The sequence below is a fragment of the Zingiber officinale genome, chromosome 6A (genome assembly GCF_018446385.1).
Source record: "Zingiber officinale cultivar Zhangliang chromosome 6A, Zo_v1.1, whole genome shotgun sequence".
Taxonomy (NCBI): domain Eukaryota; kingdom Viridiplantae; phylum Streptophyta; class Magnoliopsida; order Zingiberales; family Zingiberaceae; genus Zingiber; species Zingiber officinale.
Window position 1 is genome coordinate 3117556 of NC_055997.1, and position 71744 is coordinate 3189299.

The window sequence follows — 71744 nt, forward strand, 5'->3', positions numbered from 1 at the left end:
ATCTTCAGGGGTAGAAATGACTCGTCTTTTGGGAGAGGGCGCTAGAGTCAATTTGCACCCTGAGCGTTTTCCCTTAGATGCAATCTCTTGCACTCTCTCTTGCATCTCCAGGGAGCAACTTCTGGCAATAAAGGTGAATTTGCAGGTATTTCTTCTGGAATGACTTGTGAGCTAGATGCAGCCACTTGATGGACGGAGGTCTCATTTGAGGGAATAGCAGGAGGCTGATTTCGCTCGGCTTGGAGTTCTTGCTCTTTGGCTAGAAGTGCCTCCTCTGTCAGACTAATTCTTTTGTCGACCAAAGCTTCAAATATAGCATCCACCACACCAAATAAAGAGTATTTTAGTTAGTAAAAAATAGTGATGAAGGTGTCATAACTTACCAAAGGAGTAGCACAATTTCTTTTGAACAGACTTAAGCTAAAAAGGTACAAAAGGTCATTGCATATCCATTTGTGAATGTAAAAACGATGACCAAATAGTCTATTGGAATAAGCAGAGAAAGTTGTTTGTTAGTGAAGTTCCTTTATGTCAGGTAGAGAGGGGAAAGAAGATTGCCATGAAATAGGCCAGGTGACAGGTCTAGGAAATTTTATGAAAAAGAAGCGTGACTTTCAACCCTTGATGGACGAAGGCATCCCCTCGAAGAAAATCATTTTTGGGCGGGATTGGAAAAAAAAAACTCCCGGTTCCGATTTTTTGGAGTAAGAGAACATGAAAAAACTCTGAGGCGTAGGAGGGATGTTAAAGAGACGAAACATGTATAACCCACATAGATATCGGAAAACATTTGAGACGAATTGCTGCAAAGGAATGCCAAAGTACTGGCTTATCTCTGCTAAGAAGGGAGGAATGGGAAAACGTAAACCCGCCACTAATTGATCCTTGAATAAAGTAACATAGTTATCAGGAGGAAGATGACGATAGACATCAGAGTGGGGAACCTTAATACGATATTATGTAGGGATTTCATATTGAAGACGAATGGAAGTTCTATTGGCGGTACTAAAAGATGAATGAGTCTGTGCGTACTAAGGGACTAATGATTCCTCAGCCATGGCGGAACACGGAAACAACTAAGGGATAAGTGACTTACTGAGTCCTTACGAAAAGGAGGTAGCAGAAAAAGGTCGAGAAAAATGAAGGGGCGCCGGGTGTTGGAAGGGTCGAGAAAAGGAATCACTGAGAAATAAATTGAAGAAGATGAGGGGTAAAGAAAAAAAAAGGCTTAGGGTTTTAGTGTAGCATAGCTAATAAGGATCGCCGTTGAATTGAAACAGCTCGTGTAGGGAAAATCATTGATTTGTTAAGGAAAATATGTGATAGGACACAAGTAAAGAGGCATGTGAATGGTTGCTTCAAGAAATAGAAGAAAATGTTACGTGGCGCTCACCCATAAATAGACATTTATGATGGACATGACATATCAAATCATGTTTGGGCCGAGGCGCTATATCTTCACGTGCCTCCAACATTATTTTTCCGTTAAAGGATCAATTATCAATGAAAGAATTTCAAAAAGTTGCTTAACTCTCTAGGCGCGAAAAGAAAATATAAAATAATAAAGTAGACGAGTAAGTAGATAGAACTAAAACTGGTATCTAGTCAGTCGACTACACCTCCTTCGACTAAACTTGAAGGGAAGGCTAGTGATATGAGTTATGATAAGTCGGCCCCTCGAAGTGGAAGTCAAGGATGAGAGGAAGAAGAGGATGCTCATAGCTGGTTGAGTGTATGATCAGTAGGGCACAAGTCACCGAGTAAAAGGCTGGGCTAGCACAAACGTGCTTGTATGCGCTCGGACGGGCAAAGCTCGACCAAGCTTAGAGGCGCTCTACCTTATAAAACTTCTAGTATATGAATGACTGAGCGAAGGTCGAACAAGCACAAATGTGCTTGTATACGCTCGGACGAGCGAAGCCCGACCGAGTTTAGAGGCGCTCGGTCTTATAAAACTTCTAGCATATGAATGACTGAGCGAAGGTCGAATAAGCATAAATGTGCTTGTATGTGCTCGGACGGGCAAAGCCCGACCGAGCTTAGAGGCGCTTGGCTTTATAGAACTTCTAGTATATGAATGACTGAGCGAAAGTCGAACAAGCACAAGCGTGCTTGTATGCGCTTGGACGGGCAAAGCCCGACTGAGTTTAGAGGCGCTCGACCTTATAGAATTTCTAGTATATGAAATATCGAGTGAAGGCCAAACAAGCATGAACGCGACTGTATGCGCTCGGACGGGCAAAGCCCGACCGAGCTTAGAGGCGCTCAGTCTTATAAAGTTTCTAGTATATGAATGACCGAGTGAAGGCTGAACAAGCACAAACGTGCTTGTATGCGCTTGGACGGGCAAAGCCCGACTGAGTTTAGAGGCGCTCGACCTTATAAAGCTTCTAGTATATGAATGACTGAGCGAAGGTCGAACAAGCACAAACGTGCTTGTATGCGGTCGGACAGGCAAAGCCCGATCGAGTTTAGAGGCGCTCGACCTTATAAAACTTCTAGTATATGAATGACTGAGCGAAGGTCGAACAAGCACAAACGTGCTTGTATGCGCTCGGATAGGCAAAGTCCGACCGAACTTAAAGGCGCTCGGCCCTATAAAGCTTTTAGAATGTAAAGGACCATCGAGATATGCTTCACAAAAGGTATTCTTAATATGTCACCAGCTTAAATGACCAGTCGAAATACATGTAGATTATTTTATGATAGCATGGCAAGTTTGGCGGGAAATATTCTATCGAAGCTTTTTCAGTTGCAGGGGTACATTCTTCTGTATATTTCATCAAAATGAGGTGTCATAAACGAGAAAAGAGGTATATCTGGGGTATGAAAAAGATTCCTTGAAGATTTATTGAGAGGTCTAGGTTGTACTTTCTCCATCTTCTAACAAACTCTAACAAATCGGGGATCACCTCATTATTGCGGAGGTTATATGAGGTAGTATAAAAGGGGAAGTCCTGTCCGCTGGCAAGGTATGTTGACGCTCACAAACTCTAACATCTAACTCTACTTCTTCGTACTTTCATTACTGGACTTCCGCGTCTTCCACTTTGAAGAGGGGGAATTGACTTAAGCGTCGGAGGGCCTAGCCAGGGATTCCCACCCTGGTCTTAGGCCGATAACGCTTTGTTGGCTCGTCTTGCTGTGTGCAGGATCGTTGAGAAGCTTCTCCAGATCTCTAGAAGTTCATCTTCCTCGGAGTCACCGTTCATCGGAGCTAGCACATGTTCTCGTAGATTTCAGACAGGATCAGGGGGCATATGTGTTTGGATATGCAAAATATTTTTCTGATTTTAGTTTTTCTATTTGTTCAATTAACTTTGCATTTACAACTTTAAGTTTTTCATAATTTTCTTGTAGACATGCATAGTCTCTTTTTAACTTTACATATTTAGATCTTGTTTTGCATAAAGACCTACTTAGCATTTTTATAGCATTTATAATTGAATGAAGAATAAAAATCTTACCTCACTTACCGTGTCGAACTCATCGTTTGATGCTCCCCCTTTATCGGTGCTCAGTGCTAAGGTATTTTCGTCATCTGATTGATAGCTAAGCATTAGACTTACAACGTACTCCTCGAGTTCGGACTCTTCCGATGATAACTTGTCCCACGTAGCTTTGAGATTCTTGTGTTTGGACCTTCTTGTTCCTTTCACTTTGTCTTTTTCCTTGGTCTTCAATTTCAAGCAGTTGTTTTTGATGTGTCATTCATGACAGTTGTAGCACTGAACCTTTCGTTTGCTCTGAAGAAGCTTCTTAGCTTGCGACTTATCAAAATTGCTAGATTTTTTTTTTTTGAATTTCTTTAGTATGTATACTTCTTCATTTTCGTCGAGTGACGATTTAGAGTCTGACTCGATTTTCTTAGCTTTGAATGCTAGATTCTGATATGATTCCTTTTTCTTTCTTAGACATGCACATCGAGTTTTATGTAATTATAAGGTTAAAAGCAAATTTTCTAAGGTACTTACCTCAAGATCTTTAGAGATATAGTAGGAATTTATTATCGATGTCTAGTCCGGAGTCCTCGGGAAGACATTATGAGCGTATTAGAGAAAATCTCGATTTGTTACTGTTTCTTTGAGGTTGGTGATTCCGGTGATCAGTTCCTTGAGTTTGGCGTGTAGCTGAGCAACTGTTTCCTCTTTTTTAAGCCAAAGGTTGCTAAGTTGGTTTCGAAGCAGATCTCGTTTTACGAGTTTAGCCTTCGAGGTACTTTCGTACAGCTCTAGGAACTTCTCCCAAAATTCTTTCGCCGAGTTGTAGGTGTCGATCCGATTGACTTCTTGCAGCGGTAAAACGCTCAACGAATGAGACTTTGCTTTGTCGTTTGCCACAAAATCAGCCTACTCACTTTTGCTCTATAAGTGCTCTTCTTTTTCTCTCCATGCTGATCTCTGAGTGCTACAAAGTCATATTTTATTATTAGTAAAATTTCGAAATTTGTTTTAAAGAATATTTTCATCTTCTTTTTCCATATCGCGAAATCTCCCTCGAACTTCGATGGATAAATACTCGTTCCGGTCATCTCCGTGTTACTTCAGTTGACAGTTAGTCCTTCTAAAGCGCACCTCGCTCTGATACCACTTGATGGTTCTGGTAGGTCGGCTAGGGTGAATAGTCTCAATAAAAGTTAGTATCTTCTTTTGCTATTTGAACTTAGCAAGGACAAAACACAGCTAAATAAAAAATAAATAACATAAAAGGAAATTAAGAAACTCAAAAGATTTATTTAGTTACAATTGAGAAGGTTGTTAATCTAAAACAATTGAAAAGCTCCACTAGAAGATCTTCTTGACGAAGGTGGATTAGCCTCTTACAAAATGTTGAAAGCGTAGATTAAAAATAGAAATACAGTTTGAGTATAGTGTGTTGTTTATGAACTTCGAGGACCAAAGCTCAATTTATAGCCCACTCGAAGTTAGTCGTTGGCTGACGTGGCAGCCCCCGGGAGCTTGGACGTGGTCGCCTTAATCCACTCCGCAACGACTCTTTGTCAACGACTTATCGGTTCCTGGGGCCTGGACCCGGTTTGGGTGCCTGAAGTTGACTGACGTGGACTCCAGTGTTGATCCTCGCTGCAACGGTTTGAACTCGCTGACTTGGTCGGGACTGCTTCTAGCGCTTGAACAAAGTCAACTCAGCATTGACTTTTGTCCAATCGCTTGGGTGATGTTGCGGTCGTCCAGAGTTGAGCTCACCCGAACCCAACTTCAACTTTCTCCTCGAGCAACGTTCCTCTCTTGCTTATTGTCCTTCAGAAGCGCCGCACGCGTCCTTCTCATCTGCAGGTGTACTCTATCGCAGCTCCTTGTTCCTCGGATGTACCGAGCCCATTAACTTGCTTCCCGTGTCATCCTTCTCACTCGCTGCATCTTCCGATTGACTTCTTGTATTTCTAAGTCCTTGCACACGCAAAACCTAACATAACTTGGTTGATCACATCACTAACCCGGATACTTACACCCTCTTGTGCCTAGGCTCTCGAAATGTGATACGAATTCTCCGCAACCTCAAGTATGCTAGTGGTTTGCTCCCTAAACATTTTGGCGATGGTTATTCATGCACATCGCTTGTTATTCCTCTTAACCAGTCAGATTGCTTTTGATATGCACACTTGGCCTTTTGTTGAGAAAATGATTGTTCTGCCTTTGCTAGCTTGTTTGCCGTTGACCTTAAGTGCTTTGGCGTGGGCTCCCCTACAAGTATTTTTTGTCGGGCAGTCTCTAGTTCAGCTGCAGCTCGCTTCGCCTTCTACGAAATGTGCTGGAAATGCAATCTGTTAAGGTTTCACAGCTGTGATTTGAGTCTTACCAGCTTCTTTTTAGGCGGAATTGAGTTATTCCTATGATCGGCTCCTCCCATGATTCCTCAAGGCGAGTCTATGGCAACTCTCTTGTAGTACCCACATGTTGTGGAACTTAAAAGGTAGCAGCTTGGGCTGCGCACTAGTCAGACAATGCAGCAAGAATGATCCGGAAGGCAGCTAAGCGGAAGAAATTTTGCATAGCTTTCATAGTCTTCAAGGAGTCACTGCATGTTGATCAATGCCCGATCAAATTTGCTTGAAACTGATGTTAGGACCAGTTGAGCTAGAGGGGGGTGAATAACTTGCTTCGATTTCTTGATCTTCTTTATTGCGCTTTGGAATGTTAACTCCTTGTGTTTATTTGGTATCCACCTCCTTGAAGTGACTAATTCAAGGATCCACACCACGGTCACAACATCCACTATGAAACTTCTTCTCGGAACAGCGCCAAAGGTGGAGAAACCTTACACAATTTACACCTCTCACAATGAAGTAGATCACAAGGAAGAAGAAGAGAAGAGATTACAATTTTGGTAGCTTCTCCTTCTTTGAGTAGCTTAAGGATGTAGCAAAGATGAGAGCTTAAGCACTTTTACTTCAGCACTTGTGAACAATGGAACATTATCTCACTTTGTGCCCAAATCTCCCCTTTTAAACGCTTCGAAATCTATCCATGTCTCAACTTTTCGTCGCCGCTAATCGATTAGAAAGAATTCTTAATTAATTGGGGTTTTCTAACTTATCCGTTGAATGATCACTGACTTCAGATCAACGGTTGAGATTTTGAATCTTAATCGATTGGTGGGAGTTTTCAATCGATTGGTAAATCGATTGCACAATCGATTTGGCAGCCTTCTTTGGTAATCAATTTGGTAACTCTTCTGTGCGCTCACAGAAAATCTCTGATCGATTGCACCAATCAATTAGTATAGTCCTAAGGGCAATCGTTTTAGAAACTCTGTGCATCACAGAGAGCGTGCAAATTGATTGACTAATCGATTTAGGAAACCACTGAGTGCTTGTGATCGATTACCAATCAATTGATAAACACATCAACCAATTTCAATTACCTTATGCCAGATAACCTCCCATTCCTTGGACTTTGTGCCCGGAGTTTCCTCATCTCCAGGTTTTCGTCTACCCTAGCATCCAATCTGCTCGGGTTCTCACCGTTTGCCAAGAGTTTGGTCCTCGACCTTCTTAGACTTCTCTTACTTTGCATCCGATCTTCCAACCCGTAAGGACTTCGTCTTGTTAAGAATCCAGCCCTTGACCTTTTTGGACTTCTTTTGCCTTGCATTCGGTCTTCCAACCTACAAGGACTTCATCTTGCCAACAATCCAGCCCTTGACCTTCTTGGATTTCTCTTATCCTGCAAACTTGCAACTCAAGTTAGATCTAACGTATTAATTTAAACGTAAAAAATTGTCAAACATTGAAACTTCTCATCTAAGGGATGATTGCACTAACAATCTCTCTCTTTTTGATGTTTGACAATCTATTTAAATTTAGGCTAATTTCCAGCATATCATAATATTATCAAGATGTATGATAGATAAGAATTGCAATCAACATGAATTAATCAACAAGCATGAAAAGATCATGTTATAAGAACTATAAACTTAAATATATTAAATCTCCCCCTTTGTCAAATATCAAAATGAAGTTAATACAAAAGAAGACAATAATGATAAAGAACTTCCCTCAATATATACACCCAAAGGAAATTGGCACACCCCTAAAACATATAGAAATATAGACATAATCAAGACAAGGGCACTCCCCCAAACCAGTGAACAATAGGGTACATCCTTGCGTATCATGCTAGTAAACAATCCGTAATGGAATAACAAGACGAAGTACACCTCTGCCACAACAAAAATCCATAAACCTGACATATATGATTGATATATAACACACGTAAAGAGTAGCTGCAGTACAAGAAAATAAACATCTAAACACTAAACAAACATCCATATAAAGAACGTGGACTGTATATGTTAAAGAGGGACATAGAACTCAACAATATCATCATCAACAGGGTCAGTATCCACTGGGGGTCAGCAACACTCAGAGGAACAACGACAACAAAAGGGATAACACTCACTGGAGGAGGCTGAGGAAGAGGATGGTCCGATATCCACGAGCGTGCTAGATCAGTCAAAGAATAAATGCTCGTCTGCAGATCAATCTGTCAACGCCCAATAGTCGCAAGCTCGGTGTGCACCTCAATTATATCAAGAACGCGATCCATGCGCATCTCCTCGAAGCATGTGCCCATAGTCTCCTCGAGCTCCAGAACATGAGATCGAAGATTGTCATCATCGCCATATACGTCGTCATCATTGTCTAGCTCTGCAGCCATTGGAGCCCTAGCTGGTGCCTGCCCTATAGTTCCTAGTCGCGGCCCCTCACCCATGCAACAACCGTCAATCCATCTCACGGTATCCCCCTCGGCCTCAATGCCAGCCAATGAGAAAAATCGAGCCGTGACACTCGAATACTTCTTTGTCATCTGCTGCAGCTTGCCACGTGAGACATCTATGCCCAAAGGCGCTAATCACTCTGTGATGATATGTCCAAATAGCATATGAATAATAATATGGACAGGCGTGGCAAAATGAGTGATGCAGTGGAAAATGTTCAATGCTATGCTTATATTAAGAGAATGACGGAAAGCATATAGCATGAAAGGGTGAGAATGTCGAATAACAGCTAGTGCGCGAGTCGCAATAGGTAAAAGGCAATTGACAACAACTTTGAACAAAGCATTGTTCGGCTCTGATATCTCAAGTGCCAAAAAACTGGTGATTTAGGCACTAGGGCCGTGTGGACGAGGTCGTCGGTAGAAGTATTCATACATAGAAGATAAAGAGATGGTCAAAAGGTGGAGGCAGTAGATCTGGTAGTGTGGGATAGAAAACAAGAGTGTTACTATCTCTATTTTGTGCAGATGTCGAGCCGCTGCCTCCACACTATATGTCATTGCCTCCGCTCTCTACACTATCTCGTGTGGACAGTGAACCCAACGAGCCATGGCCTCCACTTTGTGTGTCACTATCTCCGCTTTAGGTGCCATTGCTCTGCCCCTGCGTCACTGTTGGCTTCGCTGTGCATACTTGGACGATAAACTCCTGTCACCATTCTATGCCCAGCTCCACTTGGGCCTAACTCTACCCACTGCACCAAGCACTGAATCCCTTGGCCCATGATGTTGCCAGTCTACTCCCGCACGACCGCTACACTTTGTCGTCCGTGTGATCTCGATCGTCAACCGCCCTGTGTGGGCTGTCCTATGTCCTTTGTATATTCTTTTGCATAATCCAACCGTTCTCCTTAGAGTGACCAATGCACTTACAAAATTCTGCCATTGTCTCAAACTTAACCTCCAAGTTTACTCGCGTTCCCATTGGAAGCGTGATCGACATCATCTCCATTTGCATACACTCCATATCCACCTCAATCAGTAGTCTTGCGTAAGTAACACGTTCTCTAGTCCGGGTCAACTTATCCATATACAATGTGCTCTGTACCCATGCGGGAACAAAACAGCCATCCTCATCAAACAAGAAACAACTCGGCATCATCTTCAAGAATAACAGACCGCCGTGTGCAAAATACAACCCCTTTGTCAACACGCGATCTCGACCTGCTGCCGTATCGAAGCAGAAAATTGTCCAACCGCTCTTGTGCATATAGAATTTGTAATGTTTTCTCTATCGCCTAGAGACCACGGTGATCCCATCGTGGCTGGGGTTGCACCCCATGAAGCATCTGACAAGGCAAAACCCTAAGGAATCCTTCTACCGTATCGATATCTTCGTAGTCCAAACACAGCCTTTTTCCTTGCCGTTCTAGCTGCTGAAGTTTGATCGCTGAACAGCCCAGCCCGCGTCTTCATATTGTCTCTGTTCCGGCTGTTGTTGCCCACTGCTGGTCCCTCTGGATGAGAATGAATTGGTGGTTGGGGCTGAGGTGGAGCCATTTCACCCTGATGGACCTTCTGTTCAGCGTTTACGGGGACAAGCTGTCCAAAAGCACCTGGTGTGGGTTGTGCCATTTCCTCAGTCCTTTCAGCCTCCGGGACTCCATCAGCAGCCTTGTCATTCACCGAACAGCATGGTTTTGCTCTGTCAGCAGCCATGTCAACCTCCAGCACACTTGGTTGCACTGCCACTTGTGGAGATGTTTGTGTTCCGTGTATTCTCTGTCCGCCAGGTCAGTCTTCAGCTAGGTCTGTCCAGTGCCAGCATCAGCTTGCTGTTGTGGGATCTGTGGCCTGTGGTTGATCACTGCTCTGTCCTCTGGCAGGTTGCCATCTGGCCATGGCTTGCCCAGAAGCAGAAAGGTGCAGTGTGGGCAGCTGGGGGCAGACTGTGCATCATCCATCAAAAGCGGAAAAGCTGACCAAAGGAAGCTTCTGCCCTGTACCTTCCACAGCAGCTTCCTCCCAACTATTTTTTCTTTTGTGAGGGTCCTCTCTTTTCTCTTTTCTCCTTGCTCCTTGCTCCGGTGATCGACGGAAAAGGGGGGCAACTCCAGCAGAAGGTGGTTTGGACGCTGAAACTCTGCGCTGCTGCTGCACACTTCTTGCACCACGGCACAGCTTGCCCTGTGCGCTCCAAGCTCTCTACTCCGTCCTTTCCACACTGCTCCCCAGCTATCTTTGGCACCTCGACTGCTTTAGCTTCTGTGATCAGAACCTTTCCTTGCTGCACTGCACTCCCGCAGCACTGCAGAGAAGGCAGCACAGCACCGCACTACTTTGGTGCAGCAGTGCAGCGCTGCCGCTCCTGTCAAGGTCGTTGCAGCCCCATCAGTGCAGCTCCTCGCTCTTCCGCGCTAGTGCAGAGTCTGGCCTGTTGGCCGGCAGCCACTGAGGCTTGGATGCAGCCCCTCCTCTCTAGTTTCTAGAGAGAAGGCAGAGCTTCTCTCCCTGCAATTGGAGCTTATGTTCCTTGCTTCCCTACTTTTTGTTCCAATGAGTCATGTTTCAAGTATTTTCTTTCAGTTAAAAAATAATAGTTTGACTATATTCAAAGTATTGGACCAGAATCAGGTTTAGTCCCAGCTTGGAACAATTCGGTGTCAGTGTCTACCAGCACCATCACACAATACCAATCAGCATTGACCAAGCGTGCTGACTTGTGGCTGAGACATGCTGTGTTGGAAATATATATGAGCAAATTACTAGGGTTGTTCAGACTTGTGCTTAGAAATTCAAGAGAATTTACATCTTATTAAAATGATCATGCAAGCCATGCTGGTATGTGACTGTAAGCTCATGTGTGGGGATAGTACAAGATGCAATCCCATATTGCCATCGTGGCATGTGTCAAATATTGCACGAAAGAAGAGGCCAGCATGGTACATTTGTCAGTCTTCAGATTTGCCAAGTGATGTCGATGCTGTTCCATATTCTGGCATAATATCTATTCTGTAAATGTTTTATGCATAAGCTTTGATTTTCCAGGATTGTGTGTGTCACGCCCCGGGGAGTCCCTGCCGAAGGAAATTTCGGCAGCATCTCCTTGTACGGGTGACAATATGAAACTTTCTACAACATAACCATACACGGCCAACACGGCCGGAAACATACAATAAAATAAAAGTGACAACCACGCAGTTTAATAATAAAAACTAAACCTAAGCAACGATAAAGAAATCATCTCAAATATCCTACTCAACTACACCCATAAAACTCAAATCTTATATCTTACTCAACTACACCCATAAAACTCAAATCATCATCATACATCAAAATGAAAACCCATCGATAACATAATAAGAAAACCAAAGAAAAGATCCAAAATCGAAATCCTTCCAATCTGGAGGGGGGACTAGCCACTGGAAATCCTCCTGAGAGGCTCAACTTGAAAATGGTAATATCAACGGGGTGAGTCAACTCCTTAGCGGGTAACTACTGACATGCATAGTAAGAAATAACAACTAATAATAAATATGCGTACAGTCTTTTGGATATATATCATATGAAAAATGCAAAACTGTAAGGAGCAGGAGTATCTGTACTAACCAGGACCTGGGTATGAGGATAACAAGGTCATCAGACCGAGAATATCATAAATCCTGTATGCATGTCAAACATATGCATCCACCAAATATGCATCATATAAAGTGCAGTAAATACAAGTAATAAATGTAGTCAGTGCATATGATGCAACATGTCTTGGTCACCCCTGACGCCAGTCAGCCGTCTTACACACGATGGTGAGACCGAGTGGGTAGGGCTGTGACAACCGTGCACTCTGCCATCACTGCTACTGAGTGACCGAGTGGACGGGATGCTGTCGGAATACACCTATCTTCCTTACCCCAAATCATAAGTGGGGGAGCTCAATGCTCTCATCTCCCTGCGCCAATCCAGAAGAGGGATCCCTGTCCTGCTAACATGTTGTGTCACACTACCCATGAGTGGACCAGCGGAGCCCTTGACAGAGCAACCTACTGCAACACACCCTGCCTGATAAAAACCACTAACCCATGAGTGGTTGTGTGTGCAAATCCATGTAACTGGCGATGTGATCAACAATAATGGAGCCAACTATCGCACAACATACAATCATGCGAGATGATGCATGACACTAAGCATGGAAATATCCTGATCCTATCCACCTTTACATAATGTGTACCAAAAAGGTATATGGATCAAATAGAATATTCTAGGTACACAGGTCAGGTAAAATAAATCAATGTCCTGAATATAATCAGGCATGGTATGTCATTACCTTAAGGACATAAATAATCAAAGGAACATGAATGCAAAGTAGGTAATAAATACAGCATGCTCAAGTAATAGATAATGACATACCAATGCAGAAATGAACATAAATATTACTACTCATTAAATATTACTATGCATATCAAATGACAACATCTTAAAAGATAAGTCAAAGTACTCGCCTCCAATATAAAGGTCTAATCCGGTCCAAATCCGACGTCGAGATGCTCGTCTCGTGTCAAAGTCCTGTGTCACCAATATATATACATTTTTATTTAGCTACAACTCAAATGAATAACTAAATAAAATCCTTAAGAATAATTTAGGGAAAAACCCTAAACCGTAAATCTCAATCTACCTAAATTAAATTCAACGGTTAATTAGGGTTAGTTACTTAATCCCCAATCAACCCATTAGATTAATAATCCAAACCTAAATCAAGTATACTAATCATGAAGTCTACCTCATACCTAATTCAAACACATAAACAATATTCATTTCATTACCCTACTCCTTACCTCAATTCACAGCCGTTGATTGCTGCTGGTGAAGGGTTGTTTGCTGCTGGAATTCAAGGTAAGCAGCTGCTGGAACAAGAACAAGCAACTTCACAGCCGTGCTTGTTGATCTAGAGCATTTAGCCCCTGCTGGTACAAAGTGAGCCGATCTGTTGTGATTCCGGATCAAGGTGAGATCAAGCAATCAACACCCAAACAGAGAATCAAGCCCAAATCCACAGCTAGGTATGGCACTTACCTCCAACCAGTAGCCCTTAATTTCCTCCGCAAGGAAGGAGTCCAAGCTTTGATTAGGGGAAAATAGCAAGAACTGATCCAATATCTTCCTCCTAGTGTAGAACAGGAAGGCACAAGACGAAAAACCACATCAAACAAGATCCTCGAATCCATAAACTTCTCGTCACTCCCTTACCTTGATTAGTCGCCTCCAGAGATTGTTGCCAGATCCGGATCCTCACCTCTGTGCTCTGAGCCCCAATCAACGTCGGCGATCTAGGGCACGCTGAGGAGCTTGAGGTCGCGAGGGCACCCCAGCTGAAGGGAAGGGATCGGCTGAGGGAAGAGTCGCCGGTCGCCCAGGGAAGAAGACGCGAAGAAAACTAGGGCACGGTGAGGTTCGTCGGTGGCGCGGCAGCAACTCACGAAGAGGGAGAGGCTCGGTTTCAGGTGATCTCCTAGTGTCCACGACTAGAGGGGGGGAAGAAGAAGATCGCGATCGGGGAAGAGGAGTTGCTCAGCGAGACGGAAGAAAGGGGGCTGCTGGAAAACAGATCATGCGGCGTTGGCGCACAAGGGCGAGCAGCGCGTCCTGATCTCAGCGGCGGAGGCAAGGAAGAAGAAGGGAAAGAAGCAGAAGAAGACGCAAAACCCTCAGCCACGACTTTAATCGCGAGGAAGAAGAAATAGTCGCGTGCGGCGCCGGTTAGGAAAAGGAGCAGTTAGGGCAAAAGATTGGGAGAGAAGGCGCGGGGAACGACGTCGGGGACGACTAGGGCACGACGTGTGAGGAGAAGGAAAAAGAAAAGGAAAAACAAAAGAAAAAGCAAACTTTTCTTCGCTTAAATGGGATAGCCTAAACAGGCTTTCCCGTGACCCCGTTATTTATCCCCGTAACCTAAGTCATACGGGCTCCGAAAATTCTCAGAAAATTTCTAAAAATTTCAGAAAATTCCGTTATGGTTATTCGCCCTTTTTCGGTATTTTACAATGTGTATGATGTGTGTGGGGTGGGTAGGTGTTGATATAGATATAATTATGTTTGTCATCTCCTGCTTTGTCTCCTTGGCTAATTTCTTACATCTTACTCTATTTTGTTTACCTCCTGCAGACTCTGAGGGAAAGAATCCAACAAGAATACCGAGAAGTTGTAGAAAGAAGAGTTATTACAGGTTAACTTTAGTTGTCTATAAGTGTTGTGAAATGCCTAAGATTTCATGTCTTTTCTCTTCATAACATGTGAGTTTATTTTCCTGTCTCAATCTTGGATTTCAACAGTCACTGGTAGTCGACCTGATGAAGAGGTACAAGATAACTTTCTATTGATTGTCCATCCGTATGTGACCTCCTCAACTTTATTTAAAATATTCCACCTTTGTTTCAGACTATTGACCATTTGATAGAAACAGGCAATAGCGAGCAAATTTTTCAGAAAGCCATTCAAGAACAAGGACGAGGCCAGGTTTGTTCTTAGAGATTCTTTGGTCGTCTGCAATTGGAAATTCCTGCAAGTGTTCATATGCAAAATTAAATGTTGCCAATCATACTTGCAAATTAATTGTTTGTATGCATGCTACTACCAATGTTTGAATGACCAAATGGGACGGTTATGTTAACTATCTTAAGATTAGATTACCATGTATTTCCGATAGATAGTAATAATAATTAGTGATGACCATAATTGTTTATTAATACAAAATGCAATAGTATACTAAGCGGAATCTATTATAATTGTGATGCACATCATTTGTAAAATAGTATTTTAATCTACATATACTGTTTATTTATTATTATTTGCTATTCCATTCAAAAAAAATGTTTAGAAAATATCAATATTATTGATTGAAAAGTATTTAAGATTGTAATTATGCGATACATCAAAGTATCATTATATATAAGTTGCAATAGAGCCTGGATTTCTTTGCAACTTGGGCATATGAGCTGCTATCTCATTTAATTGAAAGTGTTTTTTTTGTTGTCGAAATTGCAAGTGCTTCCTTTGTGCTGGGGTTAATATTATAAGTGTTTTCCAGGATGTGCACTTTAAATTTTAGGTGTATATGCTGCAAAAAGTTTATTAATACCTGGCACCAAGCATTGTCAGAGGGCCTTTTCTTACCATAAGATTGTGGGAGGCCCATGTACACGAAACCAAAGAGGCCCTTCATTTCTGGATTGTATCTAGACCATTTCATTTGTTTCCGTTTTGATTAATGACTTCATCGTTGCATTGATTTTAGTCCTGTGATATCTATCAAATTCTGAACTGTGTGAGTTCAATTACTGCCTAATGCAGGTAATGGATACCCTTGCAGAAATCCAAGAGCGTCATAACACTGTAAGGGATCTAGAGAGGAAGTTGCTTGAGTTGCAACAGGTGAATTATACAATTTTATATTTTTTTAAATAATTTAACTGAAGGAAGTATTCTTGTACGTATTTTTTTGTTACATGAATTGGTGCTTCTTTCCTATTCTGAAACTCTGCAAGTAAAATAATTTATAAGTTATTGGAGCTTCCTAATGGCATTCTAAGTCAGTTTTGCTAGCTTATTGTCCTTAGATGCCTTTTTAAAAGTTGTTTAGATGGTTTTTAGTATTTGGTTAACTCACCAACACATAGTTTACAAGATTGCTGGGTAGCTCAAGTTGTGGAAGTTTTCATATCATTATTGTGACTCTTATTGGAGTACGAGTTTTGGAAAGTGGTCATGTACAGATAAAGTATGCTGTGATGAATAATATATCTTCAGTTTGGCTGCTTTTACCTTTATTTGTAACCAGACGACCCAGCAATCTAAACTGGTTACATTTGCTGACTTTGAGTGCATTTGAATCTGTGTATCTTTACTTTTTCTACTAAAAATTTGTATAGTTAGATCCAGGTGCATATGCAGTAGGCTTAATCCAATACTTCTCATGTAAACTCAAAGTTTGATTCAACTTTTGTCTTGTTGGGATATTGTAGTTTCTTGTAGGATAGCTAGGCCAAACCTTTATTTACTGAATTGAAATAAATACAATTTGATTAGCACTGTCTGACTTTAGTGATATGTGAGGAATTTGTTATTTTTACAAATATTTAGTGGCAGTAACTGTGAGAGGATAATCTGAGAATGATCTTAGTAATATATTTTTTTCCCTGGAGAATATCTTAAGTTTTCAGAGTCATTGCTAAATTTTGCATTTCTTTCTGCTGTGTAGATTTTTATTGATATGGCAGTGCTGGTCGATGCGCAAGGGGAAATGTTGGATAATATTGAAACCCAGGTATGAATAGTGCAGCCGAAATTTGCATTTCTTAGCTACATCTTTCTGGCGTCCCTTTGACATCATTCCTGTTCTCCGGCAATACCCCATGTTGCTAACAGTTTCAGTTGATTTAATATTTATAATCTGAGGGAGTTAACTAAAATTTTCAATTATTGTGGGGCGTTGCAAATTGAGACTTTGATCAGAGTTGAACATCTCAAGCTTTGTTGAGGGACCAAGTTGAATGGTGTACTCTAATCATCCTCGTTTTCATAGATTTGCATGCAACAGTTGTGATAGTTTGAAACTGTTAATGTGTCTCAAGCTAATATCGTGTCCCCTTACATTCTAAAAGTATTCTTCTGAAAGTGACGCCTGATTAAGATTTTCTTTATTTATAAACTCTAATTCCAATAATTTATGTGAAATATCCCCTTAAAATTTGAAAAGATTCATGGACTTTTTTGTTACCATGTTTGTTAAACACAAATTTACAGAGTGCATTTTTGTCTCTCCATCAAATTTATTTGACACCATATCTATTGGCAGATGTTGAAATTTTTGGATTATTTTTGTACACCAATTTTAAAGTTCCATGGAGGCACAACAATTGTTCCATTTAGATTTACATTAACTAAGGAACCTAGTCAACAAGTTGTTCTCTCTGTATGTTTTGCCGCCAAATAAATTCAAAAGCAGGTGTGATCAACAATTGTTCCATTTAGATTTACATTAACTAAGGAACCTAGTCAACAAGTTGTTCTCTCTGTATGTTTGCCGCCAAATAAATTCAAAAGCGGGTGTGATGATCCAATTTTATATGCACCTGAGATGGTATACTTTTGTAAGATTGTATATGACATTGGGTCAAAATTTTGTGTTTATTTCAAATTTGGGGATTTGGGGTATAGTTTCATGTGTGTGATTTGTGTATATAACCTATATTTTATTGCAGACCTATTCAATTAGTATTAACTTATTTCATGACAAACAAAGTTGTTCAGTGACTTGAAATTCATTCAATGTCCAGTTAATTATTGCTGTAGGATGTAAAAATGTTTTCTTGTTTGTAGGTTTCAAGTGCCGTGGATCATGTTCAGTCTGGGACAGTTGCTCTTCAAAAGGCAAAGAAACTGCAGAAGAACTCTCGCAAGTGGATGTGCATCGCCATAATTATTCTCCTGCTAATAGTCGTCATCATTGTTGTTGCAGTGATCAAGCCGTGGGGCAAATGAGTCGTAAGCCAAATCACGTGCCAGTCTCAACGACGTGCAAATTCCATATCCCACGTTCAATATCCCACGTTCAATATATTCTTTCCGAAAGCTACAGATTTGTTCCTGCTGTTTGTCTTACCAATCTGCATTCTCGTCTGGTTGTTTATTTTGTGGCATGCATGGTGTTGTTGAGGTAATAAAATCAGGCATGCAGGTTCAATAGTGAAGCTTGACGCAATTGAGCCGGAACTTTACTCTCGTTATTCTCACTCTTTGATTGAATTTGATTGGATTTAGAATGTTAGATTAGACGTCGCTTGAGCTCACAGTTTTGGTTTAGGAGTAAAAGGTTATAGTAATTTGACCTGATATTATAATTAAAATGTAAAGTACTAAAGTACTAGTTTGATTCTCGTGTCTGCCAATGTTTCATTTCAAGACTATATATGAATTCGAATCTCAATATTAATGTTCTACTTTATCATTTGGTACTTTTGATTTTAAATGATTTGACAAGTAGTATTGGTTAAAAACTGAAATTGACTCGTAAGTTCTTCATAATAAAAAGCTATATTGGAAAATTTTAGCGTTGGCCAAAAGTATTTGGTAACTAAGCATTTTAAAATTTTAAAATCTAATAGAACGAATTTGAAATATATAATATATTCTCATCAACTCGTAAAATCTATCAACTTGTGTGCCCTTGGTACTAGAAATGTACCACCATGCTCGAACTCATAGGGAGGCCGAGAAACCCGTGGGGCCAATTGACCGCGAATGGCATGGCATTCAGTCTAAGCATGAGTTCATTCATGTACATATGATTGATGATGGTGTTTCTCCATGCCACATTGTCGACTACCATCTGTTCTTGAGCTAGTAGCAATTTGGGTCGGTGAGTGGGGATCTAATTGCTCTCAGACCCAGTCTTGAGATATATGAGGGAGTGGAAATGAAATTTTGATATAAATTCCAGAGATATCATATCGTGGAGAGGAAACGGTAATAAGAATGGAAGTCTCAGGTAATGGGGATCAACCAATATTCATATTTACATATAAAAAAACACAAGATTTATGCAATATACCGGTAGAAGATGAACACGGAACATGGCAGAAAACTGAACACAAGAAACATATAAGCTCTCATATCGATCGTGTAATTTGGCACGCAACTAATGCTTTTAAGAGCAGCAAGTAGTAGTATTCATTATTCTCTGGTCAGGTTTATCAGCAATGGACATGCCTTGATTGTTCGCCTCCGGCTGCACTCTGATTAGCCTTTTGGCTGAAACATAAACCACGAAAAGCACATGTCCATAAAAAACAGTAGGATATGTAGCATTCACGGCTAATTGTTAATTGTTATTATTGACACTCGAACGAAATTCTAATATAAGAAAAACTGTTGACAATATGATGCAAACACACATCCAAGAAAAAATAGAATCATGCTTGCTAGATTAAAGAAAAACTGGAAAGTGATTTACCAATTTCATAGAATATATCGTTGACATTGACGGCTGTTTTAGCAGAAGTTTCCATGAAAAAAAGACCATTCTCCTGAGCATAGCTCTGGGCTTCCTGCAGTATCACAAATGCATTACTAGTTATGCACCTTATAAAACAAAATGGTAATGCATATATCCATATTTCCATCTTGACACCTACTTAATGATATACGTAAACTGTTGAAACTCAATATCATCAGCCAACAACTGACATGGATAATATACTAATCCTGATGCGACGTTCCATGATGAGACTAGGATTTCCAAAGAGGTGACCCGATGAACAGCCACAAAAATCCAACTACCATACTTTTAACACCACAAAGACATGGGAACAATGATATCCACTGTGTTAGCTAAGACCAAAAATGTGTTAGTCTGAAGAACGAGTAGGAAAAGACAGAGTGGAATTGCTCCATTATGGCCAGGGAAAACTAGGATTTAATGAACACCATAGCAACCTCCTGCCGGTTGTGAATTTTCACCACTCAAGATAAATTCAGACGAAACTAAAAATATATTAAACAGTCAATTTGGCAAACATGGGATGCCCTTTTTCTTGGCTAAAAAGCAAAGTTACAACTTTGACTAGTCTACCATGTATTTATAACAACCACTTCCTCAATTAGAGCAAGTGGAAATGAACTTGGTTTAGTCACAAATAAGTAGCAAAAATGTAGGCCAATCACGGAACAGACGAGCATAAAATAGGGAAGTCTCTTTGCATAAGCCACTTGAGAATTCAATAGATCAACCTATAAACCCAGAGATGAGCAAGAGGCGAGCGTTTTTTTTTTTTCAAACAGTTGGAAACAATAAATGACCAAATAAAGAGATGATAAAGGACCAATAACGATCTATGTTGATCAGAAGGCAATTGAATGAAAATGAGACAAATTCATGGTCTGAATTACCACCTAGGTGATTTGACGATCTTGAGGTTTTTCAAGTTAAACAACAGAATTAGTGAATCTAAGCAGAATGATCATTTGATATAATCCTGCTGGCCACTCTTGACTCTCAAGCTTGATTTATTTAGTATATACAGCAGCAGAAAAACCAATTAATCTGGAGATAAGCTTCAAGTTATAAAATACAAACTATCAAATATATGATTTTAGGTTCGCTTCTTTCCTCCTAATCACAAGCATATTTCCTTACTGCCACAGGTTCAGCTTCAGATAAGATGGCAGTAGCCCGCCTCAAAGAGCAATGCCTCAAAACATATTATTAGCAAAATGTGTTACAATATGATGTGAAATAGCAGTGATGATGGAATAAACTTGCCTCAGCAGAAACCTGTCTAGATTCCAACAGGTCAGCTTTGTTACCAGCAAGTGCCATTATAGTGTTTGCGCTACCTAACACAGTATGTGGCACCGTCAACATTCCATAGATTAAATAAATGAGAATCGTGTAACACATAAAATTTAGAAATTAACAAATTCTGATGAGAAAATAACTTGGCCAATTGTAAATGCTAGTTGCTTCTGTAAAAAAGATTGCAGATATTGTGTCTGCGCATTATGAAAGCTCAAAACCTTCACATAAGTTACAGTATCTAATCAGGAAGGATGAATATCAATGATCTAATTGCTTTAAGAGAGTGAAGAGAAAACACAGAATAAATTCCAAGGGAGGAGGTGTTAGTCACTATCTTGCATGATGCACTTTGGATAAAGTGGGTCCATCACACTTACCAAGCATGCAAATTTATGGACTTGAGAGATAGCCTATACAGATTCCCCTCTAGTCAAGCGATTGTTATAGATACGGGATCTCATATTATCAACTGCTGGGACACCAGAGGCTGCTGGACAGAAGCTAACAAAATGATTTTCTCGGGATGGTGGGGTAGGCAACCTAGTCCTAAGATGTCTTAGGCCCAGACAATATGGAAAACATGTACAGCTGAGTAATGCAGTTACCCTCTAGATGTTGGCACTAAAATAGTACCCCACGAGAGACAAACGAGGATCGACAGTGCACCTTCTGTCAACAGGTGGAGTGACAGGAGTAGATATTCTTCAGGTGCCCCCCAATAGTGGAGTTATGGAGGCTGCAAGATTAGCTGCAAATGGGACATGAAATGTCCATATACCGGCAAATGATGAGGGTCTTTGGGAGATATTATCGTGGGAATAAAATGTTGACAAAGGATCGTCATCTTGCCTTGCCTTCTATGGTACGCCATGTATGGAGGGTTAGAAATAAAAGTTTTTTAGAGGGTCAGTTAGATTGTGAGAAGATTTTCAGGAGTGTGCAAATTCATGTATACCGATCCTTGAGAGTGTACTCTAATCTGACTCGACATAAGTCACTCCTAATGGCCAACTTTTATACTCTTGATTCAAGCTATAAAATTTTTACTCATCCATAAAAAAATATGATCTAACAAATAAATGTATATGATAAAGAAGATGCAGAAATTTGTGCATTTGTCTAATCTACAAGTAAAATTGTTTCAGGGTAATAATATGCACAACATGCAACAGGAAAAAAAATAGATAATAAAACACTTGATTGAGGGAGTTTAACTCAAGCAATAAATAAGGGAAGCTTTAGAAAAATGAAATAGTTTCGCCAGTAACATAATTCTACCTTGGGCTTGAAGTTCTTGAACCCATTTCTTTGCTCGAGCAAATGTAGCCTACAAAATAGTGATAACTGAAATTAGAAGAAAAGCTTTTCCATGTAGTAAATGCCTTAAAGCTCCATAAAAATAAACTTCATTTTTTTAATCATCATCAAGTGGTGTTTATCCCAACTCAATTACTTGGGTCAGCTACATAGATCTTATGCATCCATTGAGCTCTTTGCAAATACCATTGGGAATATTCAAATCAATTGAATTATTTTGGTTATATTAAGTAGAATTTACAAACTATTGCCTATGCACTATTCTCTTCTTGTCTTCCCTCTCTTTTGATTCCCATTTAATACTCTTCTCTATACTATAGTGTTATTGAAAAAAGGCAGAACAAAACATCTAATTTTCAGGTTGAATTTTCACTGATTTTACCTTTTTCATAGGATTCCTACAACATGGCTAAGGAATCAGCCAATATCAGATTGATTTCTCTTAACATTTGCAAATCCTTTTAACTTACTTCTTGATGAAGACATAAACATCTCAAAGAAATAACACCCCCAATATTGGAAAAAAATTCACGTAGTTCTAGATATCCATATAGAATGCTTCCATCTAACTCTAACTTAATTTCTACTGGAATCGAATAAATGCAGCAGGTTCTACATGAGTGTTATTAAGACAATAGAAAAAATTGAGAGAAAAAGCAGCTGCAGTAATTTCACAAAATTACTGAACGTCACTAACCACATTTGTCATGTCATATACTATCACAGCAGCGGCTGCCCCTCTGTAGTACATAGGAGCAAGACTGTGATATCTCTCCTGCCCTGCAGTGTCCCAAATCTCAAATTTCACTGTCTCATCATTGACTGCCAGTGTCTGTGAGAAGAATGCAGCACCTATTGTTGATTCCTACAGTCATAGAAAGCCAAATAAGATGCCATACAAGACACGTAAGCATGCTTTATTTTTAAAGCAAGAACATTTTGTAGCGAACCTGGAATTCAACAAACTGTCCTTTCACAAAACGTAAAACTAGGCTAGATTTTCCAGTCCCTACGTCTCCAAGAAGAACCTATTACGAACAACAAATAGCAAGACAGATGAAACAAAAAGTATTGAGGAAAACAAGTAAACAACACACAAATTATGATGTTTTGCATAAGATACCCAAGCAAGAACAACTATGAACAGAGATAAGAGAAATTTAGCAATTTGTTCAGACTTCAGAATCTTGGAAAAAAATTAAAATTATAATTTCTAGGAGTTCAGTTCCAATATTTATGTTCAGATTTTTTTTTTTTAAAAAATGAATATTGGAATTTCATCATGTAAATATATTCAGTCAAACGCTGTGGAGTTTTTTTATCACATCTGATTCTGATTGAATTTTTCATATCCCAATTTTCTAGGAAAATAAAATTCTACATCTCATTTTCCTTTCTCTCGTTTTCATAAACACAAGAAGTCGTACATACTCGAAATATAATTTCATATTCATAAATTCTATCTATCCAAAGAAGCTGTAAATGTCCTTGAAGAACATCACAACCAAATTGACATTGCATGCCCAAAAAGGAGAACCAACAATGATCTATCATAGATGAGTAAAATCCGTGACCTACAGGTTCATCGACCGTCAAACAGAATGATTATGTTCAAGTTGTAACGAGGGCATTCGTCTCTCATCATGAAACCTAAATCTAAAGTCATACAAGATTACCAAAAGCGAAGCGGATCGAGATGCTGACAACAAAAAGATAATCAGGACGCCAAACACACAAGAGATAACAAAAATTAGATGGAAGAAACGCACCAATTTAGCATTTCGGATCTTATTTCCTCCAGGAGTCGCCATTCGATTCAATCGGGGGGCAAAGCGTAGCTGTTTGGGAATCGAGTCGATCGAGAATAAGCGAAGAAACCTAAATATGAACACATCGCGCAACCCCGTCCCCGTGGAGACGCTGCCATTTTGCAGCCTCTAGAAGAATCCTGTCCGTAGATTTAAAGGCAGGTCTAATATGGACGGCTGGAGGAGGAGGAACCGCTCTGACTTGTTAACTCATTTCAAATCAATAGTAATTTTGCAGATTTTTAGGAATTTTCAAAGTGCTGCAAGTTTTTACAGATATTACACAATGCACTGGAATTTTTCATTTAAGTAAATGGTAATTGAAAAATGATAAAATAGATATTTTAGAGTTAAATAATAATAAAATTAAAATAGATGGCAAGTTTATTTATAATTTAAAGTCAAATTTTTCATCAAATTAACTCGTTTAAACTTAAAAAACTATCAATATTTCATTTAGAAAACTTAAAGGTGCAAATAATCAAAATGGTTTGCACTTTAAAATATTTGATTTTGTAAAATAGTTTATAATTGAGATTTTCGTGGTCTCTTTTGAAAATTAGCGTGTGGATCAAAAATTAAAAATATCATATTATGTTATGATTAGATTTTTCATTAAAATAAACTTTATTTAATGGACTAAATAAAAAATTTATATAGATAATAGTGAGATAGAGCCCAAGATAGCCCTAAGCAAGAACACAATCAAACTTAGTTTATATCATCTCCCTAACACTTCTGTCAATATTACAAATGCATATAATCCCCCAAAAAATCATATCTAAATATGATAAGTAAATTCTATAGAAACTATGCAACCCAATCACCGTGTGAGTGTGAATCGATAGCAATGTTTCATGCCCTTTTTCGCAAGTTCTTGTAGCGAAGCTCCTTTGCGCTTGTTCTCCGGGGTATAAACTTGGTGATCATCACCAAGTTTAGTTACATTTAAGAACATAGTCAAGTTGATTAGTTAACTTGTGGAAATTAAGGTCTGAGATTGTTGTTGATAATAATGATGCGCTTCTCGAATTCCTTTGTCAAGCCTTGAATTCTCCTCACAAGTTGCGCAACTTCCTCTACTGCGAGTTGCTCAGGAGAGCCACGGCCGTGATGCTCTGCCTTGGCACCATGTGCCGTGTCGCCACCAAGTTCAAGCCGCCAAATGCAAACAGGAAGAAACAGGGAAACGGAATACTCGACATGATTAATAACTTGAGGAATCTAAAGACATTGATTCAATAATGTTATTTATTATATATATATATGGAATATAAAAGAAAGCCGAGATGGTTGATAACTTGAGAAAGGCATGCAAATATGTGAACATTGATATGTATGATTCGAACAGCAATCCTGGTAGATGCCATGGGTTACAACTGAAAAGTAGAGGTCGAGGAGGTTTATTTCTCTGGTGCTATATGAGTTGGAAACACAGTTGGATTCGACTCTACACTTTCGGCAGCACGGTGGTGTCGAAGGGGATACCAGGTTCCGCCTGCAGATAATAAAACACCAGATAAATCAAATATATAACTTCCTGAAGCAATGAACTTTGGAGATGAAGCATGGATGATATACTTTGAAGCAATTCAAGTTGATACCAGACTGGTAAATGCTTTGCCTATGCAATTTGAAACTTTAAGTTGATATTAATTGTGCACTATACAAAGAAGTCTTCCCACTATGCTTTTACTCATTGATCATAAACATTCGAAAGGGAAAAAAAATGGCTCATGAAAGAATTCTATACTAAAAGGTTATATTCATCACTTGACATATGAAAGCACTCAATATAATTAATGAATACTTCATTTTAAAAGGGTATAAATAGGAACCAAAGACATCCATAATTCCATATAACATAAAACATACTATAATAATGCTTATATTTGACTACCAATTAAAGCAATTCATACACTGCATCTTGATAGTTTATTTGGCTCAAATTAATTTGATTAAAATAGTGTCTTGGAATTAAATCCGCTGAAAATCAATTTAAGTCGCATAATCATTATGCTACTATGCATATAAGCAGTAGTCATCATGTGTATGTGCAGGCCAATCGCCTATTAAGGTAAACAGCATATTGGTTGGAATAACAAATGCAGCATGTAGTGTAATCCCTCATTTCATATGATCGCCCTTTTAAAACAATGCTTCTATACCCGTTTCTTTAATTTGTTTTCAATATGAAAGTGTTCGTCAGCCGCCAACTAAGGCTATTGGCTGAATACACAAATACTGAAGTAGGAAGAGATGGATCAACTGGCAATTGCTATGGCACCTACATTGATGCTGAAGCACAGCTTGTGATGTACATTCATTTTAAAGCACCAGCTTATGCAACAGATTAGAAATTCCAAATCATAAAAATGAATTACTTGCAGAAACATTAGTAATCATGAATCATAATCCAGAAAAATTACCTCAAGATACTTTGTCAACAATGTGGTTGTGCTGACATTGAACCCCTGAACAGGCTCTCCTTTTGTGCGAGAAACATGCAGTTGCTTCCTAACTTGACTTGCCAGTACCTTGAGTTTTGACAGAGGAAAACCCAACCCATTTATGAAAAGAAGAATTGGAGAAAGAAAGATCAGCCAACAAATTAAGATCGTAACAAAAGTTAACTGTATTTATAACCTAGAGCACATGTACTAATAAACAAATTCAAGAGCAAAGCAGTGATACCTTGCCTAACTCCACACCCCACTGGTCAAAGGAGTTGATCCCCCAAATGAATCCTTCAACCGCAATTCTGTGCTCATAGATTGCTAATAGCTGAGGAATCAAAAATATTAGCATCAGTCATATCTGAACATATTCTAGAAACTACCAAAGCAAAAAATGATGCCTATTTATAATCCTTCTAATCAATACACCATGCAATGGTAGTGAAGAGATCCTAAACTTAAACTACATGAAAAACCATAAACTTGCAACAACCTGTCCAATATTGTATGCATTTAAAGAGGGTAATAGTAGGCTTAAAGAAGGACGATTGCCAGAGAAGGTCTGCAATCAGAAATATCCATGTTAAGCACAAAAAGATCCAAAATCAAACATTTGATACACATAATCAAAGATAGTTTATTATAAATAACACCTTGTGAGGAATAAGATGGGCAGCTACATTTTCAAGAAGTAACTGCTCTGGAGTCTGAAACACTAGCATTTGTTAGCAATAAACTTGAAAATTGTAAAAGCCTTAAAAATCAAACAAAATTAAGTACCTTCCCATAAGCAAGAGCATCTGGCTGTGCAAAAAAGTTCGACATGAGCTCATCGTGGTTACTCACTACTTCACCTGAAAGGTAAAAAACAAATACAATTTAGACAAAGCATATTAATGGAATCTATAAATGCAAACAAAAGATAACACATAGTTGAGAGAGTTATTTAAATACCTTTCAGGTAAACAGGCTGCTGACTTCTGATTGCACCAATAAAGTCGCAGGGAATTACACGACCCTAAATATACCGAAGAATTTTAAAAATCAATGGTGATACACAATAAAATACTTAAGAAAAACACTCATTTTTAAATAAAGACAAGCACAAATTTCATAATCTTTCAAGGTTCTTAAAAGCATATCAGATATGCAAGCAAACAAAGGCTCAGACGCCGGAGTATGCAAGTATTTATATGCATATGTTATCTGTAATAAGGCGATATTTAACATCAATTATATCGACAAATGCACAATACTTATAGCAGTATATATCTAGACAATATTGAATTGACCAATCATATTTAACCTAGGCAATTTATAATTGGAAACTTACATAAGAACATAACCAACAGTATAATAGAAACAGAACACATAAAATTACATGTTAACCGACCCATACAATCCATGTCGAGAATATTTAACAAAATCTAAGTGATCATATATTATTCTTGTTTACTTATTTGATGGAAATTGATTTAAATAAAATCTTGGAGTCGATGTTCTTTTTTTTTCATTAACACCCTCAATTATTATACTTGCAATTGAGCCCTATTCTATTTATAATTTGGTACGCTACACTCCCCTCCAAGGTATTTTTTAAAAAAATATATATATTTAATGAATCTAGGATCTCTCAAAAATTTAGTGAGCAAATCTGCCACTTACCTGATGTCCTGATCATCGAAACTAACAAGAACGATGAGGATCTCCTCCTAGATTGCACCATGAATGAAGTCACAATCAATGTCAATATGTTTTATCCACTCATGAAAGGCACAATATGAAGCAATGTGTATAACAGCTCAATTATCACAATATATTCCTTAGCTTAGTCATTTATTTGAGCCAAATAAACTCACATGTAGCAGAAATCATTGATGTACTCTCCTTCTACACTCAACCTCATCACAACAGTTACTTTTTGCTCTTTCAAGATACAAGGTTACATGTAAGGGTATCATTATAGCTTATCAGCCTCTCAGATTAGACAATCTCTAAAATAGTTTTAGAAATGGTATGTGAAGCCAAAGAAAAGAAGGCGGCAAAATAGAAAGGTGATAGAGAAACATTGAAGATAAGCTCAGAAACAGGATATTATGTTGTGCACTTATGGGGACCTTTCCAAAAAGCAATTGGGAGGTGCAAATCAAAAAGTGGGATACAACTAGTAATGACATTACAAGAGAGTAGAGTTTCAAGTAGTAGTTGTAACATGCTCAACCTCAAGCTTATATCTATAATTCATCTGTGTTACCAACGTTAGTGCTTCTGCTGGGATCTCTATAGTGGAAGATGGTAGAGTTAGAGTGAGAACACAATTGGAATATAAACAGGAAAAACCTCTGTAGCAAACGCGGGAGTAAATAGTTTGGTATTGAAGAAATCTGCTTGAAGAATAACAGGAAAAGGAGTAGCATTGATATCCCTTTTGCATGTGAGAATAGCTAAGAATGATAAGAGATAATTTATCTCTACTAAGAGATAATTTATCTCTACTAAGAGATAAAAGATGAACCAAATAAGTACTCCCAAAGACAAGGTGAAAGTAAAAAAGCATCTCTAGGAAAGAAACTTGTAAAAGAAATTTGTCTATGAAGAACTTAAGAAGGCATACGATTTATAAGGTAGCATGCAGTGAAACTTAAGAGGAAGTCTCATATAAGTAACCATATACAAGCTGTCTCAACCACTTGTTTTATTGGACTTAAAATGACATATATATTGATAAAAGATGCCATCAATAGAAAGGAAAGATTGAAAGGCACAGAAAAGTATTTTCTTAATATTATCACTGCTCAATACACAAATTGAAGTTCTAAATTGTGTTTTGATCTTGACACAGGAAAAAAAAAGATGAAGGAAAACATCAGTACATTTTTTCAGTAAGAAAAGCCAAGTGGTGTGTGAGTAATCATCAAGGGAACAAAACATCTCAAGCCAAGTTTTAAATGGACGTGATTGGGACCCTAAACATCTGAATGCATTAAGGAAAAAGGTAGCAAAGCACATTTATGGACAATGGGAGGAAATGATGGTTGAATATGTTATCGTAATTGGCAAGACTCACACTCTAGACTTTGGCTATTGGAGAGACCAAGAACCACCATTTACATATTTTGTAGGCTAGATAATCTAGACGATTTTGAATTAGGAGTAGAGAAGAATCAACTACTAGAGAAGATGAGGGTGTAGCCATTGCCAATTGATATAATCCTTGAGGCTCATATTTGTATCAATCACCTTTCCTATGCTTGAATCCTGAGCAATGTAGTGGTCAAGTGAATTTGCTTGTAAATAGTAAACTAAAAGAAAACTTGTGCATATAAAATACAAAAAAAAAAAATTGGTAAAGATAGGAAAGAGTGACATGGCCAACACCCTTCACAGATAAGACAGTCACAGACCTATCTGCAAGAATGGAATGGATAGGATGAGATGGAGGTGTAAGATCAAAGACAGAAAGTTGCAAGGAAACATATACTGAGAGGATCTTGAACTTAGAATCTGGGTAGCCAATCTAGCAGTTTGTGTTGCGAAATAGTAGAATTATAGCCATGAACCAGTAAAGACACTGGCTTAAAGCACTCTTGGAAGTCTTCCACGTAAGTGTTGGAGCAATCTGGGTACCCTAGGTTTTGATGTTTGGGCAAAGGTTTAAGTTAGGTTTATTGTTGTATTTGATATGTATTGTGAGTGTGCAGGATACAGGTACAACAAGGAAAGTCCAAGGGTGAGTCTTGGTGGTGTAAGTCCAAGCATGTAGTCTTGGCAACGTAAGTCCAAGTGTGATCTTGGCAAAAGAGGAAAGTCCAAGGATGAATCTTGGCGGTGTAAGTCCAAGCATGTAGTCTTGGCAACGTAAGTCCAAGTGTGACTTAGTAATGGATGAAGTCCCGGAAGCGCGACCTCTTGGCAAAGGAAGACCCGACAACAATGACAAGGCCGATGGAAGCTCTAAAAGGCAAGACGTGAAGGATGGGGAGGCATCCGAGGGACGCAAGGCTGATGGAGGAGGCTAGAAGGCTAGGTCTAGGTTGGTCGGGCGAGAACGAGTGCTGAGTGAATGTACTCGGGGTAAAATCCCAAAATTAGGGTTTACTGTAGCAGTACTGTAACAGTCGACTAGTGGTTTCATCAGTCGACTGGTGCAGTCGACTGGTAGTGAACAGAGGGTTGGTATCGAGCCGTTGGGCTGGAACGGTCGAATTTCCACGAAGGGCAGTCGACTGCATGTTTTGGCAGTCGACTGGTAGGCGGGGTTTTCTAACCCGTGGCCTATATAACCAAGCATTGGAAGCTTGGTTGAAGTTGACAAAATTAGTGATGGTTAACCCTAATTAGAGTCTCCAAGTGCCCAAGTGATCTAGCGCGCTTGTACAAGGTTGTGGCGAGGTTTCTCCACCCACAAGGAGCTACGCGAGTTAGCCGGAAGTTCTCCGGGGAATCATCCACCGACGGATCGGGATCGTCCACCTTACGGACAGCCGTGGAGTAGGAGCTTTATCTCCGAACCACGTTAAATCAACGTGTTAGGTTTGCTTTCTATTGTTAGTGTTTATCTTGTATTTCCGCTGTGCACACTAACCATTGTAGGAAGCGACGATTTGGGTGAGACGCTATTCACCCCCCCTCTAGCGGACATCAAGGTCCCAACGGTAAGGAGTTGCAGATACTTCTCAATAGATAGATTAATGGTAGAAATACCTTTCTTAGGATTTAGAAATTTGCATAGATTGATTTATTTTCTACAAATGTAGCAACAACAAGGATTTCAGAAACTTTATAGGAGAACCACCAAAGCACAGGCAAAGGGATCGTAGAACCCATGTAGGAAGCAATTTGGAAATAAACTGCAAATTCTTCAATCTGATCAGAAATCAATCTGGAAATCTGGATGTGCTGGAAACTCGAAATTTGGAAATCTAAAGAAGATTTGAAGCAGAGCCAGTGAAGTCCAGATTTAGATAGGTTCTTAGAATCTAGTACAGAACAAACAGTAAGTGAAGGTAGAAGCAAATCTCCCAAACAAAATCTCAGTAAACAATCTGGAAACAAAATCTATAGAACAAAGAAAAGTAATTTCAAATCAGTAAAAGCAATCCTAACAAAGGAATTCCATAACAGGTTTTGGGGAATCTGCAAGCAGATGACACAACTAATGGAATAATGGTTAGGATTGTCGCAACAAATATCTAACAGAACAAATAGGTGTCGTTGCTATGTTAAACAGGAAAATTATTAAGGTTCTTTTTTCTGGGTAGTCCCATATAAATTACTGCTATTGTTCTTTTTTATATTTACACCACTCTGATTGATATATTTAAATCGAACCCCATTCAATTTAAAATTGTATCCTCAATAGTTTATGCAGCCTCATAAATGTGGCCTTGTTTTAGTAACTCAGCTGCTGAAAGAGCTGAACCCAATATTTAGAATGACATATGTAATGCAAGCCCTTGCCAAATATTCTTGATGTGTTTCTCATTTTCCTCCCAACGTCTTTTGTATACCAGATAACTTGAAAGGCATACAAATGGCTCTGAAGATGACAAAACCAACCAAGTTGACTTTGAATTGTTACTCTAAAGGAATGTATTACCAAACAACACAAAAACAATAAAAATTAGAGAATGAAAAACTTGATCTCAAGTTTTTAACTAATTATATGTAACAGGTAACATATAGTAGCAAGTTTGAATTACATTTACATAATAGGAATTTTAGCATATTCATAAAGGAGAAAAACAGAAGTTATGTTTCTGGCTGACTTTACCATAACACAAAATTCTCCTTGGCATAAAAGAAGTATTCACGAGAGGAAATTTTTTGTACAATTTTTGTTTCTAATTCTATCTCACTTATCCTAAACTAAAGTAGTTCCACACTAGGTCAGTTTTGTTCATTAAGAACATTACCTGATGAATTAGCTGATAGAAACTGTGCTGACCATTAGTTCCAGGTTCTCCAAAATCTATTTCTCCCGTCTCAAAGGGAAGAGGAATACCATCAATTGATACACCTTTTCCATTACTCTCCATGCTAACCTGTAGGATATCATAACTACAAAAATTTGCAAAACAAGAATGCTCCAAAGTGAAAACCACATCAAATACCTGCTGAATATGTGGAGCAAACTTCTCGAGTGACTGCGAATAAGGCAATATGGCCTGGATAGAGTGATGAAGTTTTTGTTATACTACTATAATATATCACAAAAAATGCAGGGCAAATCAGCTTGTGACAAAACTAGGATTCCTTACTCTCGCAGGATATCCAAGAAATGTAGCATTCCATACACTCAACAAGCCTAGAAGTACCTAGTTCAAGCAACAAAAGTATTAGATTATGAGAATATCCTTTTGTATTGAGATGAAACTTATAAAAATTACAACTCTTACAGGTAAGTTTTTTTCAAAGGGAGTCGAGTGGAAATGTGCGTCAATGTTGGAAGCCCCATTCAAAAATCTTCAGTGGATACAAAAAAATAGGTAAGAAAACTTCTAAGATTATCATAGACAACTATTCTAAATGCCTAACACAAACAACCTAAAATGACAACATAAACAGTATTTGTTTTAGCATTGAGACTGAAGAAATGAAGTGTAAAATAGTAGAAGGATTAAATCCATAAATATATTTTATGTTCGGTGAAGAAAAACTACACTATCATTTCATAGATCAAGATGTCTTGAGAAAATAAATAAAATAAAATAAAACTTCCGCAATAACTAAGCCTGTAAGTTATATTCATATTCTTAAATGGATTGAATCCATAGCATGCCAACCCTAACCCTATATTATGAGGCTCTTTAGCAAAGTTATTGTAAAGAAAATTGTGAAGCTAGGATATCAGATGGATGCCTCATATATCCATCCTTTGAATGGTCCCAGACTCCCAGTACCACCTCATTGATCATGCAGCCTTAGTAAACATAAGGAGCCTTTACAGTATAGGAACTAATGGAAAATGCAAAAGTGATTTTACTGCAACTTGTTTGTTAAACTTACTTGATGTGAAGTTTTCTCTCTCAATTCCAATCTTTTAAAACATTTTCTCCATTTTGTAAATTTAGAAGTCATACAGATCATCAATTTCATGAGTAAAGAAAGAAAATTGTAAGGCTTTAACATAGAACTGCAAAAGCTTTCAACTGTTATCATTTCTTCTGCAAACTAGGAACGTTATAATTCTTATGGGTTTATAACGTTCCTAGTTTATTTTAATCATTTCTTCACTTGTACCCATAGTAAGTTTAAGGAATGCCCTTTGATTTCACTTGTTTCAGTTTGTGGTTTACTTCAGGGTTTATATGATACTTATGTTGCAACATAAGGGAGTGCAAATATACAATTTATCTGCATATTAATCACTTTTATAGAGAATTAACTCATTTATTCTCTTAACTAAAGTCTAAAGTCATATAGTAGATGCATATAATGAAAGTAGGAGCACTTGTATTTCTTGACTTATGAATAAGAGTCATTATGACCATGTAACATTTGTAAGCGGTACATACTAGAGTTCATGTTGTTAAAGGCTCATGACAGTCTCGTGAATAAGATCCCCTGTGATCATTGTAACATTTGTAAGCGCCTAAGCGGTATATAGAGTTCATGTTGTCAAAGGCTCATGACAGATAAGGTTCCCTCGTTTGAGACATTTTTTTCTCCATAGGGAGGTAAGAGAAGCAAACTCAATTGTATAAAAAATAAATGCTTCCATGCTTTTAAATTTCAGGTCTTAAAATACTGTCTTTTCAAGGTATTAACTATAATCAATAATTCATATTATTTTGATGGAACAAAATGTATAGCATTACATGGGACAAAAGCAACACCAAAAATGCAAAAGGAAAGCAAGAGAATTCTTGTAACAAATGATATTTAATTTCTGGTAACAAGGCTGGTTCAATTTAAGCAATTGAGTTATGTTTAATTATTCATGTATGGTTTCCTTTTCCCTGAAGTATGTGAAAATATAATGCGAATGCACTCTAGATGATCTCATTGTGTTAAGATAAATAAGCATGAGTGATCATACTTTTCAACAGTTGGAAAACCATACTGAAGAGAAAGTGGAAGCACACCAACAGCACTGCAAACTGAATCAAAATAGCCACTGTCAAAAAAATCTCCAAAGGATATAATTTTCAAAATCATGAAATATCATGATAATTACCACTGTAGCGACCACCAACCCAGTCCCAAAATGCAAAGGCATTTGCAGGATCAATGCCAAACTTCTCCACAAGCTGTGATAACAAAATAAATTACTATGAATTTGATAATAGTGATAGTAATATTTAGCAGCTTGTCTAGAACGAATAGCACGATAAAAAAAGATACCATATGATGGCATGGAAAAATGGCAATTCCAGAAAGTACTATATCCTCCAGGTTCTCTATTGTACTAATTCCCAACCTAGGTCTTTTTGCCTCAATATTTTTTTTATCAATTCAATTTTCCCGAAATACCAACTACATATGTGTGTAGAAGATCAAATACTCTCAGAACAGGGAATTATTCTTGCATTCCAGAGATACTGATTTGTTATCATACAATCAAGTTTCTTATATTTTGATCCACATGGTATGTCCACCTTCCATGAAAAAGAAATATAATAAGATATTCCCAAGAATTTCGTCACATCTGAATTAAACCAAGAAAACATTGCTCATTGTTGACTGTTGTTAGTCAGATATCATACAGTTTACTTACCATTAGTTGCATGTTGGCCTTGTCTGGGTCAAAAAGATAAAGATATACATTAACACTTATGTGATGTACTTTCCAAAATATAACTTCATTTGCAAGTCGTAACAATATAAATATATAAATTAATCCCTTTCCTAAGGGTTCAAGCTTTTAGGATAAGTGGTGCCAATTGACTCTGATATATATAATATAGAATAGGAGATCAGGTTCAAATCCTAGGAAGGGTGAGTGTTAACAATATAAATGCTTGTGCTTGCTTAGGCAATCAACTTTAACAGAAAGCAAGTAAATTACATTTCAAAAGATATCACCTAATTATTAAATCAGATAAAGAAGGAAATAAGCGTCATGGAATATAGAAGAGTATAGAACTACTAAATACTTCAACATGAATGTTACCACAAGATTTGTACTGACTGCCACCATATGCTTTGCAACTGCTTGTGGACTGCAATAAATGAACAAGATATGTAAATATATACGTAGAAGAATCAAAACCAAACAACGAACTTTATTAAATAAACCATTCTTAGGATGATCTAACCCAAGAGCAGAGGAAATCCATTCTCTCATTGTTCTAGCATTCAACATAGTTTCAGCAGTGGTAAAAGTCTTTGAAACCACCACAACTGCACTCAGAAAAAGAAAAATGGTTAAAAATATGCAATAGGATAGCACTGAAGGAGTTTTTCAAGTAGATAATATTTTTGCAATTACCTAAAGTAGTTTCAGGATTCAATCCTTTGATATTTCGAGCCACATCAACTGGATCAACATTAGCAAGACTACAGGAAATTGTATCAAATATCAGTTACAATAGGCCATATTATTTTCTTTTTCTTGCATAGCTACAGCATTGCATTCTAAATTCTGAATAGTAGTAAAAAATTTCAAGAAAAAAATTATATTATATAGGTTTTATCTAAATTGTATGTGTATGAAAACTTTTTGAATAACATGTTAATTGGCATAAAATTTATATTGAAGTTCACCATGTTACTGATGCAATAGGTAAGGCTACCTTAATCGTAAGACTATCTCAATCTATAACTATTATTCCAGGACCTTAAAATTTCGTAGCCATATGCAGGCAGCATTCACATTGAAGAATCAAACAAATATTTCATAAAGGTGATTGAGAGTGGTTTGCTACAAACAATAATGTCATTTCTAGCACCTGGAGATAAGATAATCCCAAAAGTCCACTTATGCCTACAACATACTACGTATACTGAATGGTATATTTTCAGTTACTTATATCAAGCTACTTTACCGCCTAATATATCCATGGCATATTAAGATTTTGCATAACACACACTGTTGATAAACATTTTTATTTGGATTAACTTTCATGTATGACCAACCTTAAAGTGATTTAGATCTTACAAACTAAAATTGCCAGAAAAATGAATCATTGATATAATTACATACTGAGTCAATGAATTATAATCATAGGCTGCTACAAAGATTCAAACTAACAAAATTGAGGAAAATGAAGCACAATTTGCAGAGTTAGACAATCTTATAATTATGTAAAAAAATTAAAAAACATATTTTGTTGTCCTAGAAGATGCACCCTTAAATCTAGAAAAGTGACTTAAATATATCAGGTGGACGTGGATGATTGTCAGAGTTGCAAGTCAAGATAATCACTATATTACTACTTGTTGATTACCATGACATGCCAATACTCATAGCATGTGCATTAGTTGAGTAAAAATTAAATAGAACAAATGACAGAATAAGTAGTTCCATCCATCAATGTTGTTATGTTTCTTTTCTTGAAATGATCACTTATTTCATGTACTTACAATTGTAGTTGTCGTCCTTTAGCACATTCTGCAGCCTCTGGGTCTGAAAGAATTAAATGATAGGATGACTTAGATTTTTCATTTACATTCAGTCTGGCCATATAAAACATAGTATTGATTTCAAATGCAGGAGAATTTGAATGGGTCAAAAAAACATAGAGACTGATTATTCACCCGTCTGCAGAGCGGTATGCACAAATAAAGGGCCTAAGAAACTGCCACCAATACCAATAGCTACGACATCTTTTAAAGCCTTCCCTGTTGCGCCAACCTAAGTCATGTACTAAATTAAAATGAGCAACTTGACAATGAAACCGAGCAACTTAGACATCTTCTCTTCTTACCCAAGAGCCATTCCGCACTCTTTCAGAGAAATCTTTAATCTTGTCCAAAACATTCCAAACATCTGGTACAACACTTTTGCCATCACTGTAAAAATTTTTATCTCTCGGAGCTCGTAGAGCAATATGCAGAACAGACCTATTCTCAGTACTGTTTATCTGAGAATTTAAAAAGTAATTCATCCATAAGTATCCACAATCCTATCAAGCCTGACTGATAAAAACAATCTAACCCCTATGCAAATGGAAAAGTGAACATTAAACCCATAACAACTGCAACAGTAAATATATCTCTGGATAATGAAGAGTAATCAAGAACCTCTTATTAAGTGGAATACCTAGAGGAAAACTAAAATAACAGACAAAAACACAAACTATCATATATTACATTCTGAATCACTGGGTAAACTCACACGATAACCATATCTACCATCTTTGTCTTCTGCAGTAATCAAGATGGCACAATAACACCAGCAAAAGTTCCCTCTTAGGAACAAAAACGCAATGAAGAATAGCATAAAATACAAGTGGAGTCACTATTATATTGTATCCATGAAATTTACTTACATGCTCTCCATTGTACATCCTATCAATTTTTTGCCTCAGTTGTGCTGCCTGTAATATTCAAATAAGCAATAAGGAAAATGTTCTAACAATAAGAATAAGGTTCGAAAACAACCCACCTCTGCTAGTTTAAAAAGTTTATCAATGGTGTCAAGGCGTGCACGTTGCCGTGAATAGTCCAAAATTATCCCATCATTCTCTCTGTTAGGGAGATTGAGAAGCATACCAAGAAAATTCAAAGTGAATTAAAAGGAATGATTTAACGTGCATTAGTCTTTTCCCAAAATGGAAAATAACAAAACTAATAAGTATCATACACCATCATTGATTGGCTTCGTTCGACATCATTCAGAAGATCACGCAAGTGTGTCTTATTAATTTCATTGACATGTTCCTGCAGGATGACGAATCACCAAATGTAACGCATATGAAGAACAAACGCTTTATGAAAATAATCATGATGGTAAAGGAATATAAAACCTTCAAGTCCTTCCATGGCTCAGTGTCGGAAATAAGAGATGCTGATGCCATCAGTCTGAAATAATGAATTAGTTATCCCATTGGCCATTGGCAACACATGTGGTAACCAAACTAAAAATTCTTTGAGGAATTGCATACACCACTATCAATTATTGTATCATTTTTCTGAATTCTAAAGAAGGATATCTAATTTGTTAAATACAAGAACTCGAAATTCAAAAAAAGATGTTAAACATTATAACGAAAAATAATCACGTCCTATGTTGGTTCGATGAGCATTGTATTCAACAATTTCTTAAATAATTCTCACACTTCTTTCCAACTGTTTCATTATTATACAATGAAGATGCCAAAAAAAAAATCTAGTTAATAGATCTTTAGGGGAAAAGGTACAGCTACAATTTGGAACAAAAAAAAAGTAGATCATCGTCGAAGAGAAAACGGAATAGAGGCCAAATGGTGTCGATAAGAAAGCCAAATCAACGGAAAACGAATAAAAGAGTTAAACTTTTTCAGATCTGAACAATAGCATGCTTGAATAGTTGAAATTGAGCTTGACCGACAGCGGATCAAAATAAAACACAACGAGAAACCTGATTTACCAACGAGTGGAGGAGGAAGGCGAAGAGAGGTCGGCTCTTCGGCGTCGGGAAAAAACACAGGAGGCAAGAAATCGCTCTTTCTTCGCCGTTCGCCGTTGGAACTCGGATATATATTATCTCATCCGGATGGCTCCGACACTATCACCCTTCGCTAGAACCGAGTAAATTTCACATAGCACCTTATAAGTATCTTTTTATAAAGTCTACCACTAGACGTCGCTAAATGGCTTCATTTTTTATTTTATTCCAAAAGACCCTTTTTCACACAGATCTTCATAAAATAACTTTCAGCCCCTCCTCTGGTCGTTCCAATCATTTTAACTAAAATTTAACTAATCTATAATATATTTTTTAAAGAATTATATATTTATTTTTTATATTTAAATTTTCAAAAAGATACTATTGGTCATTGAAAATCATTAAGTCTACGTTTAGTTGTGTGTAATGTAATAATGATGATTATATTCTTTTATTTGTTGTCCATTATTTTTATAAGGAATGTAATTTGTATTATTATAAAATGATAAAAATATCCTGTGACCTCTACTGACGATTATCGCACCTCTATCGGAGCTTGTGGCAACCAACGACCGTCGTCGTTGGCCTCCTCCATCGACGGCCGCCACCGGCAATCGGCGACGGCGACGATCGTCGGTAGCGGCGGCTGGCGGTGGCGCCGACCGACGGGCGAAGCCTACGGCGGTTGACTACGTTGGGCGGTGGCAGCTGACCCAGTGGGCGGTGGCAGCCGACACCAGTGGGCGACAGCCACGGTGGACTAAGGGTATGTTCGACATTTAAATTTTGATTACACGGTAACCTCATAATGTAATCGGATTACATAGTATTTATTTTGTAATCTAAATTACAAAACTTCACTATCTTTTGTAATCCAGATTATATTACATTACAAGTTTAAAATTAAACCAAATAAAATAATTAACCTTGTAATATAATCCTGATTATATTACAAGACAGGTTACACCCTATAAACCCTACCAAACGTAGCTTTAAAGATGTCATCTTTTTATATTTTTTCAAAAATAAAAAAAAATGTCCTTTGATGATTTTAAAACTAAGGCAGCATTTTTAGTTAAATTTGTAATGAATCCTCGTTTCATTTCATATTGTAGTCAAAATTGATTATGTTTATATTAGAAGCTCTTCTTATTTCGTCCCTAAATCATAAAGTCAGCTTATAATGATGATTAAACGACTAAAATTTAAAATAATAAATATTGATATTACATATAAAATTTTTAATCTAACTGTCCTTTTTTATATTCAATTATTCAAAAATATTTAGAAGTCTGTTAAAATATAAAATAAATAATAAATGTTCTTAAAAAATGTAAGCATTAATAGATTATTAAATCCCAAGATGTTTCTCATAAATATATTAAAAAATATTTAATATATTTATCAAATAATGAAAGCATTAATCGATTATCAAATAATGTGTTACAAAAGTAAGAAACAAAAAACTTTTTAATTTTAATTTACTTTTTATTGTTGGACCCTAATGTTTTTTAATTATTTATTCTAAAATATTAAAAAAATGAAATATTATATTTATATTGGTTGGAGTGAGAGGTTTGATGATCGAACCATTTGACTTATTTAGAAGTTTTATCAATCCAATTAATTAAATTAAAATTAATACAATTTCAAAAAAGAAAATCCTATTGGTATTTTTAATGTATTTATTCAGAAGATATGGATATGTTTAATAATTGACTTTATTTTGGATGATTTCATCGTTTTTTATAAAGTTTATCTCTTCTATTAGTTTATAAACGAGGCAACTTGACAAAAATAATTTTTTATTTTTTAAAAAAATTGCTGTGAAACTTATAAATTCTGTCATTTTAATTTGGAAATTTTACTAAAGGTTAGCTTTTAAATTTTCTTAAAAGGATACCATATTTTCATATTTCAATTTTTTCAAAATACCCTCTTATTAAAAAAATAAATATATATATAAAAATGCTCTATAGCGACCTCGCTGCCATATCACTGGCGCCCATCCGAGCATGTGCGGCCGCTTAGGCAGACTGCGTGCGACCGCTAGGTCATCCAGTCGTGCAACTTATTCGAGTAGCCGCCTGACCGTGTGCCTATTTGATGAGCAAAGATTTCTTGGATCATTTTTTTTTTTTTTGTAATTTACAGGATGTATTACAATCCCTTCGTGGTCGTGATCTGGCCATAAATTATTACAATCCCTTCTTGGGTTCACCGTCCCCATTAGATTATAGTTTATTCGGAGTGGGCGGCCAGAGGTCGCCCGGAGGCCTCCGGTGGTGGATAAGTGACTAGGTTACTAGGCGCCAAGCGAGCGTGTCCTCCGCGCGGCCTCCGACCGCTCGCTCCGAACAAAAATTATAACTTGGTGGGGACGGTGAACCCAGGAAGGGATCGCAACCATTTGCGGCCACGATCCGATCGCAAATACGAGTGGCACATCCTCTGGACTATAAAAAGTGATCCAGGAGATCCTGCCTCGGCGGCGAGACGTCCTGCTGCTTGGCCAGGTCAAACAACTTTTGTCGCGTAGACGGCAGAATCGAGTCATTTTTTATATTTTTAAAATTTTTGAATAAGAAAAATATTTAGCTAAAAATGAGTTGGTAGACAGTCCAGTCTATCAATCATCAAGTAAATTTAAGTGCATGTGTGGTTTCTTACTCAGCCGCTTATCATCCAATGAGATGAAAATATCTAATATAATATATAATTATAGTTAGGATTTGAATCGTGGATATTTAAAAAATTACTTAATCGTCTTTATCATTGCATCATGGCCTGATGATGGAAAAAAATGTGTTATTTTTCCCTAATTGATACCTAATATTTAGGTTACGTCAATTAATAGCGGGTACTCCATCAATTTAGTATTCTTAGGTCAACCGCAGAGTCGATCTTTGGTGGTCAAGATGGGGTTGTAACGTAGGGCCCGTGTCCTGACATGAGCGGACAGGTAAGGGCATGATGACACAGCACGCGAGGAGATAGGAGATGACAGGACGACAGATGACATGACGGCAGAGCACGCGAGGGGGCAGCAATTGACACGACTACACTGCATGCAAGGGGACACGACAGGATAGCAGTTGACATGATGGGCACTGCACGCGAGGGGACAGGAGATGAGATGATGGCACAACACGCGAGGGGACAGGACGACAGATGACATTAAGGCAGAGCACGCGAGAGGACAGCAGTTGACACGACAACACTGCCCGTGAGGAGACAGGAGAGGACAGGAGTGAACACGACGGGACAGCAGTTGACATGACGACACTGCCCCAATTTTTTTTAATAATTTTTAACAAAACAAGTTGGAGTTTCTCTTTCCTTGCAACCATTTACTCTCCTGGTAAGAGCATCCACAATGGCTAGAGATATTTCTCCCAAGTATTTGTGACCCTCACTTCCATGTCATTCTTCAAATATCCTACTATTCAAATATCTCAACTTTCATAATGAAATGCCCCATCAATCAAATATTTATGGATCTCACCCATCAAATATTCACTCTCAAATATCATCAATTCCACAATCAAATATCTCACTAAACAAATATTTATGGGGCTCACGACCATTTAATTAATATACATTTAATTTTAAAAAAATACAATAGAAGACATATAAATTTAAGTTCATACAAATATAAATATTTTATAAATTTAAAATTGAAATCTAGAGATACAAACCATATTAAATTAATAAAATACATAACGATAAACTACAATTAATAAAATAAACATACAGCGGATCAAATAAACCATAAAAATTAACTATATGTTTAAGTTTTTCTTCAGTTGTTCGCATATCGCTAGATGATTTTGAAGTTATTCATTTGTCATGCCTCGTGTGTCCATTACGAGGAGTTGATGTGCTTGGATGAGTTGATCCACTTTCTTATTGTTATTATACTCTTCCAAATGTGTCATTGATTGTTGCATAGCCTAATTTAATTCATCAATTAGGTCTACTCTTTCTTTGCCTTTCCTCTTTGTTGCCTTCTGTCCCATTGGACAAGATCAGATTTCTCTATCATCTATATCAACAGTTGTGTTAGGATTAGAAGAGTCAATATGTGCACATGATGATTCTGATGTTCTTGATTTCTTTGTAGCCCGTCGCTCTGAGGATTGAGGAGCATACATCGGACTATCTTTCACGATTCTCCACACATGTTCATATTGAAAAGTAGTTTTAAAAGTATTTTTGTATTCTTCATGAGCTCACACCATCAAATCCTCATCACTCCATCTGCTTGGTTGATCATTATACCATTTATTATAGATTCCATTACATCACGATCTTTTTCAGCGAAGCCCAATGTGATTTTGCTTTCTCCACAGTTCTCTTTTTAGCTCCCTTAGCTCAATTGGTATTGAAGTATGTCATAACTCGTTTCCAAAATGTCTCACTCTTTTGGGCATTACCAACTACTGAATCTTCACTCATAATTGTGTAGACCGCTGTAAGGAGCTTATCATCTGCTACTATCGATATTGTTCGCGTGCTATGGTCTTCATCTGATCAGTTGTCCATCTATGGTGTTTTATTGAGAATAATATCGTCGGACCTTATTTTATATGAGAATGGAGTAAATTGTGAATCGGGGTCTACATAAGGTGTACCTTTATCACTGTCAGTTGCATTAACATTAGCTATTCTCGATTCATTTGATTGAATCTCTGGTGATTAAAGCGGATTAATTCCATGAGATGAGGCTTGCATGAAATATTGACTACTCTGCCAATATTCTGGAGGATATGTATAAAACGAAGCTCGAGGGTCGCCACTCAAAGAATTTGGATAATTTTGAAAATTATGATAATATGGTGGTAGATATGGAAAAGGTTGGAAATTTGGTGGATGTTAGTGGGAAATGGAAATTGAGGATTGAAGAAATTAAGACAAGCTCAAGAACTTTCTTCACTAGAATTTTCGTTGATATTTGGAGAGTTGAACAAATCCCTAAAATAATGACCAGAATAGGATATTTGAGGATATTTGAGAAATATGACCTACATCCATATACTCTCCTCGGATAAGTAAAAAAAATTCCAAAATCTCCTGAACCCTCGCGTGCTCTATCGTCATGTCATCGCTCGATGAGGACGATGGATTTTTCTCGACTTGGCCTTTATTTTGATACCAAAATTGCAAAAAAATCATCTACTCCAAACTCAACCCATCGTCCTCATTGAGCGTCTCTACCATGCGCGTTGTGTCATTTGTTGTTGTGGACCGTGTGCAACCTAGGTTCGTGTCTTTTACTAAGTTTGGGGTTGATTTCCGCCTTTAAGTAGTGAAATTCCAAACCTATTTTACAAGGTGAGAAAAACCTAAGCTTGTTATTTGATTTTGGTTTGAAACTGATGAGTTGTGGCTGATGATGATTAGTTTAGCCATGTTGTGCTATTTGTGTACATATTGAAACTTTTGCTTCGAAAGTTGTCCATTTCAACTCGAACCAAACATCAAGGTCAAATTTTTATTCCAAGTTAAACCTTGTTTTAGCCGTTTTGGAATTTGGATTGTGGGAATCGATTTTTGATGATATTTGAAATTTAGATTATTTATTCGGACGATTTTTGCATGTTTTAGTATTGAATAATTCGATTTCGAAGTGTTGATGCACAAATATAATATTTAAAAAATTTAATATATGATTTTTGGAAATGGAAAGTCGAGAAATTTTAGAGGATTTAGAAAAGTTAATGGTTTAAATTATAGTTTAGCATTGTTAAAGCGAATAGGACATTTTATAATAAATAACTATTTAATGTCTGTAATAAGTGATTGTTTGAGAGCTTGATTAATGACTTTGCAAATGAAAATATAAGAAGACGAGAGGAATATAATGATTTTTATTATTATAAATATGAGTTTATATGTTTGGTTAATGAAATTATTTTATAGTATTGATTTAATTATTTTTTGTATAAATATAAAGGATACTTTTTTACACGGGATCTTTCAAAGTATAGGGTTGATCCTAGTCAACCATCTATTAAAAAAAAATTCATTAATTCACCTAAAGATATCTATAGTCATAAATCAAATGTTCATACTCCGTTATATCACTATCATATTAAAAATTAAAAGTCTCATTCATTTTAAAACCTCTCTTCATTACCATAAGTCTCTCCAACAACTTTTTTTATAGATCATACTTTCAATTTACTTATTTTTATTTATAATTTTATTTACTATATAATATTAATTAATGTCGACCTCATCTAGTCGAAAAAGTTGGATTGTTGTGGTATATAATATTAATTAATATTTATAATTATATTAGTATTTTAAATTCTATACATTTATTTATGTCAAAAAATAATTCAATAAAAATAAATAAGTATTTAACAAAAAATATAAATAAACAAAAATAAAAAAACAAAAATAATAGGGTTGTGGATCCTTGCACGCGTAAGGAGGAAGAGCATAAATCTTTTCCGATTTCAAAATATTGAGACAGATTTATAAAAAAAAAACTTATAAGCTCCATCCATATAGTAAAGTCGTGGGCAAAATGACCCTTTTAATTTTTATTATTTTTGTTTTTCATAATAATTTTTTAAATCTATAGTTTTTTATCAAACAAATTATCCACCTGTTACCGCCGAGGATGAGAGAGAGGGAGGCGACGAGGGAAGAGATAGAGAGAGGGGCACTGGGCAGGCAGCATCGAATCAACGGTTACAGACATTCAATCTACAAAAATAGACAATAACTATATCTTCACGGCAATCGATTATCATCGCTACTCAGGATGCCAATCCCCGGCGCCGGCGACCAATGACGACGAAGTTGACCTTGCCATCGGCGCAAGGAATTCAAATTCCTTTTCACACGATGTCCGTATCCGCTTCGTTACTCACAGGAGACCTGGATTTCAGCCCCTCTTCCCCCACCGGCCCGAGGGAGGCGACGCTGGAGACGCTGTGCAGCCACCCGCCGATCAACGCGCTCTGCCACGAGCCCCGGGAAGAAGAAAAGCTCGGCTGGTTCACTTCCCTCACCACCTTCAACGGGCTCTCCAGCGCCTTCAGCACGTGCCTCGCCAGTGGTCGCTTGGCCGGCCGCGGGTCCAGGCACGCCTTCGCCACCACCGCCACCGCCCACACCTCCTCCATGTGGTCGTCGTCCACCACCAGCCGCGGGTCCACGATCTTCGCCACCATCTCCTTCTCCATGATGCCGATGCACGCCGCCGTCTGCTTCAGCCACTTGTTCGTGGCGGCGCTGTCGGAGCCGCTGATCCCCGGCTTTCCGGTGATGATCTCGAGAAGCACCTTCCCCATGCAGTATATGTCGAAGGCGCAAGTCGCGGTGGAAGAGCCCGACACCCCTCGATTGGAACTCCTGCAGCAGACGCAAGTTTCAATCTTGCTGTCGAATTCAATTTAATCGTCGAGTTTTAGGATCGATCGTTGGGAAATATAATTACTGCGATGGTCTCAGGATTCTGGCGAGCACGTTCTGGCGGACGTCGAATTGCTGCGCGCACACTTCGCCGAGACTCCCCAACCGGACCTCGTACTTATCATCGAGAAGGATGCTGCTCGCTTCGATATCCCTGCGAGCAGAGCAGAATAAGTCATCGGAATGATTGAATAAAGGATCGTTATCGATTTCAGACCTGTGGACCAGTGGAGGATTGCTGTCGTGATGCAGAAAACAGAGTCCCTCTGCGACGCCGATCGCAATCTTGAGCCTCTTTATCCAGTCTAGTGTCCGTGAATCGTCGCCCTCGACCTCGGATTTCCTGTACAGAGCAGCTGTGAGATCGCCGTTCTTCATGTACTCGTAGACGAGAAGCTTCACGTTTTCCTTCTCCGAGCAGCTGCCGAGGAACGGAACCAATCGGGCGGCGCCGGAAACAGAGTCGAGCAAGTTCAGTTCGGCCAAATAGGATTCTCCTCGCGCGAATTGCAGGTCGATTCTCTTCACCACAATTTCTTTTCCATCTTCCAGCACGCCGTGGTAAAGGTCGCCGGAGTGGCCGTTCTTGATGAGCTTAGCTGCGCTGAAACCCGACGTGGCCTTTAGTAACTGGTCGTAGCTGAAACCGTCGCCGGGAGTTGCAGAAGAAGATGATGGCGGGTCTGCTACTCCGGAAGGCGGAGGGAGGCTGCCGCTGCCGGCGGTAGCGTTCAAACGAGCTCTGCGTCTACTGACGCAGAGCATAAGAATGAGAAAGACAACGGTGACAGCCAGACTACAAAATATAGCAGCCACCAATGAATACCACCGATTCCATGTCCTTTTGCTGCCGGAAGCAGTCAGTGAATCGACGGCGGAGCCTCTTTCCGTGTAGAAGCTATTGCACTCAGTCGGCGGCCTCTGTTTCTGTGCAAAAATAAAACAATTCCACGAAGCATTGAGATGGCCGGCGAATTCTCTCCCTTCGAAATAATTGCTGGAGAGATCCACCTCGCTGAATCTTCGGACAAGTATCCCTTGGAATTCAGCAGGAATCGATCCGTAGAATAGATTGTGAGACAGGTTAAAGACGCCGCCTTGGCCATTAGTGTTGCCGCTGCCGACCTCATCGTCGACTGGAAGTTTGCCGGTGAGATTGTTGTTAGAGACATCGAGGAGTACCAACTTAGTCAGATTCAAAATAGATTTAGGGAGATCCGATGAGAAGTCGTTGTGGTCCAATTTGATGGAGCGCAGCTCCGAGAGCCCCGAGAAGAGGTCCTCCGGCACACCGTCGGAGAGTGAGTTGAAGCTGAGATCGAGGGAGACGAGGGAGGAGAGGCCGCCGAGCTCCGATGAGACTGTACCGGAAAGTCTGTTGTTGGATAAGTTCAGCGTTTGGAGTTTCTGGAGCTTGCTGAGCCCCGGCGGGATCGTCCCGTCGAGGGAGTTGCCGGAGAGGTCGAGGACGGTGAGCTGGCTGAGCCGGGAAAGGCCCTCTGGGATGCTGCCGTAGGCTCCGGTCCGGGCGAGGGAGAGGAAGGTGAGGGAATTGGAGTCGCCGAGGGCAGCAGGGATGGGACCGGTGAGCGGGAAGCCGGAGGCGTCGAAGGAGGTGAGGTTACTGAGTCCGTTGAAGTCGTAGTCGACGGCCGCTCCTGACCGGTCGCGGTGACTTCGACGAACAGAGGTCAGATTGATAGAAACAGTGCCGTCGGAGCTGCAGTTGAGGCCGGTCCAGCAGGAGCAGGGGTCGCACCTATCTGGCCAGTCGGCGACGGCGAGAGATTTGCGGAGGCGGAAGAGGGCGTCAAGCTCAGCGTCATGCTTGGAGCGGGGGACGGCTGAGGCGCCGGCATGGAAGAAGAGAGGGGAGCAACAGAGGAAGGAGAAGAGGAAGAGGAGGCGCGCCGGAGAATCCATGAACGGGAATGACCCGGAACAAGGGAGTCGTCAGTGGAGTGGCAGGGTTGTTTACATGGAGGGATATAAGGAATGGCGCGTGGAAAGTCGTGGACGGTTTGAGAGGGAAAGGTTGGACGGTAGTGTTTACTGAGTCAAAGGGAAGGGTGAAGACACCAATTTCTAGCCGACATTGTATTTCCGAAGTTACAGGAGTGTAATAAACGAGCCTGCCGAACTTGACTGTATTTAATTTTTCTTTTAATCGAATTTATTCAAAATTAATTTTTTAAAACCTTATCGATAAACTTAGTTAGAAAATCAGGTAATTTTTTTTTAATCGGTTCTGAAATAATGATTTTCAAACGGATAATGATTTTTTATGTAAAAACTGATACTTTGAGAATTGAATATGATATCGATACGGTCATAAAGGTTGACCCTAAAAATAAGGAGGATCGACGAGTGTTTCGATCAAACGTGAATGTTCGATCGGGCCTCCCACTCATGTGGACGATCTGTCTCAACCTAGGATGGGCAGATAATCTTCATTGATTAAGTATTCCTAAACCTGACCAACTACATTAGCCGATCAGGGAGGTCAGTTGATCGGACATGTTGTGTCTTTACGGTTAAGGAAGAGGCCGAGTGAAAACTAAGTTGTAGACGACACGCCCCATAAGGTCGAGCTGGCGGCCTCCCTAAGTAATGGCCAGTCGGCCTAACGCGGGTCCCATGTACTTGTCACATCGTTCTTTTTTAGAAATTTGTGCCGTAAAGGACAGAAAATATCATGTAGTTAAATCGTGCTTTAAAAGCTTCCTGTCTGTCAAATCACAGAGATTTGCATGCTCATTTAAGAAAATATATCGTAGATACTTTTTGGGCTATCATTTCTTAGGAACACTTTGGAAAACATGCAAATGCTTTGAAATGCATGCGTAAGCACAATAGTAACACTATAAAAGGGGGTCTCCATTTACAGGTGAAAGTATGCGATGCTACAATTTTTTACACGTACTTTGCTACAGTTTGTTCACTATGTATCCGCTCGACTTGATCATTAACTTGAGCATCGAAGGACCAACGTCGAGGACTTTTTCCCTAACTCGACACTAACGCTCTCTGTATTACACAGGTCAACACAGAGTCTTCACTTGGTTAATAGCAGGATCACATCCCCAGCTCATCGCTTTCACTACTTTTAGACAGAATAAATATATTTTTTTCAAATTTTAATGGGCTCATCTTCTTATATACAACTTTGGAATTGGGTCATTTGCATCTCTTCTTACATTCATTGGCTTATCTTTTAAATTTCTAATCAAAACACGAGTTCGGATCCTTTGTCCTGAACTCCTGTATCCCCTCTGTCTTGCTCGTTGATCAAACGAGTTAAATCATATCTCAAGGATATAGTATATATTATGGGGATGTCACACATATTTCAAAGATGTCACGATTGTCCAATTGATGAAGGGACACGGGAACACAGGAGTTTGGGATAGAGGATCCATCTCAAAACAGTATGAGATTTTTTTTTAAAAAAAACATTTTTTTATACAAAAGACTTTTATTTTTTCAGCATTTTCTTTTTATTTCGTAAATCATTAGTCGATGGCTCGCCAATTAGCTCGAAGAATTTCGCCCGAGAGAGTCTAACCGATTCATCTCTAGTTCGTGCCCGAAAACACGACCTACATTCCTAACTCATTCCATCAATCAATTGAATCGTTTTCACAATTTCTCTTTAACTTGTCGCGTTTGAGGGCAATGCCAAGCCGAAGTTCAATAACTAACTAGAAGAGCATGGGACTTTAGAGGCCGAGATTCGTCCTTTGGGATTGAGACTCATAGCTAGAGTTTGGCTGGTAAAATGAGGTTTTCATGAAGCATATTTTCCAAACTATGCCTAACAAGAGCAGAAGTTCCTGGCTGAGGCATGCAAACTTCCAAAGCGATGAAGAAGACACGGTCTGCGACTCGGTCAAGACTCAATGGAGATGTAGAGGCCAGCTCGATTGAAGCTGTGTTCAATTAATTTGGCTTTTTCTGAAGGAATGCGAGTCAAGTCTTTTTTTTTTTTTTTTTTATAACAAAGGCATCTTTATAATTTAACTTAATTATTAGCAGTTAGTCCTCTATAATGTGGAAAATGTGATACATTTGCACTTTGTTTTTTGTAGGACATACTAAGAGATGAGTAAATTTAGTTTCCTTCGTTCACTCAATTATAAAGATCGAGGAAAAGGATGAATTTATCTCCATTATGTGGATAACTTTCTTATCTATTATGTGGCTTCAAACAAAAAAGACCAAAACACTTGAAACGTAGGAAGTCTTGCACCATTATCTCGAACAATAGCAAAAATTTGACCAATTTGCAACCTGCCAATAGAAATGTCTGGTTGTTCTCTAGACTTGACTTCCCACTACGAAAAATTAGTTTCATTTCCTCACAATATTGAACTTTCTTGCAATTTCCAAATATAATTTAAAGCATTTTAAGACTTTATAGAAGGTCTCTTCGAGACTCCTCATGCTTAGAAAAAAAAACATTCTTGTAGACTTTGATGAGTCATGCCAGTGTAGATCATAAATATGCATGGACAATTGTAATTCATTGAAATCAAACCCTTGCAATTGATGATGCCCTTTCTTGTCTTTGCACTTGTTGTCACAAAGAATATTCACATTAATTTCTTTATTACTATATCTAAAATTTAAAGTAAGTGATCCACTTTATTAAATTTAAATAATCATTTTTTACTACACACAACATCAAATATTCTAAAATTTTCATCATCTTTAAATTTTTTTATTATTTTCTTCTTTTTTTTTTCTATTTTTATTATTATATTTATAGAATGAGTGGAAGAAGAGAGATTAAAAATAAATATTATTTTATTTTTAGGGTAGAGGTTTCATTTCCTAAATTTAGAGAATCACTATTCATCAAATCTAAATTTAGGGAATGGATAGGGTAACTAATGCAGAGAATTTTTAGTTACCCTATCCAAAATTTAAGATAAATTTTTTAAATAGGATAACTAATATGGATATTCTTACAATGAATCATCCCTAGAGATTTCATAAATTAAATCCCTTAGTAAATGCTTGGATGTTCTTCCTTTCACATATTTTTCTTTGAGTCGTTCCCTTTTACTCCGACATCATTTATAAAGGGAAAATGTAGTTTTATTAACTGCTAGAGGGAGTTATTGCAAATGCATGTGCAGTTGTCATCCCACTACCAACATCTCCCACTCTTTCAATCAAGCCCCAAAGATCATATAAGAATATCTAATTCATACGTAATGAAAAATAATTCATGTGACAACAAGTATACTGAGCAATTAAACATAAAAAAATTGTCACACTTTACATAGTTGCACATCAAAATAAATTGGAGACATCAATATCTTACATTTATCCTAAATTAAATCATTTACATTAACATAAGCATCTCTAATCTCTCATAATAACTATTATATTAATAGCATGTTCAATATCTCTAATTATTATAATTATTCACAATCATATTTTCAATATTAAATAAAAATATAATTGATTGACTAATGAATAAACATAAAAGATGTAAAAATATTTTTTATTTTATTTTTAGCTATAATTCATTAATTTTAACTAGTCACTTTCTTAGTCATGCTCCATAAATCGAATCAACCATAATCATTAGGATACATACTAAAATAGTAGTTATTGATTAGAACTTCAAATAAATAACTAAAAAGTACTAAGAGTAAAATTGAGATTATCTTATAATATCAAAGATCTTACATAGTATAGAAGCAGAGATTCATTCTCCTGCTATCCTTATTGTTATTATAGTAGATGTGGTATGAAGCACATGCTACAATTTTATTATTTTAGTAATAAAGAGTACATATTTTTCATAAATTTAACATTATATAGATTTTGATCTAGACGTACCGAATGCCTAATCCTGCATTCAACTTATCAATTCTAATTTAGCTTCAAGTAGGTTTAGTAAATGGTGGATACTGTTTGAACCTCAAGGTTGTTTTGGTGTGATCAACAAGTTAAGTTAGGTCCTGTGTGTTTTAACCTTGTGTGCAGGAACTTAGGAGCACAGGTAGTCGAGCGGAAGACGCAGCTAGCGAGAAGGACGACATGCGGTGCGTCCGAGGGACGAGGCGCTGTGGAAGAGTACATCGGCGGACGATAAGGAAGCGTGTGGTGGTTCCGAGGATGAGAAGCTGGAGCGAAAGACTGCTCGAGGAGCAAGAGGCGCAGCTAGCGAGAAGGTCGACACGGGGTGCGACCGAGGGACGAAGACTGCGGATGAGTATGCTGGCAGATGAGAAGGAAGCACGCGGCGATTCCGAGGGACGAGAAGTCAGAGCGGAAGCCTGCTCGAGAAGACCGAAAGTTGGTTCGGGTGAGCCCTATTCCAGATGACAGAGATCACCCAAGCGAGCGGAAGACTCGGTCTTGAAAAAGTCAACGGGGTTGACTTTTTCCTTCTGGGCGCCTGGAGCTGTCCGGGGCGCCTAGAACCCTTCCGAGCGCCCGGAGTTGACTTTTTGACCGGATCGAGTTTTGACTCGATTTGAACGTTGGGGGATAAAGTTTATCCCCCCAAGGCTCCCGGAACCCTCAGGGCGCCCCGACCAAGGTTATAAATAGAGCCTTGTTGCAGAAGCTTTTTCAACAATCAGAACTCAAGCAATTCATTCTTTCTACACTTGTACGCTTTCTCTGTAGTTAAGCTTATATTTTCTGCGCTTCGTCGTTGTAAAAGGCTTCTCCGCCTGAAGGAAATTTTAGTACGATCATTCTCCTTGGATTAACAACCTCCCCGGTTGTAACAAAGTCAACTTCGGTTCCTCGTATTTTCTGTTTTAAGTTATTGCTTTTCGATTTTATGCAAGTGTTAGTTTAAGAGTTCGAGAAGGGTTTGTGTTTTATTTTCAGGCTATTCAACCCCCTTCTAGTCAGCCGCCACGATCCAACAAGTGGTATCAGAGCTAAGGCGCTTCAGGAGGACTAACCGCCAATCGAAGCAAGGATAATGGCCGAACCAAGCATCTACCCGTCGAAATTCGAAGGGGATTTCGCTACATGGAAAAAACGAATACAGGTATTCTTTACAACTGATTTTGAATTAATTTTAATAATGAAATTTGGATTTGTAGCTCCAGAGGGTAAAGAAAAATATCAATGGACGAAAAAGGAATAGGCTGACTACGTGACGAACGACAAAACATAATGTCATCTGCTAAGCGTTCTTCCGCCACAAGAAGTCAACCGGATGGGGAACTACGACTCGGCAAAGGAACTTTGGGAGAAGTTCCTTGAGCTGCACGAAGGAACGTCTGAAGCCAAGCTCGCTAGACGGGATCTACTTCGCAATCAGCTCACCAGCCTGCGACTTGGGGAAGACGAGACAGTTGCGCATTTGCACTCGAGAATCAAAGAAACCATCACCGGACTGTCGAATCTCGGAGAAAAGGTAAGTAACCGAGATTCGCTAAGGTACGCTTTAAATTCTTTTCCGAGAAATTCAAAATGGGCATCACTAGTAGATGTCTTTTACATTTCGAAAGATTTAGAAAAAATTACACTAGAAGAATTTTTCTCGACATTTGAAGTGCACAAATCAAGATGTGCAAGTATGAAGGAGCCCAAGAACAACGTCGCCCACAAAGCATCGAGAGACGAACCTGAGTCGGAATCTTCTCTCGACGACGAGGAAATGGTAATGATGGTAACACGGTTTAAAAAGCTTTGTAAATCTAGAACTACTAACCATCCGCAGGGTAGAAAGAAAAGGACCATCTGCTCCTACCACTGCAACGAAGAAGGGCACGTCAAGGACAACTGCCCCAAGCTGAGGAACAAGGACAAGGATAAAGGTAAGAAGCCTGTTCAAAAGCGCAAGGTCCTAAAGGCGATGTGGGACGATACGTCGTCCGAATCAGAAGTCGAGGGGTTCTCCGGACTCGCATTAATGACAAGTCATCAAGACGACGACTGCGATTCAAGCTCTTCAGAGATGAGCATCGAGAGCATTGATGAAGGGGGAGCTACGTCGGAAGAAAGCAGTAGTTCAGGAGGAGACACGGACAACGAGATCGACAAGATAAGTGAGGTACGATCTCTTCCTCCCGATAAACTTTTTAAGTTTGTTAAGTTTTTAACTAAAGACTGCTGCAAGTTAGAAAAAGAAATTAAGAATTTAAAAATAATATTAGCTAAATCTTGCCCTATAGAAGAATTAGATAAAGTTAAATTAGAAAATGAGAAATTGAAATTTGAAAATTCAAGTAGATAACTTGAAAAATCGTGCATGTTCATCTAATACAAATTTTAGAAGATTTAATAACTTAAATTGGTATTTTCCATATCATAAGGGACAGATTAGAAATATTTCAAAGAAATATGTCCCCAAAAAATTTTTAGTTAATCCAGTAGGCTGGAACCTATATTGAGTTCCTAAGTCTTGTTTGACTTGAATTTTTAATCAGATTTAGAGCTTTCAACGAGAAAATTAGACATTAAAATTTCTTTATGAGGCTTTGTCTAAGGAAGTGGTTGTTGCTCCAATAACCAAGAAGGTCTAGTGCCTCGCCACGACCTGGAGCCAAAATATTGAAATAAAATATTTAATTAACTTTCTGATATAAGCATCAAGGTGGAAATTTAATAATGCTTTAAAAAGTCTTTTAAACATTTTTTTTCAAAATTTTTTTTACTTAGAATTTTTTTAAATCTAAAATTTCCTAAGTTAAAAGGTCCTCTGAAATTAGAAATTTATGCTTAGAATTTTTTTTTTGCAAAATTTTTTAAGTCAGAATTTTTTTTACTTAAAAGTTTTTTTAACTTAGAATATTTTTTTTCCTAAGTTACAAAATTCGTCTGAAAGTTATAAATTGTTTTATAATTTTTTTTTAAGTTAGAATTTTTTTTTCAAAAATTCTCTAACTTAGAGTTTTTTTTCAACTTAAAATTTTTTAAGAAAGTTAGAAATTTTTTTTTAACCCTTAGATTTTTTTCGGAACCCCATTTTTTTGTGATCAAAGGGGAAGAAGGAAAAATATAAGTATAGGGGGAGGTAGATAATTTTCTATCTTTTTGCACTTAATTGCAACTTTAGTTAGTTTATTTTCATGTCTATTTTACCCTACCTTAACTTGGGTTGCTCACATCAAAAAGAGAGAGATTGTTGGAACCCCAATGTTGTTTTTGTGTGATCAACAAGTTAAGTTAGGTCCTGTGTGTTTTTAACCTTGTGTGCAGGAACTTAGGAGTACAGGTAGTCGAGCGGAAGACGCAGCTAGCGAGAAGGACGGCACGCGGTGCGTCTGAGGGACGAGGTACTGCTGAAGAGTACACCGGCGGACGAGAAAGAAGCGTGCGGTGGTTCCGAGGGACGAGAAGCCGGAGCGGAAGACTGCTCGAGGAGCAAGAGACGCAGCTAGCGAGAAGGTCAGCATGGGGTGCGACCGAGGGACGAAGACTGCGGATGAGTACGCTGGTGGACGAGAAGGAAGCACACGGCGATTCCGAGGGACGAGAAGCCGGAGCGGAAGCCTGCTCGAGAAGACCGGAAGTTGGGTTCGGGTGAGCCCTATTCCGGATGACAGAGATCACCCAAGTGAGCGGAAGACTCGGTCTGAGGCGAACGGAGCCGGAGCAGAAGACCCGGGTTGGAAAAAGTCAACAGGGTTGACTTTTCCCTTCGGGGTGTCCGGAGCTGTCCAGGGCGCCCGGAAGGGCCTTCCGGGTACCCGAAGTTGACTTTTTGACCGGATCGATTTTTGACTCGTTCTGAACATTGGGGGATAAAGTTTATCCCCCCAGGGTGCCCGGAACCCTCAGGGCGCCCCCACCAAGGCTATAAATATAGCCTTGGTGTAGAAGCTTTTTCAACAATCAGAACTCAAGCAATTCATTCTTTCTACACTTGTACGCTTTCTCTGTAGTTAAGCTTATATTTTTTGCGCTTCATCATTGTAAGAGGCTTCTCCGCCTGAAGGAGATTTTAGTACGATCATTCTTCTTGGATTAACAACCTCCCCGGTTATAACCAAGTCAACTCCGGTGCCTCGTATTTTCTATTTTAAGTTATTATTTTTCAATTTTATGCAAGTGTTAGTTTAAGAGTTCGAGAAGGGTTTGCGTTTTATTTTCAGGCTATTCAACCCCCCTTCTAGTCGACCGCCACGATCCAACAGATACATTTCCTTTGATCATTATCAATTTACAAATGATCTCATATTGATGCTACTGTTAAGGCAACCTCAACTTACAAGTATATCTCCATTCATAGCTTCATTAACTATCTTATAAGGGTTTTATCTCTATTTATACTTAATAAATAGAGATATTTATTCATGTGAGAAGACTAATCTCAACCGACCAACATGCCCACTGAAACTTATCCAAATATAACAATGACATATATACTGAATAGATCATGACTTTCTATAATCAAACATCTTACAATATCCGATTATCTTTACAATATTACATTCGATGAAGTCCCAAAGACTTCACCTATTCTTAACTTGAAATGACTATTTAATCAATGACTAAGTAAAAAGATCAGCAAACATAACACATATAGGGATATGTTTAAGAATTACCTTTTTCTTGTCAATTATATCCCTTATAAAATTATACTTAATAGATATGTACTTCCCTTTGCTGTGATATTTGAGATCCTTAGAAAAAACTATGGTAGCTTGATTGTTATAGTAAACTGTAACAAGACTCCTACTATCTTAGAAAAAACTATGGTAGCTTGATTATTATAGTAAACTGTAACAAGATTCCTATTATCCTCAAAAATCTTTAGATGCTTCAGGACCTTCTTAATCAGACGACTTCTTGTACAAACGCTGAACAAGCCACATACTCAATTTTCATTGTTGACAATGCTACACAAGTTTATTTCTTGTTGTTCCATGAGATGACTCTACCATTCAAAAACAAGGCATAGCTAAATGTGAATTTTCTATCATTAAGGTCCCCAGGCCAATTTGCATCCATATAACCTTTTAGGCTCACATCAAATCCTTGAAAATAGAGATAATAATTTGATGTCTGTTTAAGATACTTGAATATTATCTTCACTGCTTTCCAGTATCTCAGTTCTGAATCTGATTGAAAATGACTAATTAAGCTAACAACATAGCTGATATTAGGATTTGTACACAATATATAGTGTACATTAAACTTTCAATGACACTGACATATAATTTTTTTCTTCAACTGGGCTATTTCCTCAAGAGTCTTGAGACACATACTTTTGCTCAAAGTATTACTTTTTGCTATAGATGATCTGTTCATATTACAATTTGGCAGATTAAAGTATTGTAGCATCTTAGTAATATAAGCCTTGAGACAAATCCAAAAGTTTTTTTGATATATCCCTTATGATCTTTACTTTTAAGATGTAATCAACTTCTTCTATATCTTTTATGTCAAATTGTGATGAAAGTCATACTTTGATTTCAATCACAAATTTTGTGTCACTTCCAATTATTAACATATCATCAACATATAATATTAATATGACAAATTTTTATTTTTTATCATTTTAAATAGATACAATGATCTTCATTAATCATTTCAAAATCATAAGATAAAATAATTTTATTAAATCTTATGTTTCATTATCTTGACTAAGGGTGTAAACGAACCGAATTGAGCTGAATATGTAGAAAAATTTAAGGCTCGAATTCGGTTCTAAATAGGTATATTTGAGTTCGAGTTTGATTCGAAGCTCGAAAAATTCAAAATTTTTTGTTCGAGTTCGGTTCGAATTAGGGCACAGGTTTGAGTTTGGCTCGAAGATTCGAACATGTTCACGAACTATTCAAATTATTGCTAAAAAATAGCTACTTGAAAGGCTTAAAATTTATTTATTTAATATATATTTAACTTATATTAATAAAATATTAAGGCTCACAAGCGACTCATGAATTATCGAACAATATAATTTGAGCTCGAGTTTGGCTCGAAAAAAAGTTTGAACATGTTCGAATTTGACTCAAATTCGATAAATTCGAATACAAATCAAATATTTTTCGAGCCAGCTTAAAAAGCTCGCGAGCCAGCTTGATTCGTTTGCACCCCTAATCTTGACGCTTGCTTTATACCACAAATAGACTTTTAAGTCTATATACTTTTTCCTCTTGATTTTCAGCAATGTAATCTTTTGACTATGTTATACAAATTTATTTGTCAAGCTCATTTATTTAGGAAAGTTGTCTTTACATCTATATGATGTAATTTTAAATCAAAATATGCTACTATAGCTAAAATGATACGAATTGATATAGATTTTATGATAGGAGAAAATATCTTTTCAAAATCAATACCCTCTTATTGGGTATACCCTTTTGTAATCAAACAAGCCTTATATTGATCAATTGATTCATTCGCTTTTCTCTTAATTTTGAGAATCCACTTATTTCCAATAGCCTTTCGGTCTGGAAAAAGATCGACTAATTTTCAAACATGATTATTTTTCATTGACTTTATTTTTTCATCAATTGTAACTTTTTACTTTTCTCTAATTGAGCATCTCAATATTTTTTTAATAGTTTGAAGTTCTTCATCGTCAACTGGGAGAATCATTAGACCTTATTTTCAATGTCAAATCTTTTCCGAGGAATAATCATATGACCACTTCTTCATCGATTGCACTGTTGGGAAATCAACTCATTAATTAACAAATCACTCCCACTATATCGATTAGACTCATGCATCTTTTGTGATACCTTATTCATTGATAAATTACCATTCTACTCCTCTTCTATTATAAATAGAGGAATGTTTTATCAACGCTACCTCTCACTAGGAACTCAGTTTCAAGAAATGTTACATCTCTCGACTCTATTTCGGAGATGGTTATAACTTGTTGCTCACCAATGAAAACATAACTCTTGTAGGTATCAGAATACCTTACAAAGATACTCTTCTTATCACTGGATCCTAATTTTTCATATTTGTGAGTCTTATCATGAACATAGTGTTGGGATATGCTCGATGAAATATGCGCTAAAACATGTTTCGTAAACATGCACAACAGAAGACTAACGTAAATAAATCTAATTTATTATAGCACACACCACACGCATACATGATACAATCGCACAGACAACATCATAAAATAAAAGAATGAAAATGAATAATCATTATTCTAGGTATACCTTACGGATGACCTGTAACGAGATGGGCATCAACCGTAGCGACGTTGTTGAACCTCGTCTCTATTTGTATCCACACCGAGCTCCTCAAGACAACTCCGTGAGTACAAGTATCTCTTTCAAAAGTTACTAGCCACGAGCGAAGAAGAGGGATCAAGAGGGAGAAGAAGCAAAACAAAGAAGAGCTTCTTCCTTGCTTGGTGGCTCACGACAACAAGGGGAAGGGTTTCCCCTTGTTGGCGACAACAAAGAGAGAGGGGAGAGAATAAAAATTGGTTAAGGTTTCCAAAACCTTACCAAGCCAATTAATGATCTCTTATGTATGTTTCTCTCTTAACCATATCAATATATAACCCTCATTAATGAATTGGATTAAAAAGCTCAAATCTAACCCATTATCCCTTAATAAAAAATTAACCCATTAACTCCTTGATTTGGTTCACAACTAAACTAAGTTGGTTTATGACTAATCCAAATAGGGTCTAACTCTTCTATAAGAGATGTAGCCTATCTGTGCTTCCGATTCGACAAATATTTCTATATTTAATTTATGTATGGTCCAACCAAATATTTATCTCGTGATCTAAGAATCATATTCTTTAACTTGTTTTACATCTTTTAGAGACTTATAGTGCATGTAGCCCAATAGGTTCCCGATTTATCTTGGTCATCCATAATTATCTACTTAATTATGGAATGATCATGAGTGACACCTAGTAGTACATCATGATCCCCAATTAGTCAAAAAATCATAGTTGATTTCAGAATTAATTCTAAACCCTTTAGTAGTTATAGTGAGTCGTGTCTCATTTCTTTCACTCATCTTATACCCACTTGGTTCTGGACAAGTCGAAGGAAACTTGCATTGAAGCTACAGTAAGAACTTCACAGACATATCTATATATGTAGATAACCCTATGAAGTTTTACCGCGAGTCACTCCAATAAACTAGTTACCATAACTAGCATCCACATTTACCTCTCGACATCCTAGCGTCTTCAGCCAGTGAGAAAACAACTACTTGGTGAATTCAGGAGTATAACTTGTGCTAGTCTTATAGAATTGATGATGTTCGAATGCATCAATTCAACGACTAAGGAAATTCTAATACATTTATAATTGCACATATAGAGATAATCACTAGTTGTGATCCAATCATAAATTCTCTCATGTTAGGAATTATATTGTGAACATTCAGTAAATGAGTTTAAGACCATCAAACATATAATATGTACTCAAATAATGAATCTATATTTATAAAATAAATAGTAAAATCATAAGGTGATTGTCTTAAGACATCTCTCAAAATCTAACACATAGGTAGTTGACCCCAAAGGTCTCAGATGACTTAAATCTGGTTTTCTGTTTGCCCACCATTCATAAGGGTAGATGGAACAGATTTATAAGAAACTTGGTTAAGTATATAGGTTGTCGCTAATAATATATTTTTCCAATAGAAAATCGATAAATTAATTTGAACCATCATAGACCTAACCATATCTGGAAAAGTTCTATTTCTTCTTTCAACAGTCATATTTTGTTGTGGAGTTCCTGACATTATTTGTTCTTTAATAATTATTTTATCATTACATATTTTCCTAAATTTATCAGACAAATATTCACCCTCATGATCAGTGCATAAGATTTTAACATTATTCTTTTGATCCTATTTAAAATCCAGAAAGATGGGGTGTTGGGTAGGTGGCTTTGGTGCTGACTGTGAAAAGACCCTAGGCTGGAAGAAGATGATGCTGAGCGATCCTTTCTGTGCACACCACAAAGAGAACAAATAGGAATATTAGAGCAAGAACCAGGGAGAGTTCTCTGGTGTAGATGTTAGAGTGTATACTGAAAGCCTAAGCTTTTGTAAACATTTATTTTGAATAAAGAATCACATTTGGTCAAATTATCTACATTTGTTTGTAGTTGTTCAATTAATTTATATTGTCGATAACATAGTATGTGATGTCACATACAGAAGATAATGTTATCAGAACCTTATAAATTATAAACAGTAGCTCACGACCAAAATGGAAAGGAACATATCATTGGAAGGTCGTAGTGTAATTAGGTATTAGTTTATCTTAACTATATAATTACACTAGTACACTTAGAGTGTATTGAGTAGAACCATCAGAGGTCGTTTCTTTTATACTGACTTTATAAAGGAACAAAGACCTCAGTTATTATGGAAGTGTGTGCTCTTAATCCTAATATAATAACAAGCACATATATTTGATATTTATTTCTTTAATTTATCAATGGGTGAGATTTAGTTTGATAAATCAATAAGCCCGATAAGTTGGGAAATGATATCACTTATAGTGTGTGTTGTTGATTATAGAGGGAAACTGTGTCCTAGTGATCTAGGTTGATAATGTCCTCAAGAAGAGCTCATAAGGATTGTCATGTTAAACCCTGCAGGTGGACTTAGTCCGACATGATGATAAAGTTGAGTGGTACTATTCTTGGACTAAGATATTAATTAAATGAGTTGTCAGTAACTCACTTAATTAGTGGACGTTCGACATCTTAAACACAGGGAGGCTAACACACTCATAATAAGAAGGAGCCCAAAAATATAATTTGGGATTGGTGCGGTAGTTCAATAATAGTTCTCTATTGGAATGAATTATTATTGATAAAATTAAGTTGTGTGTTCGGGGCGAACACGGGATGCTTAATTTTATCGGGAGACCAAAACCAATTCCTCCTCTCGGTCCCTATCGTAGCCTCTTATTTATAGAGTACTATACCCACCTATACCCACCTTCATACCCATATTGTAGGGGCCGGCCAAGCTAGCTTGTGGATCAAGCTAGGGCCGGCCAAACCATTGGTTCATGGGTGGCCGACCCTAGCTTGAACCCAAGCTTAGGTGGCCGACCCTATTAAATTAAAAAAGAATTTTAATTTTAAAATTTTCTTATGTGAAAGATATAATTTATTGGAGAGATTAAAAATTAAAATATCTCTTTTATAAGTCTCTACAAAAGATTAAAGAAATAAATTAAATCTCTTTCCTTATTTGTAGATTGGAAGGATATTTTATTTTTCTTCTTTGTAAATTATTCACATGTTGAAAAATTAAAATTATAGAAATATCTTTTTATCAACCATGAAGGGATTTTAAAAGGAAATTTTATTTTTTAAAATTTCTGAAAACAAATAAAAATTTTTAATTGTTGATTGAAAATTACCTTGTTTGCTCTCCATGAGGTGGCCGACCATGACATGAGGGATTAGGAAATTTTGTTTAATTTTTTTTAATTAATTCATGTCAAGGAAAGTTAAGGAAATTTTATTGTAATTAAATTTCCTTATTTGCCAAAGCTAAGGATTATAAAAGAGGGGGTTTTGGGAGCCTTCAAGGTGAACAACCTCTATTATTTTCTTCCTCTTTTCTTCCTTGGTGTGGCCGGCCTCGTCCTTTCTCTTCTCTCCATCTTTGTGGCCGAACCTTTCATCCTCCTTGGAGATCAAGTGGTGGCCGGTTTCTAGCTTGGAGAAGAAGGAGAGAAAGCTTTCATCCCTTGGAGCTTGGTTGGTTGAATCTCTTCATCCTTGGAGGTGCTCTTGTTGTGGCCGAACTTTGCAAGGAGGAGAAGAAGGTGCTTTGGTGGTTTCTCATCTCGAAAGATCGTTGCCCACACAACGTCCGAGGTTAGAAGAGGAATACGGTAGAAGACCTAGAGGTTTTTTGCTTGCAAAAGAAAAGGTATACTAGTATTTAATTTCCGCATCATACTAGTTTTATCTTCATGTAGAAATACCAAATACAAGAGGCATGCGATTCTAGTATTTCGAATTTGTTTTCGATGTTGTGTTCTTTTATTTTTCTTTTCCTTATGATTTGATTGTTCTTTTTGGTTGACCTAAAGTTATTTAAGGAAATTAAATATTAACTTTCCTTAAAAGGCTTTGCCTAGGCGGTGGTGGTTGTTCCCATATCCAAGAAGGCCATGTGCCTCGCCATGCAGTCCTGGAAGCCAATTCTGGAAATTAATATTTAATGGAATTAATAACCTAGGTGATTTGGATTAAACGTGTTAAGTTTCGCAGGAGATCCAAGTCTAAACCTAAAAGAATAAGTAAATTAAACTTTGGATCAAACGTGTTAAGTTCCATAGGCGATCCAAGTTTAATTTAAAAGAACACATGGTAGCTAGGAAAGGTTCAGACCTTTGTACAAAATTTTTGTACAGTGGAACCATTAGGTTTTCTGAGTAGCAACCAACAGTAGACACTTCGATTCCCAAGATAGAATCGTCGCAAAATGATGAAGAAGATGAACAGTTGAACAATAGTGTAGATGCATGTGTAGGTGTGCATGCACACGAGAGCGTACTTGGCCAACAGAGAAGACCCCCTTTTTATATTGACCCTTATAATCTCTACAATAATGAGGCATCAGAGAATTTCTGGTGTCAGAATATGTTGGGTAACAGAGGTTGTACGACAGCCCTCCCCTAGAAGGTTCTGTTGCTTGTATATGTCAGAATAGTGAAATATTCCCTAGTGAGTAGTTGTTATTCTCTGACAGACAGTTACGATTCTTTGATAATACTATCTCTTAGAAAGAGTCTGACTGACTTTAGAGCTAACCATGTTTCTATTGGGGGGCATGCCTTTGAAAAGTGGGGAGCTAAGTCCCGAAGGTCCAACCAATTTTGGGACCGACCGGCTGTGTGTTGGGCGCCTTGCCCTTGAAGAGTAGGGAGCTAAGTCTCGAATGTCTGACTGGCTGTATGCTGGGGGGTCTTACCCCTGAAGAGTGGGGAGCTAATTCCGAAGGTTCGATCGACTCTAGAGTCGACTGGTTGTATGCTGGGGGCCTTACCCATAAAAAGTGGGGAGTTAAGTCCTAAAGGTCTGACCGGCTCTGGGGCCGACCAGTAGTATGTCAGGGACCTTGCCCCTAAGGAGCGGGGAGCTAATACTGGGAAACATGAGAGTATGAAATTTGGGTGTGAGAGCAAGCTCACTTATAACTTGGCCGAACGACACAAGAGTCTAGAACATGGGCACAAGAGTAAACTCACTTATAACTCAATCAATTAGTATAAGAGTCTAGGACATAGGTGCGAGAGCAAGCTCACTTATAATTCGGTTGAATGGCTCGAAAGTTTGGAACATGAGCGCATGAACAAGCATGCTTATAACTCGACTGATCATCATGAGAGTCTGGAATATAGGAGCATGAGCAAGCACACTTATAACTCGGCCGATCGACATGAGAGTCTGGGATATAGGTGCAAGAGCAAGCTTGCTTATAACTCGACCGAATGACTCGAGAATCTGGAATATGGATGTGAGAGCATACTTACTTATAACTTAGCCAAGCGGCATGAAAGTCTGGGGCATAGGCGCGGGAGTAGGCTCACTTATAACTCGGTCGAACAAAGAGAGAATCTAGGACAAGCATGAGAGCAAACTCGCTTATAACTTGGTCAAACGGTGTGAGAGTCTGGGACATAGGCGCAAGAGCATACTCGCTTATAATCTGGTTAATGACACGATAGTCTGGGATATAGAACCGAGAGTATGCTCGCTTATAACTTGGTCGAACGATGTGAGAATTTAGGATATTGGTGCAAGAGCATGCTCACTTATAACTCGACCAAGCGACACGAGAGTCTGGGATATAGGCATGAGAGCAATCTCACTTATAACTCAATTGAGTGGCACGAGAGTCTGGGACATAGGCACGAGAATATGCTCGCTTATAACTCGATCGAACGACATGAGAGTCTGGGGCATATGCGTGAGAGCATGCTCGTTTATAACTCAATCGAGTGATACAAGAGTCTACGACATAGGTGCGAGAGCAAACTCGCTTATAACTTGGTCTAGAGGCATGAGAATCTGGAATATAAGCATGAGAGTATACTTACTTATAACTCGGTCGAGCGACACGAGAGTCTGGTACAGGCACGAGAGCAATCTCACTTATAACTCAACCGAGTGGCTCATGAGTCTGTGACTTGGGTGCGAGAGCATTCTCGCTTATTACTCGGTCGAATGACGTGAGAGTCTGGGACATAGACACGAGAGCAAGCTCTCTTATAACTCGACTGAGCAGCACGAGAGTCTGGAACATGTGTGAGAGCAAGCATGCTTATAGCTCAACTAAGAGGCTCAAGAGTCTAGGACTTGGGCGCGAGAGTATACTCACTTATAACTCGGTCGAATTGTGTGAAAGTTTGAGATATGGGTATGAGTAAGCTTGATTATAATTCGGTTGAATGAGGCAAGCGTCTGGGACACGCGCAAGAGCAAGCTCACTTATAACTCAGTTGAATGACATGAGAGTCTGGAATTCAACCTCGGAGATTGGAGGCACGACACATAACCCGAATACCTTAGAGCTTGAAGGAATGATGTATGACCTGAATGTATTGGAGCTTAGAGGCATGATGTATGACCTGAATACCTTGGAGCTTGGAGGCAAGGTGTATGACCCGAATGCCTTAGAGCTTGGAGGCACGATGTATGATCCAAATGCCTTGGAGCTTGAAGGTACGGTGTATGGCCCGAATGCCTTGGAGTTTGGAGGCACGGTGTATGACTTGAATGCCTTGAAATGTGAAGGTATGGTGTATGACCTAAATGCCTTGAATAGTGGAAGCCTGGCATTGGAGGTACGATGTATGACTTGAATGCCTTAGAGAGTGGAAAGACGGTGTATGACCCGAATGCCTTGGAGAGTGGAGGCCCGACGTTGGAGGCACGATGTATGACTTGAATGCCTTGGAAAGTGGACTCTCTGCTTTGCTAAAAATAGGGATATATTTTAAATTTTAAAATATAAAGTTCAAATTTTAAACTTATCTATTGAGCTGGCCCGAGCGGATAATCTCAAGCTGTTAAATAGGGACGAATGAGCCGCTTAGTATGGCTAAGTTGCCGATTCGAGCTATCGAGTTGATGACAGCTTGAAACTTACCATACATGGAGATGCCAAAAGGATTTGCCAAATAAAATTGCCTCAATTTAAAATTCTTGCAACTGGAGCTATTTGGGAGATGTCGATTGGATTAAAATTTTGGTCCTTTGGGATTTCTAATTGGATGCTCATTTTGACTTTTACTGATCAGACTTGCTTTGCCAGTTGGCCGTTGTCTATTTTGATTTTTGTTGATCGGCTTTTACTTAGAGATGTCGATCGGACTTTATGTGAAGATGTTGATCGTCTATACTTTTGGTCAATTTGGAGAATCTGCTAATTTTAATGAATTTGGAGATTTAGCCAATCGACATTTCTTGATGGGAATTTTGTCTCGTGATTTTGATGACCGCTTAGATTTTTCAATTGGATTTGGTAAAGCTGGGAGAAACTGAATGCCGAGTGAAGCCGATCCAATCTAAGTTGACTAGAGTTTTCCATTTTGACTTGCCAATTATGGCCGATTATCTTAGATTTGCTCAGAATTTGAGATACGACCAATCATTGTTGTCGATTGACTTCTCTATTGGAGTTGACTAAGACCACTTTGACTTTTGATGGACATTTTGAGCCTTAAAGTTGTTGATCGGATGTTTGGTCTGAGAGTTAGTTAGGCTCTTCCCACTATGTTTTTAAAGGAGATCCTCGAGAGGGGAGGGAGCGAGGATGATCCTTTATTCGCTTTTCCTGATTCCTCCATGCGACGGAGCCTCTTGCCATACTGATGACTCACTGGTAGCATGATGATGGAATTGATGGTAATCACAAAAACATCGGTGCTCTTTAGGAAGTGACCACTCAGGCGCGATAGTCGATTCTGGGATGTCTTCCACCTTTTGCACTTCTCTCTCCCTTCTTGGCTTAAGTGGGCGGCTCAGATGACAACTTGTACCTTGAGAGGGTGGAGGGAGAACCTTGTACTCTGTCTGAGTGATGGCAGGAGTTGATGTATTGCTTTCTTTTTTGGCGGATTGAGCTTCCTCCACATTGATGTATTTGATCGCTCTTCTAAGTAGGTGATCAAAGCCCCTAAGTGACTTCCTGATTAGGGACTGAAAGAAGTCTCTATCTGTGAGTCATTGGGAGAAGTCACTCACCAAAATCTCTGGGGTGGCTGAAGGGGCATCCATAGCCACTTGGTTAAATCACCTTATGTATGCCCTAAGTGCCTCATTGGGCTCTTATTTGAGGAAAAATAAACTAGCATGGTCTTATGGTATCGATGACTGCTAGTAAAGTAGTGTAGGAATGTTTTATGGAAATCTTTGAAGCAACAAATGGAGTTGGCGGGAAATAGGTTGAACCATCTTTGTGTCGAGCTAAAGAGAGTGATAAAGAACACTCTGCACTTGACGTCATTTGTGTATTGATGAAGGATAGTCACATTTTCAAATTTGAGTAGATGATCATACGAATTGGTCACCCCTCCATTCACTCTGATCATTAAGGATCGGTAATGACTCGACAGCTTGTCTTCCAAAATTTCTTGGGAGAACGATGTGTTAATCCGCTGAGGGAAGCTATTGGCCATCAGAGCTTTCCCTGTATGAATGTCCCAAGTGGAGGCATTTCTAGATGATGACCCTTGGGACTGTTGGATCGTAAAGACACTAGAGGGGGGGGGGGGGGGGGGGGAATAGCGTTCTTCGCTTTTTCTAAATTCGAGAATATGCATCGGATAAAAAGTTAAGGAGCAAGAGACGAGAAAGAAAAAAACAAGCATGCGCTAACACAAGTAATTTTTTACTTGGTTCGGAGCCTTTGGCGACTCCTACTCCAAGGCTCGTATTCATTGAATGCTTTCGTTGGACAATTCACTAATAGTTTGAATAATATAGTAATGAAGTACAAGTGAACTAAAAAGGTTACCAATAATAAAGAAAGTAAGAAAACTAGATTGTCGGTTGTCGGAGGAGCCTTACAACTTCTAGGAGCTTTTTCGGAGCAACGTGCAGGAATGAAATTCATAGCACTTCTGTTCCGAAGCTATTGGTCAAGGGCTACTTTTCTAGCCCCATCCGGGCACCTAGATCGTCTCTTGGGCGCTTGGACTGTGCTGACATGACGAGCTCTCATCAGAACTTCATCTGCGAAGTTTATCCACTTCCGGGCGCCCAGACTACTCTGAGCACCTAGACCGTTGACATGGGTTCGACCAGTCATCGCACTCCAACTCAGCTTTTGGATGAATTTTTTAGTCTGGGCACTTGGACCAACTCCGGACACCCAGACCGCCTAGGTGCCTGTCCAGACACCCGTCCGAGAGAATCTAGTCTAGGCGCTTGGATCAACTATGGGCGCTCGGACTCCGGGTGCCCGAACAACACTTTTCCAGCTTCTCTTTCCTGTAAAAAAGAGTTATTCTAGGTATAAAAATTATCCTTAAAAATATAGTTAGTACATTAAAACTATGATCAAATTATAACTTAGATCCTGTCTTCCTAAGACTAGGATCTAGTTATGGTCTCAATTTAGGTTTCCGAAATAAACCTAAATTAGACTTACGCCTATTGTCCCCTCAACCAGGACGCGTCCTCACTAAGTCACTCTCCTTGAGTGACTTAGCTCCACTTACCTGCCAAACATCATCCTTTAGATCTGTTTAGACTTTCTCTAGCCTTACTTAGTATCCGACCAAGCTGATCTACTAAGACTTGCATGCAATACTAAGTTAACACAATAGATATAAAATGGTAAAGAAAAACAGTGTTAGCGTTATTAATAATTCGTTGGTTTGGTCGACCGTGCATTATTAATATTATGATCTAATCAGTCACATATTACCTAGGATTACCTCCTTTTAGGGCTGCCCGGTTTCACTCACTAGGACTTTCATTGTCTGACTTCGCTCACCAAGACTTCCACCACCTAGCTTTACTCACTAGGGTCCGACTTCACTCATCAGGACTTCCACTACCTAACTTTACTCACTAGAGCCTGACCTCACACACCAGGACTTCCACTACCTAACTTCATTCACTATGACCCAACTTCACTCACTAGGATTTACTCTACTACCTAACTTCACACACTAGTGTTGGTGCAGTTTGCACTAATGGTCTAATTCAGATTTTGATGAATAACAAGTGAGTTAAGTTAGGTGTTTTGTGATCTAATTATGTTACCAAGTGTCCAGGAATTGACAAATCCAAAGGACCAGACATCAGGCTGAAATCTAACTAGGTCCGCGGGATCGGATAGCTGGTGTGAAGTTCAGATAAGTCAACGGGCCGACCGAATATTTGGCAGAAAGTCCGATTGGATCCGAGGGACCAAACAACTGGCAGAAGTCTAGTTGAATCTACGGACCGGACAACTGGCATGAAGATTTGGTGGGTCAGAAGACTAGTCAACCGACTGCAAGATGGTAAATAAAGGTAAGTCACTGGAGGAGAGTGACTTTGTAAGAGCGTGTCCCGGTTGAGGGACAATAGGCGTCAGTCCAAGTTATGTCCATTTTAGATCCCTAATCTGATCTTCCGAAGGTACCGGAAGAGGTATTTTAGTGGATTACTCATCGATAAGTCCACGAGATCTGGTTCTTGAAATAGGAGTCGCCGAAGGTTCTAAACCAAGTAAAAACGATCATGTTTTCTTGTGTTCTTTTTCTTCTTAATTTTTTGCTACGTACTTGTCTTTTAAATTTCAAAAAGAAACAAGTTTTCAAAATCACGTGATTCACCCCCCTCTCACGTGTGGCTCAATCCAACAACTAGTGTCCGACTTCACTCACCAGGACTTCCACTATCTAGCTTCACTCACTAGGGTCTGACTTCACTCACCAGGGCTTCCAGTACCTAGTTTCACTCACTAGGGTATTATTTCACTCACCAGGACTTCCCCTTGTCTAACCTCCAGTTATGACTAGTCACTTAGTAGACTTTTAACCTGCCTATCCTTCGGTTATGACTTACCCTTATTAGTCATCTAGTCCTGACTAGACCTTTTTCTTCCAAACATCAAGTCATGTTTGAATCAACCCTTAGTCAAACTGACCAGACTTAGATACATTGTCAAACATCAAAATTTTAGAGATCGATTGTACCAACAAGGACCTCTCCACTCAACCCAAATCTTCGCAGGGCATGCGGAATAATGCCTAGTGATATGCGACTGGTTGGACATTGACATAGGTTTGTGGGTGTTCAACCTATCATTTACTACTCCAGATATAATTCATCTAGGACTGGAAACATAGTCTATTTCACTTTCTCACCTCTTACATTGGTACCTTTGGTATTAACACTATCAGAGGAGATATCACCGTTCAAAGAGATTTTGATAAAATAGGAATTCGACACTTGTCCCTTGCTGTCATTAGAGTGACTACACAAGGCTTAGCTTTCAAGCCTCGACACCGGGCTCAAGTTCAGCAGCATGTTGAGGAGGAGATGCCTAATATTCACACTATACCTCAGACTCCACTACTAGATATTTTGGGTCCTTTTGCACCACTGCCATCCAGTGATCCTTACACTCATCTCCGAGACGATATGTTTGGATGATTTAGCACACTTCAGAGTTCGCTTGAGCAACGTATAGACAATCGCTTTGACACACTCCAACATCACATTGATAGCCGCTTTAACACACTCCAGAGTCACATCGATAGTCGCTACGATAGTATTGAGCAATACTATGATGAACTTACTGATTGATCGCTATGAGATGCTAAAGACAAAACAGTGGGAACTGGGAAAGATTACCCGCATTTGAATCGGCAGTCACCCGCATCCTCCTCCTCCATCTGCGGATTAGTTCTCTAGTTCATCTTTTTATGCACTTTTATTGTGTTTGCTACTTCATGTTTTTATGCACTTTCAATGTACGCACGTTGACTTTGACCATCTTTACTAGTTCATCTTATACACTGGTTGATTTTAACTATGTATTTCTTTTGAGTTATTTACTTAACAAACTTTAGGATATCTTTTAGGGAGCATTAACATCGATTTTAGAAGAAACTTATTTTTAGATTTTTCAAATCTTATCTCAAAACTTATTTTCAAAATTTTCTTTAGCAATTCCAAAATATATTTTAAAATTTTACTTAGAAATTTCAAAACATAGTCATTTCAAAATGTATTTCAATACTTAATTAAAAATCTATTTTAAAATTTTTTAAAATCTTTCATAAAAAATTTTAAACTTATCTTTGAAAACTATTTTCAAAACTAATCTCAAATCATTTCTTAGAAAGTTTCAAAACCTATTTTCAAAATTTTTCAATACTTATTTTTCATTTTAAAATTTTTTAGCAAAACTTATTTTTTTCTTAGAAATGTCAAAATCCATTTTAAAATTTCTCTTATAAATTTCATTACTTATTTCAAAGTTAATCTTCGAAAACTCTTTCAAAATCTCTTATTTTAAAATTATTTTAGTATTTATCTTTGAAAACTATTTCGAAAGCTAAAATTCTTTTAGAAAATTTTCAAAACCTATTTTTCAAAATTTACAACTAATTTTCAATATTATTCCAAAATTAATTTCAAAACTTAGTAGCAACTTTAAAGTTTTCAAACTTTATCAACACTCTAAATTGATGCTTGTACTATGCCTCCAATT

The 71744-nt window shown here is 38.2% G+C and overlaps 4 protein-coding genes across 5 annotated transcripts; 1 reads left to right on the plus strand and 3 right to left on the minus strand.

The window, feature by feature from the left end:
* Positions 1–9997: 9997 nt before the first annotated feature.
* On the plus strand, positions 9998–18229 carry LOC121993775 (syntaxin-132-like). The gene is made up of 8 exons (XM_042548089.1): positions 9998–10160; positions 10513–10613; positions 14397–14457; positions 14564–14589; positions 14670–14747; positions 15582–15662; positions 16489–16554; positions 17610–18229. Exons 1-8 carry the CDS (start codon positions 9998–10000, stop codon positions 17769–17771), a joined length of 738 nt encoding a protein of 245 aa, XP_042404023.1. The 3' UTR covers positions 17772–18229.
* Positions 18230–18756: 527 nt separating this feature from the next.
* Positions 18757–23817, minus strand: LOC121995593 (ras-related protein Rab5A-like). Its single transcript, XM_042549321.1, has 7 exons — positions 23673–23817; positions 22854–22931; positions 22601–22768; positions 21865–21913; positions 20551–20624; positions 19243–19336; positions 18757–19040 (listed from the first exon to the last, which is right to left on the minus strand). The coding sequence occupies exons 1-7, from the start codon at positions 23712–23714 to the stop codon at positions 18937–18939; spliced, it is 609 nt and encodes a 202-aa protein (XP_042405255.1). The 5' UTR covers positions 23715–23817; the 3' UTR covers positions 18757–18936.
* A 1168-nt stretch (positions 23818–24985) lies between these two features.
* Positions 24986–38859, minus strand: LOC121995594 (glucose-6-phosphate isomerase, cytosolic-like). Of its 2 annotated transcripts, none has more exons than XM_042549322.1 (24): positions 38682–38859; positions 38080–38134; positions 37917–37993; positions 37719–37800; positions 37603–37650; positions 37039–37194; positions 36869–36965; positions 36695–36737; positions 35601–35668; positions 35428–35512; positions 35283–35331; positions 34347–34419; positions 34209–34269; positions 32566–32632; positions 32428–32484; positions 32281–32334; positions 32083–32211; positions 27122–27185; positions 26948–27021; positions 26821–26874; positions 26661–26729; positions 26406–26495; positions 26141–26248; positions 24986–25209 (listed from the first exon to the last, which is right to left on the minus strand). In XM_042549322.1, the coding sequence occupies exons 2-24, from the start codon at positions 38128–38130 to the stop codon at positions 25162–25164; spliced, it is 1704 nt and encodes a 567-aa protein (XP_042405256.1). In that variant the 5' UTR covers positions 38131–38134; positions 38682–38859; the 3' UTR covers positions 24986–25161. The 2 variants fall into 2 exon arrangements, with proteins under 2 accessions (XP_042405256.1, XP_042405257.1); XM_042549323.1 differs by having other exon boundaries at positions 38673–38859.
* A 6558-nt stretch (positions 38860–45417) lies between these two features.
* LOC121995595 (probable LRR receptor-like serine/threonine-protein kinase At2g16250) lies at positions 45418–48099 on the minus strand. The gene is made up of 3 exons (XM_042549324.1): positions 46345–48099; positions 46153–46281; positions 45418–46067 (listed from the first exon to the last, which is right to left on the minus strand). Exons 1-3 carry the CDS (start codon positions 48048–48050, stop codon positions 45551–45553), a joined length of 2352 nt encoding a protein of 783 aa, XP_042405258.1. The 5' UTR covers positions 48051–48099; the 3' UTR covers positions 45418–45550.
* Positions 48100–71744: the final 23645 nt, after the last annotated feature.

What these genes read in the sequence shown, in the direction of transcription:
- LOC121993775 (XM_042548089.1), top strand. Translation starts at nt 9,998, where the DNA reads ATGTTTGTGTTCCGTGTATTCTCTGTCCGCCAGGTCAGTCTTCAGCTA. An exon ending in AGAAAGAAGAGTTATTACAG is followed by an intron (nt 14,458 to 14,563) that starts GTTAACTTTAGT and finishes GGATTTCAACAG; the next exon opens with TCACTGGTAGTCGACCTGAT. An exon ending in AGTTGCTTGAGTTGCAACAG is followed by an intron (nt 15,663 to 16,488) that starts GTGAATTATACA and finishes TCTGCTGTGTAG; the next exon opens with ATTTTTATTGATATGGCAGT.
- LOC121995593 (XM_042549321.1), bottom strand. Translation starts at nt 23,714, where the DNA reads ATGGCGACTCCTGGAGGAAATAAGATCCGAAATGCTAAATTG. An exon ending in TATATGACATGACAAATGTG is followed by an intron (nt 21,914 to 22,600) that starts GTTAGTGACGTT and finishes ACTATTTTGTAG; the next exon opens with GCTACATTTGCTCGAGCAAA. An exon ending in CTAGACAGGTTTCTGCTGAG is followed by an intron (nt 19,337 to 20,550) that starts GCAAGTTTATTC and finishes GTGATACTGCAG; the next exon opens with GAAGCCCAGAGCTATGCTCA.
- LOC121995594 (XM_042549322.1), bottom strand. Translation starts at nt 38,130, where the DNA reads ATGGCATCAGCATCTCTTATTTCCGACACTGAGCCATGGAAGGACTTG. An exon ending in GCATACCGCTCTGCAGACGG is followed by an intron (nt 36,738 to 36,868) that starts GTGAATAATCAG and finishes TAATTCTTTCAG; the next exon opens with ACCCAGAGGCTGCAGAATGT. An exon ending in CAGTCAGTACAAATCTTGTG is followed by an intron (nt 34,420 to 35,282) that starts GTAACATTCATG and finishes TTGTTATCACAG; the next exon opens with CTTGTGGAGAAGTTTGGCAT.
- LOC121995595 (XM_042549324.1), bottom strand. Translation starts at nt 48,050, where the DNA reads ATGGATTCTCCGGCGCGCCTCCTCTTCCTCTTCTCCTTCCTCTGTTGC. An exon ending in AATCCTCCACTGGTCCACAG is followed by an intron (nt 46,282 to 46,344) that starts GTCTGAAATCGA and finishes CTCTGCTCGCAG; the next exon opens with GGATATCGAAGCGAGCAGCA. An exon ending in AGAATCCTGAGACCATCGCA is followed by an intron (nt 46,068 to 46,152) that starts GTAATTATATTT and finishes CGTCTGCTGCAG; the next exon opens with GAGTTCCAATCGAGGGGTGT.